This window comes from Cajanus cajan, chromosome 2 (genome assembly GCF_000230855.2).
Source record: "Cajanus cajan strain Asha chromosome 2, NIPB_CcT2T_4, whole genome shotgun sequence".
Classification (NCBI taxonomy): domain Eukaryota; kingdom Viridiplantae; phylum Streptophyta; class Magnoliopsida; order Fabales; family Fabaceae; genus Cajanus; species Cajanus cajan.
In genome coordinates, this window is record NC_138518.1 from 13,385,797 (window position 1) to 13,457,885 (window position 72,089).

The 72,089-nt window shown below is 35.1% G+C and overlaps 5 protein-coding genes, 1 long non-coding RNA gene and 2 pseudogenes across 17 annotated transcripts; 1 reads left to right on the forward strand and 7 right to left on the reverse strand.

Moving 5' to 3' along the window:
• Nucleotides 1-2,990: 2,990 nt before the first annotated feature.
• Nucleotides 2,991-7,177, reverse strand: LOC145954161 (uncharacterized). Of its 4 annotated transcripts, XR_014431318.1 has the most exons (6): nucleotides 6,885-7,177; nucleotides 6,546-6,611; nucleotides 6,308-6,389; nucleotides 5,553-5,640; nucleotides 5,229-5,285; nucleotides 4,203-4,279 (listed from the first exon to the last, which is right to left on the reverse strand). It is a non-coding gene; the product is annotated as an uncharacterized LOC145954161 (long non-coding RNA). The 4 variants fall into 4 exon arrangements; XR_014431319.1 differs by lacking the exons at nucleotides 4,203-4,279; nucleotides 5,229-5,285 and adding an exon at nucleotides 2,991-3,248 and having other exon boundaries at nucleotides 6,885-7,175; XR_014431317.1 differs by lacking the exon at nucleotides 5,229-5,285 and having other exon boundaries at nucleotides 4,197-4,279; nucleotides 6,885-7,174.
• Nucleotides 7,178-8,164: 987 nt separating this feature from the next.
• On the reverse strand, nucleotides 8,165-13,017 carry LOC109788526 (2-oxoglutarate-dependent dioxygenase DAO). The gene is made up of 3 exons (XM_020347269.2): nucleotides 12,041-13,017; nucleotides 9,232-9,553; nucleotides 8,165-8,719 (listed from the first exon to the last, which is right to left on the reverse strand). The coding sequence occupies exons 1-3, from the start codon at nucleotides 12,547-12,549 to the stop codon at nucleotides 8,453-8,455; spliced, it is 1,098 nt and encodes a 365-aa protein (XP_020202858.2). The 5' UTR covers nucleotides 12,550-13,017; the 3' UTR covers nucleotides 8,165-8,452.
• A 2,642-nt stretch (nucleotides 13,018-15,659) lies between these two features.
• LOC145955251 (putative galacturonosyltransferase 14 pseudogene) lies at nucleotides 15,660-16,703 on the reverse strand (annotated as a pseudogene).
• A 3,130-nt stretch (nucleotides 16,704-19,833) lies between these two features.
• LOC145955250 (protein FAR1-RELATED SEQUENCE 5-like) lies at nucleotides 19,834-20,924 on the reverse strand (annotated as a pseudogene).
• A 13,323-nt stretch (nucleotides 20,925-34,247) lies between these two features.
• LOC145954732 (uncharacterized) lies at nucleotides 34,248-35,273 on the reverse strand. Its single transcript, XM_083069422.1, has one exon. The coding sequence runs from the start codon at nucleotides 35,271-35,273 to the stop codon at nucleotides 34,248-34,250; it is 1,026 nt and encodes a 341-aa protein (XP_082925548.1).
• A 6,912-nt stretch (nucleotides 35,274-42,185) lies between these two features.
• LOC145954733 (uncharacterized) lies at nucleotides 42,186-42,698 on the reverse strand. Its single transcript, XM_083069423.1, has one exon. It carries the CDS (start codon nucleotides 42,696-42,698, stop codon nucleotides 42,186-42,188), a length of 513 nt encoding a protein of 170 aa, XP_082925549.1.
• Nucleotides 42,699-44,948: 2,250 nt separating this feature from the next.
• Nucleotides 44,949-46,112, reverse strand: LOC145954734 (uncharacterized). The gene has a single exon (XM_083069424.1). It carries the CDS (start codon nucleotides 46,110-46,112, stop codon nucleotides 44,949-44,951), a length of 1,164 nt encoding a protein of 387 aa, XP_082925550.1.
• A 13,497-nt stretch (nucleotides 46,113-59,609) lies between these two features.
• LOC109801726 (peptidyl-prolyl cis-trans isomerase PASTICCINO1-like) lies at nucleotides 59,610-65,667 on the forward strand. Of its 9 annotated transcripts, XR_014431323.1 has the most exons (7): nucleotides 59,613-59,807; nucleotides 59,890-59,961; nucleotides 60,051-60,084; nucleotides 62,489-62,599; nucleotides 62,946-63,081; nucleotides 65,247-65,340; nucleotides 65,431-65,667. XR_014431323.1 is itself a non-coding variant. In XM_083067936.1 (4 exons), the coding sequence occupies exons 1-4, from the start codon at nucleotides 59,700-59,702 to the stop codon at nucleotides 62,518-62,520; spliced, it is 246 nt and encodes an 81-aa protein (XP_082924062.1). In that variant the 5' UTR covers nucleotides 59,610-59,699; the 3' UTR covers nucleotides 62,521-62,857. The 9 variants fall into 9 exon arrangements, 3 of the variants coding, with proteins under 3 accessions (XP_082924062.1, XP_082924060.1, XP_082924061.1); XR_014431322.1 differs by lacking the exon at nucleotides 62,946-63,081 and having other exon boundaries at nucleotides 59,612-59,807; XR_014431320.1 differs by lacking the exon at nucleotides 60,051-60,084 and having other exon boundaries at nucleotides 59,624-59,807.
• Nucleotides 65,668-72,089: the final 6,422 nt, after the last annotated feature.

Genomic DNA, 72,089 nt, shown 5'->3' on the forward strand with positions numbered 1-72,089 from the left:
CCGTATTGATGTCAGAACGGCCGTTCCGAGGATCAAATTAAGCCCCCTTTTGATAGGTTGGAACGGCGTGTTCTGGTTTAGAACGACCCGTTCCAATCTACAATTTTAGGCCTTTTAGAAGCCTCGGAACGACCCGTTCCAATTCGAGAACGGCCCGTTCCAAACTTGGGAACGGCCCGTTCCGGGCCACTAAAAATAGCAAATTTAGGCTTTTGGGCCCTCTGACGTCCTATCTTGTTGTTTTGTGCCTCCCGGACGAAATTGGGTGTCTACACTCACAGGCACTTTTCTACAATTTCGTTCTCTCTCCCAGATCATCATTTTTACAAATTAATTATATATTCATAATCCTTAACACATACAAAATCTCATAATACCAATAATTCTCCAAACAGAAACAATTATAAAATTATTAAAAATTCCACAAGAACTCTTCTCCACCCATTCCCTCACGTGACTCCAGGATCTTGTTAGTCTCCTCCGCTGGGTTCCCCTCGGTCTTCAGAGAGTGTAGAAGAAAAGAAGTCATAAGTTAAAAGTTTGCTTTTTTGGGAGTGTCAGAGCGCTCTATTTATAGGCATCAGGAGTCGCCGGAACGACCAATTTCAAATCCAGAACGGCCCGTTTCAAATCTAGAACGGTCTGTTTCAAATTCTTAACGGCCCATTCTAGACTCTTACGTTATGTGTAAAATTCACATCCAGAACGACCCGTTCTAAAACCAGAACGGCCCATTCTGGGATAACATTTTAACCCATAACGACCATGTTTGGAACGACCTGTTCCCAATTATGATTATAGGCCTTTTTAGTAGTTTGGAACGGCACGTTCCAGTTTGGGAACAACCCGTTCTGGGCTACTAAATCAACCTCATTTTAGTAATTTGGAACGGCCTGTTCCAATTTGGGAACGGCTCATTCTGGGCTACTAAATCACCCTTTTAAATTTATGAAAATTACTAAATTACCCTCAATAAAAGTATAAAAACTGGGGTGTTACACTCAATGTATTGGACATGAACTCATGTAGATCTAGATGCATGTAGTGCCAAAGACCTCAAAACTCATGGCCAAAGGCTAATACTCATGGCTCAAATGCAATTACCCATGGTCCAAAGGTGTATACTTATGGCCCAAGGGCAATTACTCATGACCAGAAGGTGAATACTCGTGGCTTGAAGGCAAATACTCTTATTCATGATGCAAGTTTTACATACAACACTTTATGAAACAATTTATGATCTCATGGACTCAACTTATACTCATTATTTGCTTAACACATCATCTTCATGTCAATGTCATGCATACACATCATCTTTTCATCAATCTCATGCATAGATATCATCATTGTGACATTCTCATATCACACATTATCATCTCCTATCACATATAAAGTTCTCATATAACACATAAACATTTCATATTATACACTTCAAGTAAAAGCAAATCATATCCTATATAAACACAAAGTTTCGAGCATAATTTCTTCCAAACATAATTTCATACTCATAACTCATATACTCATGTCATTCACATCACATATCTATCATATAACTCATATACATACTTGGCTAGATAGCTCACAAGCACCAACATCTCAATTGAACATAATAGCTCATAACAAATCTAGAATAGTTTATCACAAAGCATATCAAACACAAAACTTTAACCCTTAACATTTCTCATATATTCATTATAACTATTCTTCAAACTCACATAAAAAATCATAAGACAAAGTTTCTCTCAGTTTTCTTATGGTTCTTAACGTACACATTTATAACTAACAAATGTTTTTTCCTATCTTAAGCTTTTATAACCTTGTGTGGTATAAACATGATAATCATAGTTATAGATTACAATTGAGTTGATCTTAATTTTGTTAGAAAGTTAAGATAATTATCTACAAATTCTATGTTGATCTCAAGAGTTGATTTTACCATCTACTATTTTTACAAGTTACAACACTGCAACATTTCAGCCTAAATATGATCATTTGACCTTTACTCACTCACTGATTTGATCATAATTTGAATTATATACCTCCTTTTTGGGTGACTACAACCTGATTGGAAACACAACTCTTATGAAGACATCAATAGTTGATTCAGTCATTTTGGACGTTTGCACAAAAGTGCAAGTGGTTGCATGTTCATGCTAATTGTTGTTTTGGATAGGACCCTTTCAACTTCAGTTACATGGGTGTACAACATGGTGCACGGGCATGCCACTTGCTGTCTAGGAGGAAAATTCACTGAAGACATACCCAACTCAATTCTCTCAAGTCAAACAATTAAAAGCATAATTAACACTGAAGACATACTTTGATGCCATCAATTAACTAAACGCATACATCGTTTTCACAATAATCTTTTGATTTCATCAATCTTCATCTAACTCTATAAATTAAGAGTTTTCTAGAAGAACTACATATACACATACATTCAAAAATAATCTAGATCAACACAATTCATTTCATCTATAATACAAAGATCATCCATAAAGTCCATACGAAATCATAGAAAAAGAAAATTTTTTTAGTATACAAATCAAAATCATGAATTGTCCCAAGAACATAGCACTACTAGAATTTTTTCTATTACCTAAGGATTTTCCTAGGAATTTTTCATTAAAATTTGTAGGAAATAAGTTTTTTACGAATTTTTCTACAAATTTATTTTCGCAGCTAATACCTTCGTGGATAATTGTTTCTTGTCAATTTCAAAATTCGCAAAAAAAATTCTTATGATTTTTACTAAAAAAAAATCTATAGAAAACTTTCTTGCAAAAAAAAATGGCAGCAAACTTTCTTGTGAAAAAAAATTATTAAAAAATTTGCAAAAAATATTCTACAAATTTTAAAATCCACAAAATTTTTGCAAGAAATTTTCCACGAAAATTAAAATTTGCAAGTAAATTTCTTGCAAAATTAAAATTTCCCAAGTAAATTTCTTGCAAAATTAAAATTTTGTAAGTAAATTTTCTGCAAAATTTCAAATTCGCAAGTAAATTTCCTAGGAAAAATTGCAAGTAATTTTTTTATAATGGTTTACACCTCTTCTTCCCCCTCCAAATTCCCCCGTACTGGAGGGACTAAAATTAGATGAATGCTCAAGATTCCCCTCACTGTTTATATGCAACATGCTAGAGTTGCCTTTTACTGGGTTGGCTCTGTTGGCAACCCACACAACTGTCTTCACTGGTATTGACTTGTACCATATTCCCAAGTAACGTTCTGCACCACTTCCTGGACTGAAGAAACCCAATTCAAAAGTACCCTCTTCAGATCACCAAACTCAACAATAATGCACGTACCACAAAATAAACAAATGGCAACACTAACGTAGATCACCATGTTAAGAAAGTAAAGCATGTAAACCATTGTAATATCCCAGTCAAAATGTGCCAAGGAATAATTAATTGTAATATTGCAATTAATTATAACTGTAGACATTACAGGCTCACGAGACGAATCTCTTCCATTCAACATGTGATGAGAAAAAAAATGTTATATCATGGTTGCTGATATATCTTTCTTCGTTAGAATTTTCTTGATATGGAGGATCTAATATCAGCTTATTCAAAGTTGTTCTTGTGACCGCTGAAGATGAAACGTTCTATTCGTTGATCGATCGGTCTATATATCATCTCTATATGGTAAGCTGATTTGGGTCCCATAGAAGAGGAAAACAAAATCATCACCATATATATACAATGCAGATACATGCATGAATACTAGCTTCGAGGGAAAAAACAACCTAAAATTTTAAAATATTTTAAAAATAATAATCCAAATCTATCTCAATAAAAGACCTTGTCTTCTAGCTAATAGGAGCTCTCATAAATCCACAATTTGTACCTTAATTAAGTACATATACATATGTGCATATGCATTATAGATATTTATCCATCATGATCAGCTGATGAACTAATCAATGAATTCGGTAAAAATATATATTTAAGAGAGTTGGATTGATAGAATGGCCTTGGGCTTACAAAGCATAAGTTAAATGGATTAATATAGAATGCTATTAATTAGAAGAAAAACTACTCCAGATAACTAGGCAATTGCCTCCATAAATGGATGCCTCAAAGGATAAGATCGGACAGGAAAGCATGATCAACATCCATACAATGTCTATTGTTGGTAAATAAAGCAAAAGAAAATCAAGGAACTCTGGAAAGGTAGAAAATGTGAAACAAAAAGGTCTTAATTTCTTCAATAGATGCCCATATTTCCATCATGACATGCCTGCTGCACCAAAAACACTAAATTTCCTTGTCTACATCATGCAGCATTTCTGTGTTATTCTACATGAAACTGACATTCGACTACAAACATTTGTCCTTAATTGATTAACAAGCGTTTAAGATGTCAACAAATATGTAAAAGAAAGAATTTAATTTCTGTTTAAGTTAAACTTTTTTTTTTTCTGTTTAACATCATATTTTATATTACTGAAGTGAGTGCAAAAGTTTAGTTAATATCTCTAGTCATTTAATCAGATGCTAAATTCATTCTTCAAAAAGCGGTCCATGAAGCAGGGGGAGGGTTCTTATAAATCTAAGCATCTGAGTAGTAAATGGATTACAGTGCTCTACTTTCCTGAACAATAACACTGATAGATGCAAAAATTACTCAACTTTATGATGCTTTTGAAGATTCTTAGTTTGCTACTAATGATGCTTTTTTTATTGTATGAGTTAGGATTTGAGAACAGAATGTTCGTCTTAAATAGGACAAGTAAATACAATGCAAGTTTTTTAACTTTTAATGCTTCAGGATTCTGTGATTTGTGTTGGCCCCAAGTGCTTGCATTCCTGAATATATATATAGAGATAAAAGCATATGACAGAAACCATTTGGCTACTTGAACAAATGGTGCAGGACTATTGTAGGAGTCATGGGACCAACAGGGAAACAAGCGCATAAGGCCCTGTTCTATTTCACTTTATAGCTCTGAATCAGTGTAGATAAGAAGAGAAACAACATTGAATGCATGATCATATCATGTGCCATTATGAACCACATTTTTATGTACGTCAAAGTCTAATCAACATAACATGAAATTTTCAAAAGAGAAGTGGTATGAAGGAGGGACATCCGTGATCCATTATCCAGAACTCTCAGGCCAATACTAGAACAACTTAAGACAGTTAAATACTAGAGCCTACATAAAACTTGGAAGTCAGCAAGAAAGCTTCAAAAAATAAAATAGAAAACTTCCTCACATCAGATCTGGAGTCTACAACAATTCCTAGAACAGAATCCTCTGCATGTAGCACATACTGAGTAAAACAAAATAAATCAGAATACAGAAGAAAACAAAATTTTATATGCATTAGGAGATAAGTTTTCTGGAATAATGCAAACTGCTAACAGTCAAAAATCAGCATATTAATAGCATTTACTTATAGCAATTTGACAGTAAATTCATATGGCAGTGAGAAAGAAGCATATTAACCACTAACAGTCAAAAATCAGCATTGTCATTTCAGTCAAAGCCACGCCTTTACACATTAATAGATAGATCATGACCACAGTATTATACTCACCCTCTTCAGAGAATTTTCAACCCAGTACTTATTAGGCTCTGGAAACCTTAGTCTGCCCGCCTTTCATTACAGAAATCACATCACCGTCCTAGAAAATTGACATAAACGATAATCCATTCTATTAACATCATTGAACAGACAGAAAAAATGCAAGAACTATCATCATGTATTATATCCGTTTTGTTTAAAAATGCTAAATGAGGAGATGAATCAACAATACAAATTCAAAACAGATAATTAAGTTCACGTTAATGAAATTTATGAGTTTTGTATCACTTCATCCCTACACAGAAGAAGAATAGCCACTTCATAAGTTCCAAGAGATTTAAAAATTTCAGAGCTGAGCATATCTGAATATGAACCGCATCTAGCATACATATAAACTAAAAACAGATAATTAAGGAACAAACATAGCATCCTTAAATCAGTTATTGTTGAAAATGAAGGGTGTTGCGTGTAACCAACTAAAAAATGTGAGAGATGGGAACTAGAATGTTAATGTGTGTTATAAGATTCTATTCGGATATAAGTTTATAAATAGTTTTGCTAACTTCTCTGTCGAAAAGTATTTTTTATTATCTATGGAAAAGTTCTCAAACAATTGATAATGATTAAAATTTGTCAAACATTATGTGTCACTGTTTACAGATTGGAAAGCTGAAATTGATGTCTAGAAGTGAATAAACATGCAAAATCTACAAGAGGAGAAAAATCTTCCATTAACAATGCCAAAACACAATCACACCAGTGCTTACTTTTAGAGACAAAATCACGCCAAGAGTACTTTATTCTAGTCTCTTTTATAATATCCTTCGTTGGTTCCACCAGAGGCTTAATCTACAAACCACAAATAAGACAATCGAACATACATGCACATAAGCAAACTACAGTACATGTACCTTTATAGAGGGCACACAATTTTTCAACTATAGAATGATTTCGAAAAAAGAAAAAGAAAAAAGAGAATGAGAAACTGCATGAGAGAAATACTACTCATTAACTGTAGAATCAATCTCCTTTGTATTATCAGTTGCATGCTCATTCAAAACATTCCTTGACCTGAAAATTAGTAAAGTAAAACATCAATTACACTACACAGAGTAGAACACCCAAAATCTTGGTAAAAGGAAAATAAGATAAAAACAAATTACAAATTACAAAACAAAAGATAAATTAGGAAAATGAGAGACAAAACAAAAGGAGAGTTTGTCTTCTTCTTTAACCTATGAAGATACATAGAATTCGAAATAAGATAAATTACAAATTACAACGAAGAAGCACGAAAAGAGTAAATAAATCACCGCAAAATCAAAAGAAAATCATTATATTTACTTGAGCAAGTCACTGGTGCGATGCAATCTAAAAGGTGACGGAGGAACGATCTTAAGAGGTGACGGAGGAATGAGTTTCTCTACGTTGTGGATTTGTATGCAGTGTGGTGCGGTGGGTTTCTCGTGTTTCTCTAAGCAGTGGGTACGATAGCGGTGGGTACGGTGCGGTGGATTAACACAACTAAAACTTTTTAATATGCGGTGGGTACGGTGCGGTGGATTGCATAGGAGGAATGAAATTAATTTTGAATAAACACAAATCAGCTTTTGTATATGTTTGTTGAAACGTACGTGCTGTGCGTGGGTTTCTTGTGGGTGGATTTCTTGTGGGTTTCATACTAAAATGAGTTTTTTTTAGTTTTTAAATTAATAAAAAAACTATAAATAAATAAATTAAATTAAATATATTTTCCTGCTAATTTAATTTATAAGAAAAATTACAGAAAACATATTTTGACATTACTTAAAAATTTAACATTTCTTGCAAATTTATATTCTAAATAAAATTTGAAGGAAATTCCTACCATTTTTTCTAGAAATTTTTATTGGCAAAAAAATTCATAAAATTAATAATTTTTGGTAGAAAATTTTGTAAGAATTTTCTGCGAACTCAAAGTCACAAAAATACTCATAATAATTTTTGAAAATTCTTTTTTGGTAGAAATTTTCGTAGTAATTTCATGCGAATATTTTTTTGCATAAAATTTTGTAGGAAAATACTATATTTCTAGTAGTGTAGAAGAACAAACAACAAGGTTGGGGTCAACTTGTTACCTAATAGATAACACACATCCTAGAGAGAGAACTTTCACTCCCCGACACCTTAACGCTTGATGAAAGAAAAAGATGTTCAAGGTGCTCTCTTGCTGCATCGGTGCTCTCTTCATGGGAATTCATGAGTTGAGAGAAGAAAGAGCATAAGATAGAAGTGTAAAAAGATTTGATTACAAAACTCCTTTCAATTAACTCCTAACCCAACGTTAACTCCTTCGATAAAATAGATTAATTTCAGTTACACATCTTTTCCCTCACATTTGATTAAATCCATTACAATTAAAACAATTATACATATCCCCCAAAATAACTCTATAATATAATTAATATATCTTTCCCAAAACCCTTCTTGAAACATATTTTAATTATTTTCAAAAAGTTTTTCTTTTTTATATATATAAAACATACTTAATTATTTTTATAGCTCATATATTATTTTGTAAAACACCTTTAAATTAATTAAAATATACCTTATTATTTTTAGAAAAGGTAAGGTATTACACTTTTCTCGATTTTTAACAAACTCAATAATGACACAATTTAAAACTAAAGTAAAACACAGCACAATAACATAATCTAAATTAAAACATCCACTCCCCATCCGGGTACAAAACATGAATAAGTACTAGGATTCTTGCAACTATTCCCGAATTATAAACACACACACAAGTAATTGGAAAATAAAGACAGACCAAACTAAATGGCTTTTGTAAAATGGATGGAGCATTTACTTTATCGCCAACTTTACTTTTCAATCGTTTTGTTGGTGATATATGTTTCCATGCAAACAAATCCCTAACCAATGCGAAATTGATTAACGGCATCACGAGCACTTTTTCCTGTTGTAGCTTTTAACCCCCTCAAATCTTCATACTTGATCTTCATCAATTCATCAAACTTAAATGGTCGATAGAGTTGTGCATGGTCAAGTTCCACCAACTTTGATGGGGCCTCGACATTACCATCTCTTGGTGACATAAATGCACCAATTGAATAACGAGCAGCTGCTTCCTTGCATACTACACGGTGCCTCACATTTCGAAACCTTCCATTGCTCCAAACCTGTACAAAGATATATTTATTTTCGAGAGTATACTAACGTGTACAAATATTAAAATAAAGTTTCAAGTGATTCAAAGAAATAAAAAGCTTAATTGATCTTTTTGTTACTTATGTTTCATAAATTTGTAAATATTTTCACTTAACTTTTGAAATTTCACGTATTGTTACAAAACTTTCAAAAATTTGCATATATTTTGTCATCCTGATAGTTATGATATTATTAATTATCATTGACATGATATTTGTTAATCGTTGACATGTTATACTATGTTATATTATTATCTATATGACACATTAACAAATTATGTCAACAGTCAATAGGATACATTTATAATAAACATATTATGTCAATGGTCAATCACCGATATAAGAACTAATAGGATGACAAAATATGAAAATTTTCAAAAGTTTAATGAAAAATATACAATTTTAAAAGTTGGGTAACAAAATTAACAAAATTGTAAAAAGTGCAATTAAGCTTATATAAAATTGAGTTGCTAAGGTATGCTTACATGTCCAGCATCTCCGATAATGCAAAAGAAAGACCCTATTTTAGGAGGAACGGCAATAAATGAGCTCGAATGTTCATCCATCAACTCAAGACCACTAACAGTTTCATCATCATGAAGTAGTGTGATAAATCCTGTATCTGAATGCAGTTCTGCTCCAATGGAGCCCATAGCTTCTGGGGTGAAATTATATTTCATAGTCCTAATAATAGATTTCCAATTCTTGAAATAATCGGTATCTTTTATGCCTAAAAATTCAGACAAATTTTGTGATACACTCGATGCTAAGTCATGAACTGCTTGTCCATATGCCTCTATTATTTGTCTGGGAAGCAAACAAACTTAATCAATGTTAAACATATAATCAAACTCTTAAAATATCTTAAATGATAAGGATATGAGAAAGTAATACATATTAAGGTATATTACCAGAGTAAAACTCTAATTGAAAAGTAACATCAATCACATCTATATTACTGTACTTGAATTTTATCTTTGTGAAAACACCAACCACAGTTAGTTATGAATTTGGACTCAAGCTTTATGGAAAACACAGCCAATTCTTCTGTCTTCCAACAACTTTTCTCTATCATAAAATTACGTATAATTCTATATATATATATATATATATTCATTTTTCCTCCCCACTTTTTTTTGTAATACAATCCAAGCCTTTCTTGATTTGTTAAAACACATTCATAAAACTTCTCGTAAGAAAATCCTATATAAACTAGATCGCATATTATTGTTCTAATTATTTTCGTGTTTTTTAACACTTATATAGCGACTGAAGTTTTAAAATAGTTGGTTCATGGTATATAGTATGAGAGTCTATGTAAACTTGTCAAGGCCAAATTGAAATAATGTAAATCTTAGTAGTACACACTTCACAAATTAATTACGATGATAATGAATCCTACAAATAAGAATCTAGGTGGCAGGTATATGTAAAACATTGACTTAAATAATAAATTAAAAATAGAAAATGTTCAAAACCAGAACTTTAAGGCCATTTTTTTTATAATTTTAATTTAAATATTTTATGAATTTTTCTTTGACAACTTAAGTAAAAATAAATCTCATGTTACACGTTACATTTCTGATAATTTTTAGAAAAAATTTAGAATAATTAATTTATCATTAATAACTATAATAACTAAATATGAACCACTATAATCAGTTTAATTAACAGTGAGAGTTGAAATAATATGTATAAGATTTTAAATTTGAAGCATGTTACCATTATTATAATTCTTAATAATAAAAAATAATGACTAAATATAAACAATTAATTTTAAAGAGATCAAAATTTACGATAAAATATGAGGTGTAATTAATAATTCAATTACTGTTAAAAACATATTGGAAACCCTTAGAATGCAGGGAGGGACATGCCACCTTTACACACTTTACAAGCAGCTGAGATACAACACTATCAGGTGACAAATGATTTCAAGAGCTGAAGCAATAGAATGAGAAGGACCTTAGTGCTTTTAGTGTTGGTCCTCTATGTTTTAGAGGGCATGCACTTGCGATATATATCCTTGTTAATAATACTAAATTAAACTACTCAATAGATCGTAGCTCCTCTAAAGATAGTATTCACCTAATTTGTTAATTAAAAAAACAAAATCAACGTATGCATGGTTGATGTTAGACATACACACATAGTAAACCAAGAATGCACTAGTTAAAATATCAATAGGATACTCCTGTCATAAAGTCGACTACAGTTTAAAGTCTTCATATATAAAACACTACTAAAATTTCTCTTATTACATGCAACTTTTTCTGTAAATTTTTATGAATAATTCACAGGAAACTTATTCCTATAAATTTTTTTGCAAAATTTTATCTGCAGGTAATACCTTCGTGGATAATATATTTTTGTGAATTTTAAAATTCGCAAGAAATTTTCCTGCGAAATTTCTTTAGAAAAAATTCGCAGGAAAGTTTCCTGTAAAAAAAATTCGCACGAAACTTTCTTACGAATTTTTTCGCAAGAAATTTTGCAGGAATACTTTTTACAAAAAAAATTAAAGAAATTATTATAAATTCTATCAATAATTCTTCAACTTTCAAATGCTCACAATGAATTCATCAAAAGCATTTGTTTCCATGCCTCCGGCATGTGATACATAATCTTTTAAATTCTAATATTGTAGATTATAAGTCTAACACTCAACCATACAAATCAACTTGTAAGGTAAGTGTTGCCCCAACTTATATACTCTTTAATTATTTTATTTTCAATCGATGTAGGACTTGATGTTTTTTTAAAATATTAAACTTATAAATTTAAATATTTTTTTATTTTTCCTTTAGATTAAAATTTGCAAGAAAATCTACAGGAAAAGTTACCTACAAAATTTTTCTACCATTTAGTAAACATTACTTGCGAATTTATTTTTGTCAGAAAATCTGCAAGAAACAAAATAAAATTCTTACAATATTTTCTGCAAATTTTTACCATGAATTTTTTTTTATGATTATTAAAATTGTAGCAAAATTCGCAAAAAATTTCTGCGAAAATTTTTTTGCAAGAAAATTCGCAAAATATTTCTGCGAATATTTTTTTGCAGAAATGTTCGCAAAAAATTCCTGCAAATATTTTTTCGTAAGAAAATGACACTTTTCTAGTAATGAAATTAAAATTAATAATAAATATATCACTTTTTAATATAATTTTACTAAAATATTTTTTCTCGCTTAACATATATATTCCTTTTATTTATAGTGATTAAATAACTTAAAAGATAACATATTAAAAAAATAATAATATTACTTTGAGAAGATAGTAAAATAAAGGAACCTGTGGTGGTTTGAGACATTCAATTCAGAACAGAAATCTTCAATTGCATGGGGTGATGAATGCATGTCAGAGATTGCCAAACCCTCGTAAATAGAACTTGTTACACTCAATGACACATAGCCATTGTCAGGGAGGATAGCTAATTTGTTGCGGATTTTGATGTCCATGGGAAGGTCATGCAAATGTTTAGCCACTAATTTCATGTCAGCCATGAGTGTTAGTGGAATGGGGTGGTTCATGATCCTGAAACACCCGCATTTCTCACATGCTTCTCTTAGTTTCTTTAACTCATCTTCATCTGATGAAAGTTTCTGGAAATCCACCGCTGGAATACTTGCCTCCATCTCTTCTTTCACTTGCAAGCTTCTTTGTCTTTTCTTTGGACTAGGGTGAAGGGAAAGGAAGGAAATATAGAAACAGAAAAAGTGAGAGTTGTCATATATATAGTACTGTGATGGCTGAGATATGATATAAGGTGGTTTATGTTTCATTATGGTAAAATGTTGCATGATACTCCATTATTTTTTTATACCTATATTATTAATTTGATATATTTATCGACTTTATTAATGTTAACAAATTTATTAACAATTTTTAATGACATGTTTCCTTTCAATATCTATAATATTTTTATTTATAGGACCCAAATATGAGATTTTTTTTTAAGAAGAGTGAATTTAATATTATTTAAATTAATGACTTTGTTAATACTTCTTATTGATACTAGTGAAAAAAAATACTTGATGCTTTCATGTATTTTGTTTTGTTTTGCTTTTTTTTTTTTAAATAGAGTGAGCGGTTTGTAAAAATGATAAAGAAAATAAAATGAAAGAGAAGAGGTGCCCCCGTGGATTTCTCCAATGAATTGAGGGGGTAAAAATGTTGTGACCCGGAAGATAATTAAAGTGTTAAATAGTTTAATAAATTATGGAAATAAAAAACAATTTGTAACATCTCTTAAAATTGTTGTTTGGGGGATTACATTCTACATAACTTCATACAACTCTTTATTAATAAAAGTCTTTCATTGATTAGAATCTTTTGCGAATAATCCTTTTTGAGATGTTTGCATGATAACCTTTAGAATTATCAACTATTCATGCAAACGACCACTAGGATTAGCCTAGTGATTGGGTGAGAAGGAGTTTAGATAGTTAGAAGCATGATGATTTAGGTTCAATCTTCATTGAGACCATTTTTGTAATTTTTCCTATCTTTACAAAAAAAAAATATTCATGCAAACTAACATAAGATTTTTCAATGTGTTTTGTCTTCATTTACACTTTAACATCTGTTTTAGAAAGTCACTGATTCCTAAATTGTTTAAAACTAAATATCCTTATTAATTATAGAGTTCTTTAATAATAAGGCTATGTAATAATAACTATTAATTAACTAAGAAATTAACTATTAATATTATAATTATTTTAATATTTTATTATATATGAGTTTGATTCATTCTCAATTTCTAATTTTCTAAATCTTATAATATACAAGATAAAAATTTAATAAATTATAAAATACTATTAAATTATTTTTCCAATTTTATAATTATCAAATATTTATAGATCAATTAATAATGACATTGATTTGAATAGAATTGATTTTTTTTATTTATTTTTAAATAAAATAATAGAAAAGGATGACATCCGTAACTTTTAGAGAGAGTCAATAACATACTCTAGAATTGAGTTTGAATATTATGTAATGCGCAAATTGCACATGGAAAAAAAAAAATAATTGGGAAAAGAACTTAATAAAAGTAGCCAATAAATGTTTTTATTTTAGAGATTAACCAATATGGATTAAATCGATAAACAGGTACCCCGATAACATAATGACAGAAAATGTCATGCATATAAAAAACAAAATTTCCAGACTTTTAAAATTTTATTTTTTATTTAAAAATCTTTGTCTTTAATATATATCAACAGAAAGTGAGAAAACCAAAGACATTGCATGCATGTCACATGTTACCAATTGAGTTTTTGGTTTGGGTGACCGAGTTAAAGGAAAGTGGTGTCTCTAAGCTGACGCGCTACAATGGTATTGGAATAAGCAAACCAGTATACAGGCTATATACAGACACTACTGAGTTGGACTGCACTTTAATCGGTTCTTGTCCTTTTATGGATTCAGATCATGTGCAGTCACATTTTGGTGCAGTTCTGTTCAGTTTAACTAGTTTCTATCATATAATTTATCCAACCACCCACCTTCTCTCAGGATAATTTATCGCACTTGCTGTCCCGTTTCTCCACGTGACCTCTTTGAATAATTTTTTTTAGTTGGTCTGCAAATTTTGATTATTTTTTGCAGGACACAATTTATAGTTATGCTGGAAAATCAGTTTGTTTCCTTGGAAATGCACATTAATCATTGGATGCAACAATTAATTTCCAAAAGACTCAATACATGGTTCCTGCATGACCTGTTACTAAAAAAAACAAAAAAAATACGTCATTTATAGCCGTTATTTTTATAATTTATAACGGTTAAAAATTGTCACAAATCACATTTTTAACATTGTTAATTTATTAATAATTGTTAGATTTACGGTGATTAAAAACGGTTTATGGCAGTTACTTTCTAAATACTGATTTTAGGAATAAAAAAATTCAATCAATTTGTGAGGGTTTTAAACTGTCACAAAATGTATTTGAATTTGTTTAGAACGATTTTAATCCACCACAATACACAATTTTGTTTCACATTTTTTTTTTTGCAGTTTTAAACTGCCAAAAAATGTCTCCGTATTTGACTTGATTTTAATTTCTGGCGATTTTAAACTATAAAAAATATATATTTTTTTTTACTTATCTCATACTTTCTCTGACAGTTTTAAAATTATCAAAAAATATACTTTATTTTACATTAATTATAATTTAAAACTATATCATTTTTATTATTTTAAAGATATATTTGCAATTATTTTTAAAAATGTATTCTACTTATAAATTGATAAATAATAATCTATATATTTTAGGGATTACTTAAAATAATTTTATTACTTTAAGTATCACTCACGAGATGATAATAATTTGAGGATGAAATTGATGGTTTATTCTATATATATGTAATATATGTATGCATGTGCCTAAACATTTGAACCAATACCACGTCATTAATTTAAAATTCAGAATTTGTTAGAGCTTTAAATTATGATGAATAAATGGATTGCATTAGTTTGAGTATATATGGGCTTTACCTCTTTCAACCAGGTATGATATGTCTCTCTTATGTTTGTTGCTCTCCACATACGCAAATCAAATACATTCATCCCATAATCCCAAGAACACTCATCAGGGTCCAAATGCTGTGCAATGAGGGGGTGGGAAAAAATGAAGTAGTTCCTAAAATGCTTAGACATTACCCACTCATCTTCGCCTCTACAAGTTTCCACGGCTCCATTAACTTTTCCATTCAGATCAATTTCCCAAAGCGGAGACAAGTCACGTTGAACCACAACATCATCATCCAAAAAAACCACCTTGTCAAGGTTTGGGAAAATTTGTTCAACACACACAAGGCAAACACAATCGGCACAAACAAGAGAAGGAAAATTTTCTCCAAAATGTAAAATGTTCCTGTCAAATTAGCTCATAAGCTTGGTACATAAGTGCTAAACGCTAATAAAACAATGTAAATATTCCATAAAACACCACTTTCTTTAATTATTGTAATTTGTGAGAACTCAGTGATCTTCAGTACTGATAAGCCACTTTTGCCACTACAAATTCAGTTAAGAAGCTTTTATGAGCTTAAAATGTAGAATTTATTTACAGATAATATTTAACTTGGAGTGAGCCAATATAGAAACCATGTTCTAAGGTCTTAGGTCAATCATTCATTTCAAGTTTCATTCACTCACTATATACTATAAAATATAAAAATCACATACAATATAAGATTCTTTGCCAAACCTAATAAAAATGCATTATTCCCATTTTTTTGGTGAATTATGACCCGAAAAGATTCAATTTCACCAATATTTAGAGAAAGAGAACAAACGAATTGAGAAAGAAGACAATGAGCGATAATTGTTGAATCCAACTTGCCGCAGGTATGTAAATGCAAAGATAATTGAGTAAAGATATATACTTTGGACTTCTCGCCTGCAACGTGGAGGCAAATTTACATGGATTGGTATCACTAAGATTGGCTTCAGAAAAATGATTCCTATGGTAGTAATTCCTGATCCCATTTTGATTTTCTACGGTTTCAAGCACTGGAACATTTTCTCTAATCAACCAGTCAAACTGGTGAATGCCTCTAACTTCAACTATAGTAGGAGAGGCTGGATTTAGTGTAAACCATGAGTGATACCAACGTAAGTTTTTTTGTCAGTGATGACATGGAAAACTATATTCTCAGGTTTTTGAGATGACTGCCCAGTAAAGTAACAACTACTGAAGTAGCCAAGATGTTATCAGTTGAAACAATAAAATGATGGTAAGAGTTGTCAGACACTGTGGGTAGTAACTCTGGAGCAGGCAGTTGTTTACTGGCATGAGCATTTGACGAATACTCATCAGTCAAACGCAAAGACAGACAATGAATCCCTTTAGGGATTGAACTTGCTGCAAAGTGTTTATTCATCAGCTCTGAAAATTTAGATTGTCTGATTTCTCTCTCAAATTTCTCCATCTGTTCAAAGAAACATTGCAATGCTTATCATAATAAATGTGTGAATGCTATGGGATAATAATAAACCAAAAATATACACATTGTCTTTGCGTTCATAATAGTCTTGTATATACACACTAATTTCTTAAACTCCTAGCATAAGCCATAAAGCAATGGTTACCGTTTATTAATAATTAGGGCTGTAAACCGAAATCAAGATGAACACAATAATGATACAAAGTACTGCATAATATATATTTGTGACGAGAGTATGAAGACCTCAAAAAATACTACCAACTGAAGATAAATAGGAATTAAATATTCAACATCTCTACATAGTTGAAATGAAAAGAATGTTTAAAGTTTAAACAAATAAAGGAAAAAGAATAAAAACATAAAAGTTGTGACAGGGAAACCAAAACGTAAAATAGTAATGTAAAATGATTTCAAGATAAGCCTTAATCTTTACTACAAGGTGTCGGCTATATATGCAAGTATCAAGCAGAAGTAAATAGACAAAGGCAAAAAAATGTGTCAAAGATAACCAAAATATGCACAACTTGAGGAAAGAACATTGCATTTCTAATTGTTGTAAATTTATGATCATCACCTATCAATTCCATAACATTTAATACACTATTAGCTATCACAAAATCATTTAAATAAAGATTGAACACAACAGTCTCTAGTTTCCCAAGATGTACGAAGATATAAGGACACAGAAACATGCTTGCTCAATGCAAAGCCCATGCATAACAATTAACAAATGCATTCCCAAACTAAACTAGCAAAACAAAATATCTCCAATGATATTCCACCATAAATCACCTAATGATACATAACTTTTACACTGAACCTTGGCACACCTCGGAATAACCAATGCATTAGTTTAATATCATAGAACTTAGTGTAGTCCACAACACAAATTCCTTGAATTCATTAATTCTAACTTCTAAGAACACAAATATAACACTGAAAAGTTAACTAACCGCACCACTTTTGTCAAACCATGTACCACAACATCTTCTGTGACTTCGTTTACACAATCTTCCATTTCTATGCAGTAACAGAGGAACAAAATTTCATATACTAAATACTATATATCCAGCACTAAAGCTGTCCCAATTATTCATGCAAGATGATTCGACAAATTACATTAGAAAGGTTAGTCATTATCAAGCTAGAAAAATTTGCGTAATAATAAAAACCAATTGTTTGCAACAACAACGCTTATAAGTTATATATACCCATAAAATCGCTCAAAATTGATAGTAATAACACAACAAAAAAATATTAAGAGCTCACATAAAGTGTGTCCTCACATCGGTATGTAGCGTTTCAATGTCTGTTTCGTCATAACAACAACTCCAACAACGACGCCGTCAACAGCACCCGCCACCGTCGCTGATTGCGCCCTTCTCGCGGTGCGGTACAGACATCGTCGTGCCCTATGCAGCCACGATCCCGCTCTTGATGCTAATTGGATTCCTGCAAGTGCGAAAACATTTGTTACTGAACCTAAAGAAAGCTTTGAAAAGATTAAAAGGAATTGAACATTCTGGTGGTTTGAAACCGCTAGAAAATGTGATCACTTGTGGCAATTAACATTTGTGCCATAAAGTTAACATTTTTTGGCGGCTTATTGAGACGGCTAGAAAATAACCGCCAATAATTACCTAATTTTTATTAAGACCTACACATGGATCTTACTTCAATGAACTGATCAAACACTGATTCCACTACAGACAACAAAATATCATGAAACTCAAAAATTGATATAGCCAAAACTGAACATCACAATAAATGTCTTGAACATAACATACAAAGCTGGAACTAATATAGCCAAAACTTGAGAGAAAAGGCTCTTATGCTCAAAGCTTTGTCTTTGGACAATTAATTTGCATCGGTCTAATGAGTATGTAAGCATCAAAAGTAAATTTATATCATAATTCAATACAATAACCATCAGAATTGAAAAGATTTGTCTTCATCCATTATCAAGTGACTCCTACATTATGACAAGAAAAAGGCATAAAATCACTACAAGGTATAATATTCAAGGTTTTTAATACGTTAATCATGAGTGAACTTACCATCAATAATCTCGTAAAACTAAATTGATTTCTAGTTGCTTGGGAGAACTCATATTCTGGATGTTCCAAATTAGATAAGCCACACTCCATTTTACTTAAAGATTCATTAACCTTCAATGAACATGAGAAAATTAATAAATAGGCAAGAAAGGTAACACAAATAATGTTATAACCATAAAATTGTATATCGTATGTTGTTGACTTGGTGTAACCTTTAGAGTTTTAGCCTTTCTTTTCTTTGTAGATTGAAGCTCAACCCAACCTTTTAATTGTTTATGTCTCCTTGGCCCAAGTCGCTTCTTAAACCATTTTACTTGTGTCTCATCTTCTCTTGTTAGTATAGGAGCACTATATTCATCATTGGCCATTATATTTTCTTCTAATCGAACCTCCTTTACATACTTCCACAAGTCATGATTTCCTTGTTCTACAGTTTGGTGCAATTTTTTTGAAGTAGAGACCTCGACTGCTAATCTAATCATAGAGAGGCAAACTTGCTTATATCAACGTGTGCTATCTAATTTTGGATCTTCCACAACCTCATTTTTTCTTATGTCCTATATAATACCATTATGTGCATCTCTTGTCCACCTCTTTAGGATGTATTGATTGGTAACAAGTTTAATATCATTTGCCTTGAAGACCTTCAATGCATGGCAGCAAAACATTCCAAATGTCTCAAATTTTCTAGAACTAAATGGTATGGAAAGTTGTATTGGATCAAATAACACTCACCATTCTCCTTCCTCTTTGACCAAGGTAATGACATACTCGAATAGAATTTGTGATACGTCCATTTCTTGTATGCAAGTAGCTAAAAATAAAGCAAACTCATTACTAAACACATAAAAAAATTATAGGTATGTATACCTCTGCAAGATGTAGTAGCATTGGAGGATGTTCATATCCCAATTTTGCAAGTTTATGTCGAGACTCATATTCACAAACCAACTCATTGTATCGCTTGTCCTCAATAACTCTTTTGAAGACGTCCTTGAAGAATTGGGTGACATTGAGGTCTAGTCTCAAGCAAGCCTTAAAATTTGAGTTCAAACTCTCACTAAGTTGAGTGCTTCACATACCTAAGGTGAAGGCCTCCTTCATGTGACATGCTACCCACTTTTCCTTAATAACATACATTGATTTCACCCAATTATTTTCATTGACATTAAATTCTATAACCAACTTACTCCAAGCTACCTCAAACTTCGTTTCTTGGTTATAATCATACATACACTTTTTGCAATCAGTCAAGAAATGGCTTCCTCTCTTCATCAAGTTTCCAAGATGTTTGATTCCATTTTGCATTAAATGCCATGTGCATAAACCATGTCGAGTCTCTAGCATCACCTTAGCTAGTTCTTTATCCATTGCTTGATCTTGGTTAGTGAACAAAGTTTGAGGCTTCTTTTTCCCATGTGCTTCAAGGAATGTTTCAAATAACCATCTAAATGAATTAGCAGTCTCATCATATAATAATGGAGCCCCAAAAATGATTGTACCCATATAATGATTGAAGCGTAAAAACAAAGCTAGTGGTCTATTAGCACGGCTGGTGCAATATGTTGTATCCAAAGAGACAACATCAACAAAGAATCCATAGTCCAAGATCATTTTTGCATCGGCCCAAAATACGTTTGTAATTTGTTCATCACAATCCATTTGATATGCATGGTAAAATGATGGATTCTCCAAAAAGTTATCGTTGAAAATATTGTAAGAGACAACTAGCTTCCCCATACACCATGCTACTTTGTCTTCTTGCTTGGAGATAGTTCTTCACATCCAACCATGTATATCCAATATTAGTTGTACGGTTGTACCTCCTTCATGTGTGCTCATAAGCTAAAAGCCTTTTGCATCAATCCAGAGTTCTCTACCATTTCAATCTCATATCCTTGAACTTCTGAAATTTTACGATGTGATGCTAGCATATGGGTTGTTTTTGCAAGTTGTAAAGGGTGGTTATGGTTCTCTACAAACTCATGAATTACAAACTTTCCATTTTTTGCAACAAATGTTATTCTTGCTTGGCACTCAGTTCTTGTATCAGCCCTGGGCTTTTTAACCAAGGATGATTTCTTGTTCTTCCTCCCCTCTTTACAAAAAACGAATCTATCTTCCTTCCTTTTGTTGAAGTAATTTTTTCTAACTCCAAAAACCATTTTTGAACCATATGCTACCCAAAAGTGCCAGACTTTTTCAGGATCATCAAATTCCTTGGCAACACTAGGCCTTTAGTTCATCACAAATCTTTGACAACAAACCAAGCAATAATGAAACAAAAAAAAATATTATACTTGTTAATGAAGAAGAAATGCTATAATGAAACAAAAATAATATTATATATTGACTAATGGAGAAAAGAATGGATGGAATGATTGTATATTTAAATGGGTGGATAGAAACCAAAAAACAAAATATTGCAACAGAGGGAACCTTTAAACAGAGGAACAATGGTAGAAAAAAAATACCTTTGAAAAATATTGATTGAAAAGAGAAGACTTGAAATGAAAGTAACAATGTTGTGTCTTCGACTACAAGCAAAAATGAAAGTGGTAAAACTATTTGTTGTTAACATTATTGGCGCGAACGATTCCTCTACCTCATTTTATTACCAATAGACAATGTTTGTTCTCTTAATATGAAAGGAATGACGTGGAAAAATGTGAATGGTTGGATGAATTGTATGGTGGAGATTTGTTAAACTGCACACAATTGTAGCAAAATACAACTGCACATAGTCCAAATCCTCATGGTTTAACATTGGTTTGGGAATTACAATTTATTTGTTGATCGGTGAACTTTAGGTGATACCATATCTTACTCTTTTGTTAGCAAGAGTTGATTGAGATGATGGTATCTTGTAATTCTAGTAGGGTTCTACAATTGGGTGACAAGGATTTTTGTTATGTTTCAAGTTGTTCTTTTAATTGTTTCTGTGTGTGTGATGATTATTTTGTAAAACAATTATTAATTTTAGTGGAACTCTCAACTTTGGATTAGAGACTCAATGGTGTACGATTGAACCTGTATAAATCTTGTTATTTTTCTCTTTCTCCTTTATATCTTATTCTAAGATAATATAGTGTTCATAACACATACATGCGGAATAATAGGATTTATTTTGCATCTAAATTATATTAAATTTGTGATAAAAATTTTTAAACATATATGCTAGTGAGTTGTTGAATCATAAAATTTCTCCTTATCAATGAAATAGTACTCCAAGTGTATCCTTTATTAGACTATTAGCTTCTCTTCAATAATGTGAAGATCTTCCATGTATCCACACCGAGACCAACCTCTATTTTCAAACTCTTTGAAAAATGAAATCAAAATAAAATGCTTAAAAATTATGTGAAAAAAAGGGAGATAGAAGAGATAGTAGTAAGGTTCATATTTTTTCTGTGCAGCAGAAAGTCATATTTATAGTACAACAAAGATCTTCTTTTCCTAAAATTAGGAAACTAGTAACATATTTTATTCTATTTTTCAAATAAAAATAATATCAAATATGTATCTTTAAAGATTTTCATCTCTTCTTATTTATCAGTATAAACAACAATGACCAAGTCTAATATTTTAATCATATATTCTTTATCAACTACTTCCTCCAATTTGAAAGTTAAAAAAAAAATGCAAAAAATTTATATTATATATACTCTAAGTGCTAAAGATTATCATAATATTTCACTTTAAATTATTTAATTTGATCAAATTAAATACTCTTATTTAATCATCAAATGTTAAAATAATTCCTTTAATAGAGATTAAAACACTCATTTGTGTGTGACCCTGTAAGTTCAATACTAAACTGGTAATAAATTAATCAAATTAATATATTAATCAAGGTAGGCATCTAGCAATACTCCTTAACGTCCAGATAGTATGAAGTAATATTTTACTTTCAAGAACTTAGAAGAACATACAATATTTTTCTTCCATTGTTACAGGTCTTAGTTAACTATAAAGTATGGTATTGTCGTCAAACTTCATTAAGTTAACCTATCATGATTGACTTAAGAAATTCATTTCTTCTTTCAATCAATTTTCATGTTCAGGATATTATTTTATTGATAGAGTTCAAACTCATTACCAAGAGTTGATGGATTCCTTCTTGATTTATCATTAATTTTACAAGAATTTGATCATATCCAATATTCATTCAACTAGTGCCCTGAGGCATCAGGTGTCTGAAAATAAAATATAATGAGTTACTTGTTAATCACTATGATAATCTCCAGTCAAAGAAAAATATTTAATTAATATCTTCTTAAGAAATTTCTATTAACGAATTAAGGTCATGTAAACCATTAGAAATTCTCAATTGAGTCAGTTCAAATGATCATACTCACATTTGCATCATCTATACATGTAATTAATAAATGAAATTTATTAATCTTTATCCTATACAGATATTCACATATATATTGATCTATTTGAATTTATTGATGTCCCATATACAATAATCTTATAATCAAGAAAAATTTAGATTAAAATAATAACAAACTTTTGCTTCTCATTATCATAATCTCTATTATGAAAATAAGTCTATAACTTTAATTAAGGACTTTATCTATTTAACAATAAAAATAATAACACCTTATCAATTTGGATATGATTACATGATGAATTGAGTCTTAATTAAGCATATTTAATTATTCTCCAACACTTATGAAGTAGTATTTTAGTTTGATATAAATATTCATATCCTGATTAACATAAGTGCATCATTCATAGAGAAATTCATATTATATTTAAAAGGGAATTTGTTCATTCTTATAAATTGTTCATAGGCTATCGATTATGCATTAAAATATTGCTGAAATTTTTTTTTAAAATAAGTGGAACCTAAATGAAATTTTTTAAAAGATCTCACTCTAGGATCTAGCGATTTTGATAAAATCTCTAATTGTCTCCTAAATTTGTAGTCTTACATCGAGTAAAAAGATGATACATAAAGAATATATGTAATTATAAAGTGAAACTTAAAATAAATAAACTTTGATATTGGATCTTGATTTGGTGGTGATTAACTTATGATGTTTTATCTTATTTAAGAACAAAAAAAAAATATACCTTAGAATATCATAAATCTTAAAAGACTTGTAGACAAAAAGGAAAAATAATAAGTAGTGTTACAATCTAATTATCATTTAATAAAGTTTACAAAAATTTAGTAATATTATTAAAATGTTACAAAATTCCATTTTGGTAACATTTTTAAAAATGATTTCATTAATATGTAAAATATTGCTAAAAGTCTTTAATAACATAAACTTCATCTTACATTTAATAAAATATTGTAAAAGTATATTTCCAAAATTCCTCTAATCCCTAAGGTTATAATGTATGATGGTTTTTCACTCTAAGGTTTGTAATGAGCTATATAATAAAATAAAGGGTTAAATAGGCTCAAATGTGTAACAAATAGATAAATGCAAGGTAAGGCAATTTGGCTAGAAATGGACAAATGGTATGAGACTTTACCTTTATGCAATAATAAAATAAAGAATTATCTTTCTGAATGCGTAGGTCACACCTTGCATTAGAAGGTGAGGTTGACACGGTTTATGTTAGACAAATGTAGTGATGGATTGAACTTAGACAGGGTAAAGGAATTTGTGTCGTCTTCGGACCTCCTTCAGCTACACGTGTTAGTAAATCACAACTTAGTATCGATGAGTGGGTACGCCTTAAAGATGAACTTAAGGCACGGGTCATGAGGGATCTTAAGGAGGAGTTAGGATCTGTGGGTCATACAGCCCAAGCAACTCATCCTTCTTATTCTCTATTTCTGTCTCCGTCTCGGGCAGCTCCTCCTCCTCTTACTATCAGCTCCTAGGGGAGTTGTGCTGCTCCAAACGCATCGACAGAGGGTGTAGTTGATGTGGCACAACCACTTGTGCAACTATAGATTGATGGAACATTGAAGTAGTTGGTGACCTTAGGCAAGGGCACATGTTGGGCTCAACCATCCACCACTAGGAGATTTTAGATGATTCATTACGGGTGGAGGTTGTTGATGTTAGAACACGATGCTTAAGTCCCTGTCCCACTATTGAGGTGGAAAAAATGGGATAGGCTGTAGGCACCTTTATTTAATAGCCATCTAGGTTATTGAGGACCAATGTGGCTAATAAGGTAATCAATGTTTCAATTTATTACATTCTAATATTGTCCTTAATTAATTGTATTATATGACATTTAGGTTCCTTCTAGCACTACAAAAAAATATGCAATTTGGCGACCACCAAAATCAGTCGCTAAATTGCTAAAATCGGTCACTATTTACCTTAGCAACCGAATTTAATCAGTCGCTAAAACCATGGTCGCTAAGCTATTTAGCGACGGAAAAATTTTTGGTTGCTAATTCGGTCACAAAGATTTTGGTCGCTAAAGTGTATAGGACCAAATTAGTGATCAAATAAATCGGTCGCTAAATATTTATTTTTTATTTTATTAAATTTTATAGACGTTGCAAATTTGGTCGCTACGAACCAATCATATTTGGCCTCTTAAGAATTTTATTTCACAATACTTAACTTTTTAACATGTTTTGTCCTTAATTACACAATTTTTGAAAACTTCCTAGAAGGTCACTCATCCCTATATTACTCCAAGTCAAGCACACTTAACTATGAAGTTCTTATGAGATAAGCTACCGAAAAGCAGATGCATGTTATTAGTATAAATAGTACAAATTAATTCATTTAAGTCATCCTCAACTATCCAATCTCATACTTATATTATCTTTGGATCCTTATCATTTTGGTGTATCCGAACCGTTAAAAACATATAATAATTATATTACTAATAATAATAATTATATTATATTTAATTAATCTTTATTTATATATATACTTACTTTTATAATTAACAATCTACTTATTTCTATTTAAAATAAATTTTATGATATAATTTAAATTATTTATTATAAATTTTAAAGTTTATGTAATAATTTATATATTTTAAAATGAGAAGGGTTATAATAACAGTGGTATAACTTTTACTAAGTATTACACCGCTCAATAACTTTATATTAAAGTGAATTTTATAAATCCAACACTACAAGAAAATGACGATTTTGCGACGGTTATATGGCCTACATTGCGACGGTTAGAACTGCCGCAAAGACAATATTGCGACGGTTTGGGAACCGTCGTAGAATTGTCCGTCACCAGGAAATTTTGCGACGGTTATCAGAACCGTTGCACAAACCGTCGCAAAATTGGAATTGCGACCCCTAAAGCACCTGACGCACTAACTGCCTCTATATTAACATTGTGACCCTTTCATCAACTGTCGCACCAACTGCCTCTAAATTAATATTACGATCCTTTTTTTACCCTTTCAGAAATTATAAATTTTCTTTTAGTTTTAATAAATTTATTAATGTAACAATCCTCATATTTGGCCTCTCAAGGGTTCTATTTCATGATATTTCACTGTTTAGCGTGTTTTATCCTTACTTGTGCAATTCTTAACTGTGAAGTTCTGATGAGTAAGCTACCGAAATGTATATGTATGTTGTCAGTATAACTTGTAGAAATTAATTCATTTAAGTCATCCTCAAATATACAATCTCATATTTGTACTATAATAATAATATATAATAATTTTATATTATGAATAATAATAATAATAATAATAATAATAATAATATATTTAGTTATTCTTTATTTATATGTACTTACTTTTATAATTAACATCTACTTATTTCTATTTAAAATTATAATTTAAATTATTTTATTTTATAATTTATAATGATAATATAATTTATAAAATTATAAATATTTATTTATTACATATTTATAAATTAAATTTTAATATTTTAAATAAATTATTAATTAATTTAATATATTTATTTACCTTAAATAAAACATATAAAATTAAAAAAAAATGTATTTATCCTTGTTTTATTTTCTAATTATCAACTATTAATAAAATACTAACTTAAAATCTTATCTAATTATATATAATATTCTCATATCAAATTTAAAACCAGATATTAGTTATACAAAAATATTAAGATTATATAGTAAATTATCAATAAGATTTTAGTTAAATAATTTAAAATAAATAATGTTCAATTATATTGTTAATTAGAAAATAATTTATTCCAAAACTAATTAATTTTTTTATATTAATTATTAGTAAAATTTAATAACTTTTAAATTAACAATTAATTGGATCGATGAAATTCAACATCCATCATGAGTTATTGAGCGGAATAACTTTACCAAGAGTTATTTTGTAAGTTATCTTAAATCAAACATATAAAATTCAAAAAATGCATTTATCCTTGTTTTATTTTTTAATTATCAACCATTAATAAAATACTAACTTAAAATCTTATCTAATTATATCATAATATTTTCATATCAAATTTAAAACCAGTTCTTATATTTTCGACAAATATAATTTTTTTCTGAAATATTCCATCAATAATATAACTTTTCCTACAAAAATTTTCTCATCAAAAATATAAATTTTTCAACAGATTTAATTTTGTTTTATAAGAAATAATCTTCGATTAATATAACATTTTGTATATATGATTTAAGAGTAAAAGATTTTCAATTTAACAGTTGAATTTACAAAATTCACATTTAATATAAAGTTATTGAGAGGTGTAACACATAGTAAAATTTACACCGATGCAATTATAACCCCCTCATATATATATATATATATATATATATATATATATATATATATATATATATTAAATGTGACTTTTAATAAGTATTACACCGCTCAATAACTTTATATTAAATGTGAATTTGGTAAATCCAACTGTTAGATTGAAAGTTCATATCTCTCATAGATTATATATACAAAACTTTATATTAATCCAAGATGATTTGATACTTCATTTTTATAAAACAAAATTGATGTAATATATTCATTTCAAAATACACTAAAATATAAACACTTTGATTACCTTCCAGTTGTTGTTCAATTTTAACAAAATTTGATATACACTTATAAAGTGATATGAACTTTCAATTTAACGGTTAGATTTACAAAATTCACATTTAATATAAAGTTATTGAGCGGCATAATACTTAGTAAAAGTTACACCGGTATAATTATAACCCCCTTGTTTGTGGAGGATTTCGTTCATAGGTTCTTTTTGTTCGAACTAGCACGAGTTCACGTTTCAATTTATTTGTGTTCGTGACATGACAGAATCGAAGACTTTCAGTGAAAAAAGAAAATCGTACAAGCAACAAATAGAGTTAAATTAGGGTGTTGTTTCAGCACGTCAAAAGATCTATGCTCATTGTTTTGAGCACTTCAGGAGATCTATGCTGGTTTTAGCACATCAGAAGATCTATGCTCACTATTTCGAGCACGTCAGAAGATCTATGCTAGTTTTAGCACGTCAGAAGATCTATGCTTGTTTCAGCACATCAGAAGATATATGCTAATTGTACAATCAAATTCATGCATGCAATAATTAATGTGAATCGAACAGATGACATGTATATTGACTGCAGAAATCATATCCTTCATTAAATGGTAACAAAATTACAATTCGTAAGGATAACGAAACATGTTCAGAATGACTACACTACACTAGGATAGATTATGCTATGCTACGTTATGCTACGCTACTCCTAAACAGGAAAAAGAAAGGTGGTCGAGAAATCGTACCCAAAGCTGTCTCGTATGCACAGTATGCCTTATGCGCAGGCTGCGGAGTGCGTGTGAGGTATTGTGGGAATTAGATTTCTGACCCCTTGCTACGAACATGGCTCGTTTAATTTATAGACAAAGATTTGGGGAAGGTAATTGTTTCTGACGTGCCCCGGAAGTACATAACCGTTCTAAATTTCCACATAGTGGCCTACTCTCGGGCCCATCTCTGGATAATTCTTGGAACTGCTCGTTAACTTTCCCAAACCATTTTGAAGCCTTTGACACTTATCCCATGTTACTTCAACCGCTCCTAAATCGTGTCTCCTTTAAGTTCTTTATTCTGAGAGTTTATGAAGTGTATTCATGTATGTCCGGATTCTTGGGATTTTGAGAGTTTCACGAAAAATGTCTTCGCGTATCTCTTGATTCTCTTCAAGCTTCGTATGTCTCCTTTAGAATCTTCTCTGCCTTTTTTGATCATCTAAAATTTCGAGCACCCCTGTATTTCGAGTGTCTCCGAATTCATTTTCTGGTACTAACAAATGCCCCATGGAAAACATTTGTTTCGAGGTAACCGAGACAGAATGTTTTCCAATACCTCAACTTTCTTTGATAAGACTCTAGAGCCACGTGCTCTTCACGAGAATTAAATGCCCCTAACATTATTAATTCCAAATTTCTCCTTTCCGTACCTGCTACAGTAAATTTGGCGACACTGATTCCGCTTCTCTGGGATACGCTAACGCGATTCCAAATTTTGTCCATTAGCGAATATTTTCGGTTACCCAAAAATTTGAATTCCCTCTCCTTTGAATTTCACAGCGGGCTTTTACTGCGATTTGGCCCATTTTTCTCTTTCATACAACCTTTCACTTCACCCATTTGAGTACGTTTTAATGCTCTTTAGCACTCACTCATTCTTCACCTTCGAATTCTTCCTCTTCATCTTATTTCCATGGCAACTTCTGCTGCGCCCGCGTCTACGGCTACACCTACGACTTCGACGGTTTCCCCTACTCCTTCCGTTCCTTTGCTGACAGAGAATGCAACTATTTCCACCTTGAGCGAAGGGGCTAACCCATTCGTTCCTATCCCTGGCATGGAGGAAGCCAGTCTCAAAATCTTCCAATCACAAGTACTTCTTCCTTTTTCGCTTTCTAACGGATCAATGCATGCTTTTCTAGGCCCCTTTTCGAATCCGAGCAAGAAGAAGACTCATAATGATTTGCTTCCGGAAGATGATTCTACTCTCCCTTTCGTTTACTCTCCAACCATCGACCTTTCTCTTTTTTCGGATACCGCGAAGATGTTTCGGGCTTTTCCCCCTCCCAAGGACAAACACATTCAATGGTTGGAACGTATTGAGGCCTCGAAACAATCTATTTGGAAAGAAGCTGGAATATTCAATTTCGTTCAACTATCAAAATTTGATCTGAACGTTTTCGATCCCCAGATGTTGTTATCTGTTGTTTTCTTTTGGAATAGGGAAACTCGTGCTTTCGAATTTCCTTGTGGTTTTGTCTGCCCCACTCTCTTGGATATCGCTACCATCACGGGATTGAAACTCTTGGGGGACTGTTATCTTCCTGACATTCTCGAAGAAGAGATTTCGATGAATGAAACTTCGATCGTTTGGGACAAAAAGACGTATTCTGCCTTCATCAACGCACACCATGGCGAAGAGGGTACTCTTGTTACTGACTCTAAGCACATTGCCTTCTTGCTATATTGGTTATCTGCTTGTGTCTTTTGTACCCCTTCTCTGCAAGTTCCCAAGTACTACTACGCACTCGCTTAGGCTTTGCATCTGAAGAAAAAGATTTGCTTGAGCAAGTTGTTACTTGCCTCTTTTTATAACTGTCTCAACGAAGCCTCGAAAAGCTTGTTTCGAGAAACTGGCCCTCGGAATCTTACAGGACCACTCTAGCTTTTGCAATTATGGCTTAATGCCATTTTCGAGAAGAAACTGAAGCTTCTTCCTCTTCAAGCCTCCATTCGATATTCTCTCGAAGGCGCTCGCTTGACTGCTTTGACTCCCAAGAAAAGGTCTGTTGATGGTTTTGCCCGTTATGTCCAGGAAATTCTTGAATTCGAGGAGTTCTCGAATGATTTGGCTCTTTTCATCCGTTCTGATTTAGCAGGGCCTTCCTGGTTAATTGGTAACAATCAGGTAGGACAGATTTCCCAGGAGATGGTCAAAATCTGGATGGGATTCCTATCTTGGGATCTCATCTTTACTGGTATGAAACAAAGGGATGTGAGAGTTTATCCCTATCAACCTCAAATCCTTGTCTGTCAATTCGGGCTTTGTCAGATCAGACTGACACCTCTTTTTCCAAAGGATAGAATTGATTCTGATGTTTGTGTAGAAGATGTCGATTATGAGGGTTTTTTGAAGTTCATCTTGACGCCATCTACTCAATTGAACCTTACCCCTTGTTCTTTCCTTCCTGCATTTTTGGTGTCCAAGTGCTACCTTCGATGGTGGTGTAGATATTACGCTGACAAGATGTTTTCCTTTGAGGACTTTTCTTGGAAACTTACGAATTCTCCCTTTTCTCTGCAGGGCCCAAAGATTCCAAGTATTTATGATAATCGCAACATTATTTCCCAGTTTGAACAATATTACAGAGTTTGTTATCGTCCCAAAAATATGTTTCGAACTATTTTCGATGCTACTTTATCCCTGACTAGAATGGTACAACGGAACATCCGTCGAAATAAAGTCATTGATCCTCAGGGTCAAACTATTTTTGCAAAGTTTTGTCCTAAGGACATACCTCCTCTTCCCAATGCCCTTTTCGGCCTTGCGAAACGTCTTGATTATCCTCCTTGGGTCAGAACCCTTGATCCCTCGTATGAGGATAATAAGAAAATTCCTGTTAAGGATCGAGTGACGAGTACGAGATGTTCTGTGTATGATTTTCCCAGGGATAAACAATGGCCTTTGTGCTGGGTTGACAATACTGTTGTCTATCCTAATAATTAAGCTTTGCCTTTTCTTTTTCTACTGACTTCGAATTTCCTATCTCTCCTCATTTTTCACTTTCCTCATGTTTAGCTGCTATTGCCCAAAAAGTTCCTCAACATCAAAAGGACATTCAACACTGGGAGACAGTTTTTGAGGATGACGAAGATGATACTTCGTTGAAGCCTCGAAAACGAAAAAATCTTTCTGACCGACTTCGATCTCGCTCGAAGGTAAGAATAACAACGTATGTCCCTTTTTTAGAATTGTACTAAATTTCTGGCCGCTCACGTATTTGCATTTTGTTTTTTGTAGGAGGTTGAAGTTCCTAAGAAAAAACTTCGTTCGGATTCTCAAAGTGGGCAATCTGTAAGTTATCTTTCTAAGCGCACTCGAAATGGTCACTCAAATGTCATAATAATCTCTTTGCCTGTTTACCTTTTTCAGGTTTCCACCACTCGGAGATCTTCCTGAGACAAAGGGAAACAAAAAGCTATCTCGACTAGGTCTGTCCCTAGACCAAAGGTTCCCACTGAGAAGCTTATGAAGGATGCAATGAAATCCCCCATCCAGGTAATGTGCTAATTCTCTAGACCTTCCTTCTCTTGTCTTGATTTTATCCTCTGTAATAGTTTCCCCTTTTTTCCCAGAAAAAGGCAGATTCAGAGGCATCCGAGTCTTCCTCTGAGATCCCTCGAAGTGCCCCCACTTCTCCTACTGCTGCTCCATCTTCTCGAGATGTTATCGAAATTCATGAATCGGCCTCTCCTCCTGAACATCCTGAGGTATGTTCTGTTGACTCTTGATTTCCTACTTTTCTGACCGCCCTCGAACTGGTGCATTGTTACAATGCCTTTTCATAACAGGTGGTTTCTTTCAATGTTCTTACGGCCACTGTTCCTGTCACCACGCCCACTAATGAACCTTCCCCTCCTGGTCCTATGCAAGGTGATACACCTTTCTTCAATTTCAACACAGGGGTGTCCTCTGGACAAGGTAGGTAAGTCTTGGACATCATGGTATTCCACCAAAGAATATTTTGTCTCACCGAAATATCCTTTTCGTGCAGGCCTAGAGGTAACTTCTGAGGACAAGCAAACTCCTCCTTCCGGTCAACCTACGAGTTCTACTGATGCTATCCCTTCCGAAACTCTGCTAGCTTCGATTCCTCTAGATGACATAGACCTCATAAGCTTCTTTGATGACGAAGCTGCTCAAGATGACATTTTTGAGGTCTTGGAGAATTGGACTAGCAGGACTTCGGCTTCAGGGAAGACCCAAGAAATCGCTGAGAGCTTTCAACCGTTATTATCTACTTTCCGTTCGAAAGCTTATGTGGACCATCTCGACCAAGCTCTCATGGATCCTCAATTCAAATTAGCGATTGAACGGATGGTTGATGATCTAAATGCCTTTCCTGATCCTCCTCCGGAGGTCACCACAGAGCTAAACGAATATGCTCATACTTTTGTTGCAGCCTCCGAATTGCACACGAAGTGGTCCACTTCGAGTCAGGAGCTAGCTCAAATTGAGGCTGATTCTGAAGAGGATCGAACCAAATTGGAAAAGCTCAAGACAGAATTGCTTTCGATCAAAGATTCCACTTCTCAGATAGTTCCAGAATTGATGAAGCTCAAGCAATATGAGGAAGATGCGGAGCATACCCTTGCTGCCCTGCAATGAGAACTTGACTCGATCAAGTACAAACATGCTGCTTTGAAGCTCTAAAGCCAAGAGATCATGTTGAAGAAAAAGGGTTTGCGGGATGAAGGGAAAGGCATATCTCTTCGACTTTCAAAGTCGTTGGATTAAAAGAGAAGATTGGAGATATTGTGTGCTTCGCGGAAGCAAAGTCTCGACCAAGCCTACCAGGCATACGAAGCACTCAAATCCAAATTCTGCAAGTGATCGAGATCCTGCGAGATGCCTATTTATAATTTAATATTATCCGCTTGTACCTTTATTGCTTAGCTTATCTCTTTGAACACTCGTCTCAGTACATGCTACTTTCATGAAATTTCTTCAAGTATTTCCCATTAATCACTTTACTTGCATTTCTCGAATTTAACTCTTTGATCAAGTTTGCATTGTTCGAGTAGATTCTTTCGATGATGAATGGTCCTTCACAATTATAGGTCCATTTATCTCGATCTCGAGATTTTTGGTCCATTGGGAGGATGACTTTTAGGACTAAGTCTCCACTCGAAAATTGTTTGCTCTTAACCTTTTTGTTATAAACTCGAGCTATCTTTTCTTTCTGGTGAATGAAATTTTGCATGGCTGTCATTCTCTCGTCATCCAGTCGAATTAGTTCATCATACATTAAATTCCAATAATCCTCGACTGGTAACTCATTTTGCCTTTACACGTGAACGGATTGCAAATTGATATCAATAGGCAAAATTGCTTCATGACCATACACCAACTTGTATGGCGTAGTTTGAGTGGCATTCCTAGGTGAATTTCTGTAAGCCCACAATACTTGCAGCAATGTTTCATGCCAATTTTGAGGTTTCCCCGAAATATGTTTTTTGATCAAAGCTATGATCACTTTGTTAGCAGCCTCGACTTGGCCGTTAGCTTGTGCATAGTAGGGTGTCGAAGTAATCATTTTGATTCCTCTCGACTGGGCATACTGGACCATTTTTTGACCTGTGAACATCGTTCCTTGATCTGTAGTTATTGTCTAGGGTATTCCGAATCGAAATATAATATGGTCTTCAATAAAATTTATCACCTCTTTCTGATCAACCTCTTTTACAGGAATTGCTTCCACCCATTTCGTAAAATAATCAATGGCCATGATTATGTACTTATGGTTTTTTGCTGACGGAGGATGAATCTGGCCAATTACGTCAATTGCCCAACCTCAAAAGGGCCACGGCTTAACAATCGAGTGCAACTCGGTTGCTGGTACTCTATGTATTGGGCCATGTTTCTGGCACTCTTTGCAACCCTTTGCAAATTCGATACAATCCTTGAACATGCTTGGCCAAAAGTATCCTTTTCTGGACAAATTCCATTTCATTTTCTCCACCGCTTGATGGGCACCACAAATTCCTTCATGTACCGCTGCCATGGCTATGTAGCTCTCATGATTTCCAAGGCACTTAAACAGAACTCCATCGAAGCCTCTCTTGTATAAATCATCGTTCAATATCACATAATTGAGAGCTCGATATTTAACTTTTCTTTCAGCTTGCGAATTTGGACTTTGAAGATATTCGATTAGCTCTTTCCTCCAGTCTTGAATGGTTGAGGTGTCAATGATGAGGCATTCGTGCTCGTCACTTAACTCATTCCTTATACAAACAAGAGATTCGAGACATTCCCTGCTTATCTTGTACCCGGATGCAATCTGAGCTAGTTCATTCGCAATTTCGTTCTCATTACGAGAAATATGTTCTAATTGGACCTCATCGAATGAATTTAACAAAGTTGTAGCTCGAGACTTGCATTCGAGTAACTTTTCATTCATGCATTTATATTCTCGAGTTAATTGTTTAATCATGAGTTGCGAGTCACCTCGAATGATTATGTTCCTTGCCCCCAAGTCTTTAAGCAATTTTAGCCCAGTAATCACTGCTTCGTATTCAGTTTCATTATTCGAGCATTCGGATTTTGTTCTCAATGAGAATTTAGTTGGGATTCCACCTGGGGAAATAATCAGTAATCCGATTCCTGCTCCTAACTCGTGTTTCGATCCATCAAAAAATAGTTCCCATGATTTCGTGGTTAAATAATTAACCCGTTCATTTAAATTCGAGTGATCCACGAGAAAATCAACGATTACTTGTCCTTTTGTGGCTTTGAGGGGAACAAATGTTAACGAATACTCGGTCAATGCAAGAGCCCATTTCCCAACTCGAGAGTGCAGGATAGGTTTAGATAACATATATTTAATCACATTATTTCAACAGAACACTAATACATCATAAGGTTTAATATAATGCTTCAGCTTTGTACAAGCATAATATAAACTCAGACAGAACTTCTCCAAAGGAGTGTATCTGATTTCTGCCTCGACTAACATCCTACTGATGTAATAAATGGCTCTCTTGATGCCATTTTCGTCATCTTGCGACAGCATGCCCGCAATAGTCGAATCATTGGCCGATCCAAACCTTCGTGGGTTTTGTTTCACTGGTTTCTTCCCCAAAATCATAGGCAACCTATGTTCTACTAAATTTCGATCCAAACCAGGCATTTCTTCATAATCCCAAGCGAAGCAATCTTTATATTCATGCAAGACCTACACGATTTGTTCTTTAACGCTTTTCTCCTCTAGTTTGCTAACATAGGTGATTCTCCTTTTTTCGATTGTACCCAGATTGACTTCCTCTAGAGGATCTTGAGATTCCACTTTCAGCCCATCATTCACCATTTTCTTGAATCCTAGAGGAGCATCGTCAAAGACACAATCAAGTCTTTCTTCGATTCCTTCCAAATCCCCGTTCTGCTCATCCTCGAGTCTTACTCTGAGAGATTCTTTCTCAGCTGCTTCGATTACCTCTTTTTGGTTTTCTTCTTTTTTGTCGGCCTTCGTAGCCATTATAGTTTCGACCTTCATCAAATGTATGCCCCCTTGGGCTACTTCGACTTCATTACTTTCCTCGGCCTCATTGGTCGTTCTTTCGGCCATGTAGGCCGAAATTCGAGCTAAGACTCGAACAAGGATCTTGTCTCATCATTCTCGCACTTGAGCCGATTCAATTTCGGCTTTGTGGATAACAAATCCTCTTCGAACATCCCAACAGAAAGTATTCTTAACACCCTCTTCTGCCTCCAAGACATACGGGTCTATGGCATCGAAAGGCTTAGTTTTCGCGAATGCAGTAATTTTTTGATTCGCGAAATACATTCCCGTCTCATACTCTTTCTGATCTGCATCCAACATTTCCAATTGTTCGTCATCATTCCAGAAAAATATTTTCTGGTGCACTGTCGAAGGTACTGCTCCTATTCCGTGGATCCATTCTTTTCCTAACAGCACATTAAAGTTAGCTTTCGAGGGAGTGACAATAAACATGGTGGTCCTTCTCACACTACCAATTTGCACATTTAGCAATATCATCCCTTCTGGTTGAGAAAATTTTCCAGCATAATCATAAATAAGGATATTGTGAGGTTTCAGATTTGCCAAAGTCTTCCCAAAACGTTTCAGCATCGTCTGTGGGAGTATATTTATAGCAGCACCTCCATCCACTAGGAATTTGTTGATTTCAACTCCTTCGATCCTAAGGGTCAACAGTAAAGGTTTCAGATGTTCCTTCATTTCTGTGGTAGGTGAATCGAACACTGCCGAATTAAACTTTGGAATGACTCGAGATATTTGATTTACCCATACTATTTTTGACTCATAGTTGGGGTCACCGAAAAAATCTTCACGGTGTATGTCTTCCTGTTCATTCACAGATTCCATAGCTTCAGCATATTCAGAAGGTAGGATTGACACCACTCCACAAATATCTTCGAGAGAGTCCTCGAAACCACTTTCAAAACAATCCGTAATCAAATCCTCCTCATCCTCTACGAATTTCTTAGACGCCCCACTTTCGTAAGGTACAAGAATCGAAAATTGATTACCTTTGCGTCCCTCGAAAGTTGCCTTTTGTTGCAACCCAAAAATTTTTGATCTCGCGACTAATGGTTTAGACATCCTTTTAAAAGTCTCATCAATTAAGGAATGCCCGGAAGTCTCATCAATTAAGGAATGCCCGGACACCAGACTAATCCTTAATTAATGGTTTTGAAAAATGAGTTCATGGAGTCGCCACCAATGTTTTACTCAAAACATTGGAAAAAGAAAAGGTTTTTAAAAGTCCAATAATGGCCTTGATAACCAGAATTGGGTTCGGGGGTCGGTTACGTGTAGGGAAGGTATTAAGCACCCCTACAACGCCCTTAATTGGTACCCTATGATGAAGTTAACATTATAAATGATAATAATATAAATATTAAATCCCCTTTTATCAGTAATTATTTACATGCTTGAAATTTAAATTATACAATTAATCCTAAAATGTCTACATGATTATTTTTATTATTACAATATTTATTATAGAGAAGAAATAAATAAAAAAGGAGAAAAAGATTAATTGAAATACCTCTTGAATGAACTCTATTGAATTGAATCTTAAACAGGAAGATTTTAGGTGCTTTGTGGCAACCCTTCACGCTACAATGCCTCACAAAAATCTCAAGAAATACAAAAGAGAGGGAGAGAGAGAAAAAGAGAGAAATTTCGTGCTCTAAGAAATCTTGACGAAATTTTGGAGTCCTGAGAAATGAGCCCAAACTGTCTATTTATAGACTTCAGACAGGGTCCAGAACGGCCCGTTCCAAAATCGGAACGGCCCGTTCTAGATATGGCCGTTATGTGCAAATTTTGTAACTGGAATGGCCTGTTCCGAAATTGAAACGGCCCGTTCCAGAGACAAGATTAACACGTCTATAGGTATACTGGAACGGCCCGTTCCACATTAAGAATTCAAGCCCTTTTTGTTATTTGGAACGGCCCGTTCCAATTTGGGAACGGTCCGTTCCAAATGTATGTTTTAGCCTTATTTAAAGAGCCTGGAACGGCCGTTCCAATTCTGGAACAGCCCGTTCCAGTTTTGGAACGGCCCGTTCCAATTTAGGGTTTTAGGCCCTTTTTGTAAATTGGAACGGCCCGTTCCTGTCGCAACCCGAAAATTTCCGATCTTGCGACCTATGGTTTAGACATCCTTTTAAAGTCTCATCAATTAAGGAATGCCCGGACACCAGACTAATCCTTAAATAATGGTTTTGAAAATAGGTTCATGGAGTTGCCACCAATGTTTTACTCAAAACATTGGAAAAAGAAAAGGTTTTTAAAGGTCCAATAATGGTCTTGATAACCAGAATTGGGTTCGGGGGTCGGTTACGTATAGGGAAGGTATTAAGCACCCCTACAACGCCCTTAATCGGTACCCTATGACGAAGTTAACATTATAAACAATAATAATATAAATATTGAATCCCCTTTTATTGATAATATTTACATGCTTGAAATTTAAATTAAACAATTAACTTTAAAATATTTACATGATTGCTTTTATTATAATAATATTTATAAAAAATAAGAAATAAAAGAGAGAGAAGAAGATTGATTAAAATACCTCGTAGCAAGCTTTGTTAGATCTTCCAATATGGAAATTGTAGGTGCTTTGTGGCAACCTTTCGCACTACCCAAATGCCTCACAATACTCAAGAAATACAATAGGAGGGAGAGAGAGAAAAATAGAGAAATTTCGAGCTCTAGAGAGTGCTGGACGAAATTTTTGGGGTCCTGAGAAATGAGCCCCAGCTGTCTATTTATAGACTTCAGAAAGGGTCCAGAACGGCCCGTTCCAAAATCGGAACGGCCCGTTCTAGATGTGGCCGTTGTGGGTTAAATTTGTAACTGGAACGGCCCGTTCTGAAAATTGATATGGCCCGTTCAAGAGACATAATTAACACATACTTGGCTATGCTGGAACGGGCGTTCCGGACAAGGTTCATTAGGCTTGTTTTATAACTTGGAACGGCCCGTTCCAGTTATAGGTTTAGCCCTCTTTTGAAGAGTTTGGAACGACCTGTTCCAATCTTGGAACGGCCCGTTCCAATCTTGGAATGGCCCGTTCCAAGCTAGGAACAGCCCGTTCCAAATTAGGGTTGATGGCTCTTTTAAAAACTTGGAACGGCCCGTTCCAAATTGGGAACGGCCCGTTCCGGTTTTTGGAACAGCCCGTTCCAGTCTTTTAAAATTAGCTTAATGGGCCTTCTAAAGTCCTATCTTGTCGTTTGAATGCTTCGGGAGCTCCTTCCCTTCGTAACAGAGGTCCATTCCCTTGTTTGTATGCCCCCCGGACGAAATTGGGTGTCTACAGCTGCCCCTCTTTACTTGTCCTTTGGAATAGTAATGTGTTGCTTTTCCAAAGGAAAGAAAAGATGTAGACATTTCGTTCGGGTCTTCTCTTCGTCTCTTTAGTTCTTTTGCGTTGTTTCCCTTGTGATAATGTGTAGCTTCTTTCGCTCTGAGGTTAGGTAACCCTCTTCGATCTTGTACTAGTTTTGAGGATCTAGCAACCCTTTCACTATGGTCAGGTAACCCATTTTGTACTATTTTTGGGGATCTAGCAACCCTTTCACTAAGGTCAGGTAACCCACTTTGTACTAGTTTTGGGGATCTAGCAACCTTTTCACTAAGGTCAGGTAACCCACTTTGTACTAGTTTTGGGGATCTAGTAACCCTTTCACTAAGGTTAGGTAACCCACTTTGTACTAGTTTTGGGGATCTAGCAACCCTTTCACTAAGGTCAGGTAACCCACTTTGTACTAGTTTTGGGGATCTAGCAACCCTTTCACTAAGGTCAGGTAACCCACTTTGTTGTTGAAGTAGTTTCGTAGCTCAACCTCTCCAAGCTGGACTGATATTTTAAGGCTTCAGCCGGCCTCCTCTAAGGTCAGGTAACCCACTTCGTACTAGTTTTGGGGATCTAGCAACCCTTTCACTAAGGTCAGGTAACCCACTTTGTTGTTGAAGTAGTTTCGTAGCTCAGCCTCTCCAAGCTGGACTGATATTTTAAGGCTTCAGCCGGCCTCCTCTAAGGTCAGGTAACCCACTTTGTTCTTGTACTAGTTTTAGGGATCTAGCAACCCTTTCACTAAGGTCAGGTAACCCACTTTGTTCTTGTACTAGTTTTAGGGATCTAGCAACCCTTTCACTAAGGTCAGGTAACCCACTTTGTTTTTGTACTAGTTTTAGGGATCTACAACCCTTTCACTAAGGTCAGGTAACCCACTTTGTCGTTGTACTTTATGTCTTCTCAATAGTGTTGTGCGATGAAAGACTGCCCCCAGGTGGATGGGCAGGAGAGTTTTGATGTGCCCCTGTGTTGGTGGGCAGAGAAGTGGATGGTTGGCAGGGATTCCAGTGTTGCCCCTGTCACTTGAGTATTGTGATTCCTCTCCAGGCGCAATGCTGATTCCTTTTGATGATTGGTTATTTGATTATTGGTGGACGGCTGTGGAATGAAAGACTACCCCTAGGTGGATGGGCAGGAAATGTTTGTTGTTGTTCTTGTCGAGGTAAGTATTGTGATGCCTCTACAGGCGCCTGCTTATGGTAAGTTTCTTTTTCTGAATTTCATTTTTGTCTAGCTTCGGCTTTTTCAACACATACGAAGCTTGCCTTTTTTGTCTATGGCTGGTCATTGTAAGGGATTTACTTGACCTTGTATGATCTCTGTTGTGAGGGGAGAGTTATACTCCGTCACACGTGGCTCCCATCTTGATTGCTTTCTTTAGAGATTTTATTCATGATGCATGCATGGATTAAAATGTTTGCAGCCTACTACCCTTTTGGATAATTCCCTTTTTATTTCAAGTGCGCACTTTTCTGTATGCCATACATATGCATTTAAGCTTTTTAGAAATCTATTGGTATCAAGTGGCTTCTCTTTACCGTTTTTTTCTTCTTTTTTTTTTACTGAAGATTCACACATAAATTTTGCTTGCTTTAGAGGCCCGTATAGGATTGTCTCATCTATTTAACTGCCTTTTTGCTGGGTTGTTTTGATTTTTCTCTTTTATACCAAAATACGTCATTTAAAGATAAAGGTTGAAAGAACTCAGAAAAATGGTATTTTATTGCCAATTAGAAAATTTCAAGGAGGGTTACAAGAGGAGGTTTTGAAACATTGACTGAGGTTGGCCGGTGTCTAGGCTTGAGTGATCATGACTTTAAGAAATGAAGCTTGGCATCCTCCTAGTCGTCTGATTAGCACCGCTTCAAGTAATTTCCGGACTTCTATAGAGGGTGATGGGGCTTCTAGGTCATCAGTTCGTCTTGCTTTAACGTTTTGTTTTTTTTTTGCGCTTAAGCATAAAACTTCTTCACGGCATCAGAGTTTACTAGGTAAGCGAGTTCTTCACCATCCATGTTAGTGAGGATCAATGCTCCTCCAGAAAAGGCTCGCTTGACCATGTATGGGCCTTCATAGTTCGGTGTCCATTTCCCTATTTTATCCTTCTGTGCTGGTAGAAGTTTCCTGAGTACTAGGTCCCCCTCTTCAAATGGTCGTGGTTGGACTCTCTTGTCGAAGGCTCTCTTGATTCTCCTTTGATATGTTTGCCCGTGACAAATGGCGTCTAACCTTTTCTCTTCTATGAGATTTAGTTGGTCAAATCTGGTTTGAACCCATTCATTTTCTGGGAGCTTTGCCTCTGTGAGTAATCTCAAAGAAGGAATTTCTGCTTCGATAGGCAAGACTGCTTCCATCCCGTATACTAAGGAAAAAGGGGTAGCGCCCGTCGATGTGCGAACGGATGTTCTGTACCCATGCAATGCGTAAGGTAGCATCTCGTGCCAATCTTTATGTGTAACGACCATTTTTTGAATGATCTTTTTGATATTCTTGTTGGCTGCCTCAACTGCCCCATTCATTTTTGGCCTATAAGGGGAGGAGTTATGATGTTGAATCTTGAAAGAGTCACATAATTCGGTCATCATCTTGTTGTTGAGGTTGGACCCATTGTCCGTTATAATTTTGTCAGGTATTCCATAACAACATATTATGTTTTTTCTGACGAAATTGACTACCACTTTACGGGTTACATGTGCGCATGATGTGGCTTCAACCCATTTAGTAAAGTAATCAATAGCCACAAGAATGAATCTATGTCCATTTGAGGCTTTGGGTTCAATGGGTCCAATGACGTCCATGCCCCACATCGAGAAAGGCCAGGGCGAGGCCATTACATTGAGCTCGCTTGGTGGGACTTGGATATTATCAGCGTATATCTAGCATTTGTGGCACTTTCTAGCATACGAGATGAAATCCTTCTCCATAGTGGACCAAAAGTATCCTGCCCTCATGATTTTTCTGGCCATGACCTGTCCAGCTATATGGGTACCGAAGGTTCCTTCGTGGACTTCTTTCATTAACAATCGAGACTCCTTCTGACCAATACATCTTAATAGGATGGAATCAAAACTCTTTTTGTACAGGATGTTCTCATGTAGTACGAATCCAATAGCCCTTCGTCTGATTGTTTTCTTGTCGTTGTCAGATGCCCCGACTAGGTATTTCCCTTCTTTGATGTATTGATGGATGTCAAAATACCAAGGATGGCCATCTTCATTTTCCTCCAGTGTACAACAATGAGCTTGTGTCTCATTTCGTCTGATTTTGATGACCGGTATTTCACATCCCTCTTTTATAGCAAACATGGATGATAGCGTGCCCAGTGCATCTGCTAACTGATTCCCCTCTCTCGGGGTATGCTCGAAGTTAATGGATTCAAATTGGGACATTAGATCCTGAACATATGCTCGATAGGGGATTAATTTGTAGTCCTTCGTTTACCATTCATCCCGTAGCTGGTATATCACCAAAGCCGAGTCGCCGTAGACTTCTAGTTTGGTGACTTCGTTATCAAGCGCAGCCTATAGACCCAATATACAAGCTTTGTATTCAGCCATGTTGTTGGTGCATTCAAAGTCCAACCTTGCCCTCACAGGGATATGTTTTCCTTGGGACGATATCAGTATGGCTCCTATTCCGTGCCCCATTATATTGGAGGTCCCATCGAAGAACATTGACCAAGATTCATTTTGACTTTGTTGTTCTAGCTCATCCTCCAAGGTCAATATTCCTTCATCGGGGAACTCTTCCTTGATCATGTGTTCATCCTTGGTTGGTCCGTTTGCTAAGTGATCGGCCAGGACACTGCCTTTGATTGCCTTTTGCGGGACATATACAATATCATATTCTGATAGCAAAACCTGCCATCTAGCAATTCTCCCAACCAGAACAGAATTTTCAAGTAGGTACTTGATAGGATCCATTTTGGATATTAACTGGGTAGTATGTCTCAGCATGTACTGTCTTAGCCGTTGGGTGGCCCACACCAAGGCGCAACATGTTTTCTCCAAAGGAGAATACCGAGTTTCGTAATCGGTAAACTTCTTGCTCAAGTAATAGATAGCTCTTTCTTGATTACCATTCTTGTTTAACTGTCCTAGCATACATCCCATGGAATCTTCCAAGACCGTGAGGTATAGGATGAGAGGTTCTCCTTCAATAGGAGGCATCAATATTGGTGGATTGATGAGACATTGCTTAATCTTATCGAAAGTGATTTCGCATTCCTCATTCCACTCCATGGGTTGATTCTTTCGGAGCAGCTTAAAGATGGGAGTGCATGTGTCTGTCAACTGAGATATGAAACGAGCTATATAATTCACCCTACCAAGAAATCCCCTGACTTCATTTTCTGTCCTAGGGGGCGGCATTTCTATTATGGCTTTGGCTTTGTCTGGATCCACTTCTATCCCCTTTTCACTGACAATGAACCCAAGGAGTTTTCCTGATCGGACTCCAAAAGTACATTTAGTAGAATTTAGCTTTAATTTGTACTTACGAAGCCGATTGAACAGTTTTCTTAGGTGGATAAGATGATCATTTTCATCTTTTGACTTAGCAATCATGTCATCTACATACGCCTCTACCTCCTTATGGATCATGTCATGAAATAGGGTTACCATTGCTCTCTGATAGGTTGCCCCTGCGTTTCTCAAACCGAAAGGCATCACCCGGTAACAGAAGGTGCCCCAAGGAGTGATGAAAGAAGTCTTCTCTTGATCTTCGATGGCCATCTTGATCTGGTTATATCCTGAATATCCGTCCATAAATGAGAAAATAGTGTTTGTAGATGTGTTATCTATGAGAACGTCAATGTGTGGTAGTGGGAAGTCGTCTTTAGGACTAGCTCGATTTAGATCTCGATAGTCCACACAAACTCGCATCTTCCCGTTCTTCTTCAGTACGGGCACTATGTTCGCAAGCCACTCAAGATACCAAGATACAACCAAAAACCCAGCATCTAGTTGTTTTTGGACTTCTTCCTTTATTTTGAGGGACCACTCTGGTTTGATCCTTCGAAGTTTCTGCTTTACTGGAGGAATCCCGCTTTTTATGGGCAATTTGTGTTCAACAATTTCGCGGTCTAATCCTGGCATGTCGTGATAAGACCAAGCGAAGACATCGACATATTCCTTCAAGAGGTCGATTAATTGATTCCTAACCTCCTTTGTCATCCTCGTGCCGATTGATATTTCCTTTCTATCCTCTTCTTGCCCTAGATTAATCTGCTCAACTTCCTCTTGATAGGGTTGGATTATACGATTCTCTTGGTACATCAACCTTTGCATTTCGGGAGATAGATTCTCTTCATGCTCGAGCGATACATCACACAAGTTTAGATTTTGCTCAACTTCGTTTCCTTCGGCCATGTTCACTAGGTTTTATATAATTTTAATGCATGGATGACTAAAAGAAGAAAATAAAGAGAGAAAATAGGATAGACACAACTTCTAAATGACGTATTTTATTATAAAATAAACAAATTCATTACAGCCCTTTATTGTGGAAAACCCACAACCTTAGGCATAGTTGTAGGTTAAAAAAGCAGTGAAATAATAAAACTCATGATGACAAAAAACATGAATCCCTAATGGACATCCCTATTCAGGCGGTCTTCCAACAGCACCGTTTCACGACCTTTAATCTTCATTCTTGGGGAGCGGTTGCTTGTCGATACTGGGCGTGTCCGTGTCAAATTTTAACCACCCGACATCAATTAGGCCTTGGACTCGAAGCTTCAAGGCCTTGCATCGCTCCACAGAATGTCCTGGGGAGCCCGAGTGATAATCGCAACGCTCCTCTGGGTTGTACCATGGAGGGAAAGGGGGGCTGAATTGCTTCGACGGCAAGACTCGTACCAACATGGAAGCCTCTAAGAGTTGAGGTAACAGCGCCGCATAGGTGGTAGGAATTTTATCCACCGGCTTCTCTTTCCACGACTCGGTCTGTGACGTGCCTTTACTTTTTGGAGGGGTGGTGGCTATGGTGACTGCATTGATCCCATCCTCCTTATTCTTTCCATAGAACTTCTTGTAGTCGTAACTCCCTGTAGCCTTTCCTATTTTACCGCTCTTCAAACCCTGCTCCACCCTTTCGCCTATGGTGACTATGTCAGCAAAAAGGATCGAGGCATTCCCTATCATCTTATCATAATAGGGGCCAGTTAAAGAGTTGATGAACAAGGTCACCATCTCCTTATCAGAAAGCGAGGGCTCTACTTGTGCGGCTAGCTCCCTCCACCTCTGTGCATAAGCTTTGAAAGGTTCATCCCCCTTCTTGCTTAACCCTTGCAAATCAGACCTGTCGGGGACGAGATCAATATTGTACTTGTATCGTTGCAAGAAAGCGTCAGCAAGCTGCTTCCATGTCTGGATCCTTCCTCCTTCCAACTGCATGTACCAATTGAGGGCCACATCTAATAAACTCTCCTGAAAGCAGTGTATCAGGAGCTTCTCGTTGTCCACATGGGCAGCCATCTTTCGGCAGTACATCGTTAGATGCATTTTGGGGCAGCTGGATCCCGTATACTTTTGGAAGTCAGGACTTTTGAACTTGGGCGGGAATTGGATATCCTGTACCAAGCACATTTTAGCGGCCTCCTGGATGTCAAAGCTATGACCTTCCACCGCTCTTAACCTCTCTTCCAAAGCATTTAGGTGATCCTTGGGCGCGTCTCCTATGTGACTAGCGCTGTAGTCATCATGTTGGAGCTTGCTCATGGTTTCGCACATTCGAACCATTTTCTCCTTAAGCTGTTTAAGCTCTTCATTTAGCTCGCGGTTCCTTTCCATTAGTGCCTCCATAGCTTGTCTTTTTTGGATCCTCGTGAGTACGGAGTGTTGAGAAGCCACCTTCGAGGGATAACAATGGATTTCTATTATGCTTGTTTATAGATCTATTGAAGGAGATTCTTGACAGGATGACGCTTGCCCTTATAAAGGTAGGTGTCCCTTTTCGTAATATCTTACGATATGATAAAGGTTACACCGATCTTTAGAAGGTCGGTCATCATCGGTGCCCCTTTTCGTAATATTTTACGATATGACAAAGGTTTCACTGATTTTTGTCGAGTACTCCTACCAGTTCTAATATATGTATAGCATATAAGCGCTTCACTATATTTTTGTGTATATTTTTAGACAAAAGAAAGGGATTATGACAAAAGGCAGGCAAACTTTTTTTGAAAACAATTATGCAACAATCATATGCTCAAACAATCGAACATCCACGAGCGGTATAAATCCATGGTCTGTGGTCCCTATAAGAAAAGTGAATTGTATAGGACAATTCTAATCTCACTGGTCTTAAGGCCCCCGAGGTGCCCCCATTATAGGGACCCAGTATCTCTATCGCCGTCACCTGGCAAACTCTAAGGTCTGTCGTAGTATTTCGGGCTAGAGTAACCGGTTATCACCTGAGTGTGATTTCCAACAAGGCTCGCAGGCTCCAAGGCCAAACTTGGGCCGGTCGTACGTCAACCGCTCCCTATGTGTAATACCCTCATGCCCCCGGGTGTAGGGGGAACTGTTGTGTGCAAAGGATTGTGTACAACTTTTATTCCAAACAAGTACTGAATTTAAACAGGCAAACAGATATGAAAGCCAAACAAATAAAACAAACAAAGTAAATGGGAAAAATATTTAAATTATTATTTTTTTATAATGTTAATTTCATCATTTATATGGGCCTGACCCTCTTAAAACGTCCCCAGTGGAGTCGCCATCTGTCGCAACCCGAAAATTTTCGATCTTGCGACCTATGGTTAAGACATCCTTTTAAAGTCTCATTAATTAAGGAATTCCCGGACACCAGACTAATCCTTAATTAATGGTTTTGAAAATAGGTTCATGGAGTCGCCACCAATATTTTACTCAAAACATTGGAAAAAGAAAAGGTTTTTAAAGGTCCAATAATGGTCTTGATAACCAGAATTGGGTTCGGGGGTCGGTTATGTATAGGGAAGGTATTAAGCACCCCTACAACGCCCTTAATCGATACCCTATGACGAAGTTAACATTATAAACAATAATAATATAAATATTGAATCCCCTTTTATTGATAATATTTACATGCTTGAAATTTAAATTAAACAATTAACTTTAAAATATTTACATGATTGCTTTTATTATAATAATATTTATAAAAAATAAGAAATAAAAGAGAGAGAAGAAGATTGATTAAAATACCTCGTAGCAAGCTTTGTTAGATCTTCTAATATGGAAATTGTAGGTACTTTGTGGCAACCTTTCACACTACACAAATGCCTCACAATACTCAAGAAATACAATATGAGAGAGAGAAAAAAATAGAGAAATTTTGAGCTCTAGAGAGTGCTGGACGAAATTTTTGGGGTCTTGAGAAATGAGCCCCAACTGTCTATTTATAGACTTCAGAAAGGGTCCAGAACGGCCCGTTCCAAAATCGGAACGACCCGTTCTGGATATGGTCGTTGTGGGTTAAATTTGTAACTGGAACGGCCCGTTCTGAAATTGGAACGGCCCGTTCCAGAGGCATAATTAACACATACTTGGCTGTGCTGGAATGGGTGTTCCAGACAAGGTTCATTAGGCTTGTTTTATAACTTGGAACGGCCCGTTCCAGTTTAGGAACGACCCGTTCCAGTTATAGGTTTAGCCCTCTTTTGAAGAGTTTGGAACGGCCTGTTCCAATCTTGGAACGGCCCGTTCCAAGCTAGGAACAACCCGTTCCAAATTAGGGTTGATGGCTCTTTTAAAAACTTGGAACGGCCCGTTCCAAATTGGGAACGACCCGTTCCGATTTTTGGAACAGCCCTATCTTAAAGTCCTATCTTGTCGTTTGCATGCTTCAGGAGCTCCTTCCCTTCGTAACAGAGGTCCATTCCCTTATTTGTATGCCTCCCAGACGAAATTGGGTGTCTACAGTTCCAATTTTGGAACAGCCCGTTCCGGGCTCCTAAAACCAGCTTATGTGGGATTTTAATCTTCTGATGTCATGGCCTGTTATTTCCATGATTGGGAGCTCATTTCCTTGATAATAGACGTCCATTTCTTAGTTTGTATGCCCCCCGGACGAAATTGGGTGTCTACAGCTGCCCCTCTTTACTTGTCCTTTGGAATAGCTATGTGTTTCTTTTCCAAAGGCAAGTAAAGACGTAGACATTTCGTCCAGGTCTTCTCTTTGTCTCTTTGTGTGACGCTTCTACGTTGCTTCCTTGGATAGGTGTATTTGCTCGTATCCTTACCTTTTAGAGCAGTTGAGTGTTGAGTTGCATACTCTATGGGGTAACAAGGGTGATAAACTATACACCTGATCTTCAGTCTTCGAGTAGAAGCTCCATTGTTTCTCTTGTGATAGTGAGGTGAAAACTCAAATCTTCACTCTTGTTTTGACAATAGATACCTTCATCTTGTTTCCTTCGGGTAGACGGTGTTCCCTATATCCTTGCCCCTTGGAGCAACTGAGTGTTGGGTTGTATGCTCTGTTGGATGTCAAGGATGGTGAACCGAAACATCTAGGCTTCAAGATCCATGTGAATGCCCCATGTTGCTTTCTGTGTCCGAATCTTCTCCTTTACTTTAGCAGTGTAGATGCCCCCACACCATTTCTTTAGGGTAGATGGTGTTTACCTGTATCCTTGTCCCTAAGAGCAACTGAGTGTTGGTTTATATGCTCCGTCAGGTGATGAGGATGGTAAACTGAAACATCTAGGCTTCTGGTCTTGATGTAGATGCTTCCTACTGCTTTTGCTTGTCTCATGGTAGTGTGTTTCTTTATTTGTAGCTTGTTAAAGAGGGAGTATATTCTAAGCTCAACCTGTCCTGGCTGGACTGATATTTAGGGCTTCAGCCGGCCCACTACTAGTTTCGGGGTCTAGCAACCCTTACCGATCTTGTACTAGTTTTAGGGATCTAGCAACCCTTACTGATGTTGTACTAGTTTTAGGGATCTAGCAACCCTTACTGATGTTGTACTAGTTTTAGGGATCTAGCAACCCTTACTGATCTTGTACTAGTTTTAGGGATCTAGCAACCCTTACTGATCTTATACTAGTTTTGAGGATCTAGCAACCCTTACTGATCTTGTACTAGTTTTACGGATCTAGCAACCCTTTCACTAAGGTCAGGTAACCCACTTTGTTGTTGAAGTAGTTTCGTAGCTCAGCCTCTCCAAGCTGAACTGATATTTAAGGCTTCAGCCGGCCTCCTCTAAGGTCAGGTAACCCACTTTTTGTTAAAGTAGTTTCATAGCTCAGCCTCTCCAAGCTGGGCTGATATTTAAGGCTTCAGCCGGCCTCCTCTAAGGTCAGGTAACCCACTTTTTTGTTGAAGTAGTTTCGTAGCTCAGCCTCTCCAAGCTGAACTGATATTTAAGGCTTCAGTCGGCCTCCTCTAAGGTCAGGTAACCCACTTTGTTGTTGTATTATTTTCATAGCCTCTCCAGGCCGTAGTATTTTCGTAGCCTCTTCAGGCCGTAGTATTTCCGTAGCCTCTTCAGGCCGTAGTATTTTCGTAGCCTCTTCAGGCCGTAGTATTTTCGTAGCCTCTCCAGGCCGTAGTATTTTCGTAGCCTCTCCAGGCCGTAGTATTTTCGTAGCCTCTCCAGGCCGTAGTATTTTCGTAGCCTCTCCAGGCCGTAGTATTTTCGTAGCCTCTCTAGGCCGTAGTATTTTCGTAGCCTCTCCAGGCCGTAGTATTTTCATAGCCTCTACAGGCCGTATTATTTTCATAGCCTCTACAGGCCGTCTGCTAATGCTGATCATGTGATTGCCCCTTGACAAGGATTGTTGGTAAGTGGTTCCCTTATGTTGGTGGGCAAAGGAGTAGATGGTTGACAGAGATTCTAGTGCTGCCCTTGCCATGTGAGTATTGTGATGCCTCTCCAAGCGTCTGCTTGTGGTAGGTTTTTTCTGAATTTCAATTTTTGTTTAGCTTCGGCTCTTTCATGTTTGAAGCTTGCCTTTTTTGCTATTTTTCTAAATGCTTCGGCTTTTTCAACATTTGTGAAGCTTGCCTTTTTCTCATGTTTGTTTTTCTTTTTTATTGTCATCATTGGTGGAGGGATCTATTCCCATGATGTTATTTGCTGGATCTTTATTGAGGAGTATTATTTTGGAATCCACTCCTGGCTTTGGTAGGAAAACATTCCTGGTCTTGGCATTTTCATGAGTCTTCCATCATTCGGTTGAGAAGTAGGGCGCGATGGCCTCTACATGCTTATGGGTTTGCTTATTTGGTTGATTCTATTCCACTATTGATATGTCTTTGCTTAGTGGGCACATAGAATCACTTGGGGTTGCCATTTGACACCGCTTCGACTCATGCTTGGCTATTGAGCTTTTACAAATGCTTTGTCCTGATGAGTCTTTTTGACCCATAGCAAGTAGAATGCATGGATGCATGGATGCAATGAAAATGCAAGACAAGAATGATTCTTTTATTTATTTTTTTGTGTAACGCCCTTCCATATGCCCCTAACTCATATGCATGTGATGCAGTTTATGCTCATGTGTTTGTTCCTAAAGATGCAATTCATTTTTTTATGTCGGGAAATTAACCTGTACGCATTAAGGTTAATGTTGACGATTTCTTTCTATCCATGTCAATCTTGATTACTGTCGGGATATGTTCTTTTGAGCCCAAGCTTTAGTGGCTCCTTGACTATCCAATCGATGTGTGGTTAAGCGCCTCTAACCTCTGTTTGAGGACATCTCGGCCTTCCCTATGTGAGTATTCACTGTGCATTTTCCGTGTATCTTTTCAGTACCATTTTAATGCCATAAGGGTCAAGAGAAAAGAAGAAATGTGATGTTTGTATTTTTTCAGAAGGGTTGTTAGAATGAGTGTTTTTTTTTCAAAAGGGTTTTTTAGAAGAATGGCTGGCCAAGGTGGGCTTTAGTGTTTATGGCTATTAAACAAAACATATTTGCTATAAAGAAGCTATCATTGTGTTTAGCTTTTTTGGAAAGTGAAGTGATGACTCGGGGTCGTACTCTAATTGGATGATTTCTCTGAGCCGCCTTTCGGTTTTCTACTCAGGTTGCTACTTTAACGTCCTAAATTTTGCCTAGGCCACTTGAGATGTGTTCCCTAGTGGACATTTTTCTTTTGATCTTTTCTTTTGCCTAGGTTACCTATTTTTACTTGTGGGTTGCCTAGCAGATCTTGCCCTAACTTTTGCGCAGCCCCCTTAGGGGGTTTCTTGCCGGGCCTTCATTTTTTTTTTGCAGCACTCATGAGGTATGGGGTGTCTTTATTTTATCAAACCCTAGTCATGTTTGAATTCCTGATTGTTCCTTTGTTATCCTTTACATGTTATTATTGAGTAACATCTTTGTTGCAAATACATTTTGTTTGTTAAGGGTTGATGGATGAGGCCTAGAGTGAATATTTTAAAGGGAGAAGAGAAATGAAAGAATGTCATGGCATTTAAAACAGTACTTCCAATTTACACATGCCCCTTTAGCAAAGCTTGGAGGCTCGGGCATGCCCCGAGTTCTTGATTCGTACACAGAGAGATTAACCGAGGTTGCCCCCTAGAGAGGCATGGTTGACGATTGGTTGAACTACATTAGGAATGCATTCCCACTTTCTTGAATGTGGGTGTTTCGACTTCGGAGTGAAACCTTTATGAATTCTTGCTTTCTAAAGGGAATACTCAAGCCACCTTTCGGTTTTCAACTCAAGCAGGCATTACTTTTTTTATGTATCCCTAACTTTTGCATAGGACGTATCCTATCGGGATTTTGATTCTTTTTTCTTTACCCTAATTTTTGCCTAGGACGCCCTTTACGGATTTTCGTCCTAGCGGGTTTTGTCCTGCAATGCCTTTATTCTTCAATTGGGTTTTGTTGTAATTCCCTAAAAGCAAGGATTCATTCATTCTTGATCATTCCTTATATCCCAACAGTTGTCATTTCCGCATGGGGAACTCTCGGTGTTTGAATCGTCAATTTGGGCATGTTATGCCCCCCAGTCTTCTTGCACAAATACTGGTTTTTTAAGTGCTTCCAATTTGATGTATCGAGTTTTCACTTGATTACCAGTGAACTTATTATTTGATTAACACGTACAGGTTAGGTTTCCCTTTTTATTCTTATTTATTATTTACAAGGAAGGCATGCTGTCTATATGAAACATAAAATAGGATGCAAAGATGATTGAGAAATTCAACAAATATCATTCTCATTGATTTGTTTGTTTAGAGAACATTCTTTGTACAAGATCTTTCAGGCATTTTGATGATGTTGAGGCTACAGAAGCTTATGCTTGAATGATGTCCCTATGGACATGCTTGGTCGTTCGTTGATTTGCAATTAGTCTTCGTTTCTTCTCAGATTCTTCTTGCTATTCCCATCAGAAGTAACCGTCAATAAGATCTTCGGGTTCCCCACTATTGTCAATAAGATCTTCGGGTTCCTCACTATTTTGGTGATGCCAAAATTTTCATCTTTGTTGACGAGGTTAATGAGTTAGAGAAGAAAGATGCAGTTTGGAGTGATTTGATAACGAATTGGAGGTGTAATGGAGCTTATCATCAAATTTTTTTTTTAAAACTCCTTAGATTCATGATTTCTTGTTCATCAAGGGAGTTTTCTTTAGCTTCCCAAACTATGTTCTTTTGAAGAAAATTCTTTTTTTTTTCTTTATATTGCTTCAATTTCCTCTTCTTTTTTTTTGCGTGCCTCCTTTTCGAAATTTCAAATAATCTCCTATTTGAATTGAGGAATGACATCTTTCTAGATTGGAAGAAGTCTGAGAAGATGTAGACTTTGCCTTCTGTTGAAAAGATGACGAGAGTCCAAAGTCTAGTAGGCCTCCTTAATATAAGGACACACGAATCTTGTACTTAAGAATGTTCTCCTTTCTCAAAAATCTTTACGTACTATGTGCCTTCCATTTTCTAATGAATGCATATGCTAAACTAAAAGATGCATGATATTTGTTTTTGCCTAAATTTTATCATTTTTTTTGTTACTAAAGGGGAATGAAACATGATTTTTTCTATACTTTTTTTTTCTTGTTTTTTTTTTTTTGAAATAAACTACCCTATATGATGCTTTCGAGTTAGGGTATACAGAAGGGAGTTAAAATTTTTATCATATTTTTTTTATTAATATCTATTTGTTTGTAATTCTTATCCATTTGAAATAAATAAACACAAACAAATGCAACACACATATGCTCAAACAAATGTACACCCGCGAACAGTCACGTTTAAATCCTTGGTCTGTGGTCCCTGCAATAAAAGTGCATTGTATAGGACAGTTAATCTCACTGGTCTTAAGGCCCCCAAGGTGCCCCCATTATAGGGACCCAGTATCTCTATCGCCGTCACCTGGTAAACTCTAAGGTCTGTCACAGTATTTCGGGCTAGAGTAACCGGTTATCACCTTGAGTGTGATTTCCAATAAGGCTCGCAGGCTCCAAGGCCAAACTTGGGTCAGTCGTACGTCAACCACTCCCTATGTTTATTACTCTCATGCCCCCGGGTGTAGGGGAAACTGTTGTGTGCAAAGGATTGTGTACAGTTTTATTCAAACAGGTGCAGAATTTAAATAAACAAACAAACATATATTAAAGCCAAACAAATAAAACAAATAAAGTAAAGGGGAAAAATATTTAAATAATTATTTTTATTTTATTAACTTCATCAATTAAATGGGTCTGACCCTCTTTAAACGTCCCCAGTGGAGTCGCCATCTGTCGCAACCCAAAATTTTTTTATCTCACGACTAATGGTTTAGACATCCTTTTAAAAGTCTCATCAATTAAGGAATGCCCGGAAGTCTCATCAAATAAGGAATGCCCGGACACCAGACTAATCCTTAATTAATGGTTTTGAAAAATGAGTTCATGGAGTCGCCACCTATGTTTTACTCAAAACATTGGAAAAAGAAAAGGTTTTTAAAAGTCCAATAATGACCTTGATAACCAGAATTGGGTTCGGGGGTCGGTTACGTGCAGGGAAGGTATTAAGCACCCCTACAACGCCCTTAATTGGTACCCTATGATGAAGTTAACATTATAAAGGATAATAATATAAATATTAAATCCCCTTTTATTAGTAATTATTTACATTCTTGAAATTTAAATTATACAATTAATCCTAAAATGTCTACATGATTATTTTTATTATTATAATATTTATTATAGAGAAGAAATAAATAAAAAAGGAGAAAAAGATTAACTGAAATACCTCTTGAATGAGCTCTATTGAATTGAATCTTCAAAACAGGAAGATTTTATGTGCTTTGTGGCAACCCTTCACACTACAATACCTCACAAAAATCTCAAGAAATACAAAAGAGAGGGAGAGAGAGAAAAAGAGAGAAATTTCGTGCTCTAAGGAATCTGGACGAAATTTTGGAGTCCTGAGAAATGAGAAACTGTCTATTTATAGACTTCAGACAGGGTCCAGAACGGCCCGTTCCAAAATCGGAACGGCCCGTTCTGGATATGGCCGTTATGTGTAAATGTTGTAACTAGAACGGCTTGTTCCGAAATTGGAACGGCCCGTTCCAGAGACAAGATTAACACGTCTATAGGTATACTGGAACGGCCCGTTCCACATTAAGAATTCAAGCCCTTTTTGTTATTTGGGAACGGCCCGTTCTAAATGTAGGTTTTAGCCTTATTTAAAGAGCCTGGAACGGCCCGTTCCAATTCTGGAACAGCCCGTTCCAGTTTTGGAACGGCCCGTTCCAATTTAGGGTTTTAGGCCCTTTTTGTAAATTGGAATGGCCCGTTCCAGTTTTGGAACAGCCCGTTTCGGGCTCCTAAAACCAGCTTATGTGGGATTTTAATCTTCTGATGTCATGTCCTGTTAATTCCATGATTGGGAGCTCATTTCCTTGATAATAGACGTCCATTTCTTCGTTTATATGCCCCCTGGACGAAATTGGGTGTCTACACCTTTCTCATTCTTTGTTGCCTTCTCCACTGAGTCTTGGTAAGGCCATTAAAAGGATATTTAATTCCTCTTCCAGAACCTCTTTGCATGTTTGACCCAAATCTGGGTCCTCCAGAAAATGGGTTTTTCGAGTAGTTCACAATTTGCTTTCCTCGACCCATTCCGACATTGGGCCTTTGCGGAGAAGTCCACTTCCCAATGGGAACATGCGCATTTGGCAGGTATGTATTACCAACTCGAGAGGAGTTGTACATTTCCATCTTTCCGATGGGAGCCATAGGAGCATTGCCTTGTGGCATATGAACTTGCCGCATCACTATGCCAGTGTTCACTTTCGACTTTCCTCGAGCCTTCTCAGCTTTAAAATTTTTCATAATTTTAGACTCCTCGAAAGCCTTAGCTGCTGATCTATCAAACACAGCGCTACATCTTGGACAAAGCATAACTTTCCGATCATCATCTTTCTTCCTCGAAAGGAAATCGAGCAAATTGTCCCCCTCTTTCGGATAAATAGGTTCCTTCTCTTTCGCGAACTCATCTAAGAGCTCTTCCAATTTTTCATCTGTAATGGGTTCGATAACTTCCTCTTCATTCACAACCAGGTCAACCATATTAATTTCAAGCACATTGATCCCCATAGGGAGAGGTTCCACATATCCTTCTTATGCAGCGAATGGATTAGTATCAACTTTCATTTCATTCTCCTCGAAAGCCAAGCGACCATCAGTAATCTCTTTCTCGATCATGTCCCTGAAAGGTACACAATTGTTAGTCCAGTGACCATACATGTTGTGATACTTACAAAATTTTTTCCCTTTTCTTTGTTCAAAAGGAGGAATTTTATGATTTTTCGGAAGAATAATTTGCTTATCTTTCAGTAAAATATCGAATATTCTATCAGCTTTCGTTATATAGAAACAATATTTTCTATTCGATCCAGCCTCTATATTATTTTCCCCAGGCTTTAATAATTGGCATTGATAGGTTGGCCCGGGTTGCAATTCAGCTAAGTTCACTTCCATTTCTTCATTTAGACCTTCGAAATTATCATCGTTAACATCCATATTGTCTAAATATGCCACTTTTTCTTTTCGAACAAACTTGCCAAATTTTCTCAACCTTTCTTTCTCTGCTCGAATTTGTTCAATTCGTCTCATTTTTTCTGCTAGTTGAGCCATATCTCTCAATTGTTCATTCATAAGTTTCTTTTGAATCGAAAAATCCAACCCAGTGGCTGCAATTTTTACCAACTCATGCTCTGGAATATTCGTGTAACATCGAGACTTTAATTGCCTAAACCTGTTCAAATATTCGTCCAATGTCTCATGATGTTGCCTCTTTATATTCATCAAATCAACTATGCTCACCTTGGTTTCCTCTTGAAAAAAGTTTTCGTGGAAACTTCTTTCTAATTGTGCCCAAGTGATAATCGAATTAGGTGGCAAAGTCGTAAACCACGTAAAAGCATGTTTGGTTAGTGAACTTGGAAAATATTTCATTTTCAGATATTCATTACCCAATAGGTCTCCACACTCGACTAGATATCTCCACTACTACAAAAAGAGTAATCTAAGTCGCTCAATCTAAGTCAGTTTATTAAAAAACGATGTAAAATAAGACGCGGTGGAATTTTTGTAAATAAAATGAACGTAATCTACGACGGTTTAGAAAATAACCGTAGTAGAATAGCCTACACAAATATATCTACGACTGTTTATAATAAAACCGACTTAGATGTTAAGTGATCTACTACCATTTTTGTGTATAACCGACTTAGATGGAGACCCAAAACTAACGCGCGCACGTCCTCTCTCAATTCATGCGCGCCCATCAGTCTCCCAGTTCTCAGTTCTATCTCAGTTCTATCTCACTTCTCTCCACATTCTTGCGTTCAAATTCTCAGCGACGGCCCTCCGATAACTCTCAACCTTAACGGTGGCTGAAGCTTTTTCAAACGGGACGGGGAGGCCAATCTCGGAGATAATGCGGTCTTTGACCTTGACGGAGGCAAAGGCCACGCGCTGAACCACCACTTGCATTGCTCTCACAGTTGTTCTTCCGCCTCCCACACGTGCCGGAACCCTACATCTACTCGGCCACACCAATTACAATTGCATCGTTATTTCTCTTTACCTTTTTCGTTTATTCTTTTTGTTAGTTTTTCTCGACAATTTAATTTTGTTCTCATTGTAAATGCTGGTTCCTGTATTTCATTTCAGGTCGAAGGTCTTCGTTGTGCTTGAAGTTGGCCTTAGTGACGATTCACGTGGTTTATGCTGGCATGCTCTTCTTGCTCGATGGGGATTTGATGGAAAAGACTAAGAAGGAACCGTGGTGAGTGTTTTCTCCTATCGTTTTGTCTTCTTAACGTTATTTTGGCTTTAATAGAAGTTGTATTTTCTGCATTGTGTTATTATGTGTATTATTATGCATGAATGAATAAGTTAGTGCTTCCTAGCAGATTTGGATGATTACTGTAGTTTTTCCGATTTTCTAATTTTCTGCTTGCTTTTTCTGTCAGGTACACTATTTTGTACTTGTTGCTGTTCGTTGTTACTTTAATACAATACTTTGTTACCTCTCTTTCTTCTCCAGGGTAATAAAAAAAATTTTTTTACTTATGATGAAATCAATAATGAGTGTGATGAGGAGTTGCGATTTTTGTTATTTGTTATTATTTTTTGGCATAAACTATATATCTGCCTAGTGTGATTTATTTTGCTTTGCTAATTTTCTGTGCACAGCTATGTTCGTGATGCTATGATGGTTGTTAACGAGAGAAATGTAGTATACAGAAAGGAACCGGAGGCATCAAAGTAGGCAATGCTACTTTTTTAGTATAAATTTATTATTAGGAAAAGGGAGGGATGTGATAACATGTGATTTGAGGTAAACTTGTGTTTCTGGTCTCATCTAACTATTTATTTTTAATTTTATGTTGCTCAAGCAAAGTTAACCAGCGTCGAGCAGAAATGGGAGCTTTGTTGTTTCCATGGAGGGAAATCAGACGGGAAGATATGGTTCAGGAAGCAATGCAACATCTTGGTCAAAGTTGGTGGCTGACTTGTATCCTTTTGGGTCAACAATCAGGTAGATAGGACTGTCTTTGGCATCTACAATTTCATGCATTTTTGGTTGAATTTTCGCAAGTTATTTATGGCTTAATTCTCCTTGCAGAACATGGACATGCACCTACTGCAATGTGGAGTAGGTATGACAAGATTTTTGGCTTAATTTGTCGATTTTGGTGAGTTAATTATATTGGATTATGTAGTTCATTATTTGCATTCTGGTTTCAATATTTTCTATTGTAGACTTTATCTGAGTTATCTTCTTTCTAGATAAGTAATTTAACTTTCACCAATATTTAAATTTTTGCTTGATGATATTATTATTTATTTGTAATTAGTCTTGATATTTAGATTAAGGAACAGTGGCCTGAAAATGCAATCACTGCTAATTATCAGTAGAATATCTTTTGTTTCTTTCATAATCACGACATTTTTTCAAACACTTTTAATTGCAATGTGCACTTGGTCTTCTTTTTTTCAATATTTATTATGAGAGAAATTGTGGATGAACTCAGAAAAATATTTAGAAACTTAATTATGTTATCCTTACATTATTTAGTTACTTTAACTGCATATTTACTTTTATTTTCCCATTGAGTTATGTCTTTCTAAGTACTGTGTGGATTGAATAATTATAGATATTTTAAAGCAAATTATTGGTAGTGTTAAACTGTTTCTCTCTCTATATATAGAGTGATTTTATTCAATTTGAATCTGGACCATCTATGTATGGTTGTATGACCAAAATAATTTGTTCTCACGAGAACAATTTTCAATTGATATGCTCTCTGTGTTAGTGTAACCCTCCTCAACCTCAAAACTTGTTTTAGACTGATGAATTTTGTGTTGTTATGTAATCCCTACGTACTTGTGTTCAACTTATCTAGAAGACTAGATCCACCCCCTGGTTGCGTGCAGTTGAAGAAGTGGCAGACCATGCGCTCTTGCTTATATTAAATTTGTAGGTATTGAAGTACTTGTGAGATTAACATGGTTAGTGACAAAAGAAAGACTTGATACTTGTGGAAAGCATGTCTTGAAATATTTCGGGTTGAAATTTCCGTTTCCATACCTCCGAAGAGTTGGGCGATCAAATTGTGTTGCCTTGGGCTTGCGACTATAGTTAATACTGTTTGATAGTAGAAATCAGTTTGGGTCTTTCCGAAGGGCGATACAGCTCATCCTTTGTGAATTTTTCCTTGAAAGAAAGGAAAAAACCAAAATAGAGAAAATAGTTACCTAGCTAGCTGCTCTTTCTGTATTAAGTTGTTTTTTTAGCCTTTTTGACTGGGTAAACGGAGTTACACGATTCCAAAGACCCGTTTAGTAATTTTTCTCTTCTACCAATCTTACTGAAATTCCATTATATTATTGATACAAACTGGCCTTTCTTAATTTTGCCCATTGTTCTGTTTTCTTCAATGAATCATGCAGGTTTTGGATGCAAATCCTGCACATGTGAAGGGTCTTTATCGTCGTGGAATGGCTTACATGGCTGCGGGAGATTTTGAAGAAACAAGGGCAGATTTCAAAATGGTAGAAATCTTCATGCATAATATGCTTATCATCTAAAGCTGTATTGTTATCCATTTCTAAAATCACTTGCCTGCTATCTTAGATGATGAAAGTTGACAAATCAACAGAATCAGATGCAACTGCAGCTCTTCAAAAATTGAAACAGAAGGAGCAGGTGGGTTTGAAATCAGTTATTTGGTTATATGCTTGAGACATCATAGATGGAAAAATTAAGACTTCATTCATTTATCAATTCATTTGCAGGAAGTTGAGAAGAAAGCTAGGAAACAATTTAAAGGTCTATTTGACAAGAAGCCTGGAAATTAATTGGATAAGTTTTATTGAATCAGTTTTTATAGTTTATTAGTTGAGTCAGTCTTATTTTAAAAATTAACCTGGTTAAAAAAAATATAATCTACAATGGTTCTTTAGTTGTATGTGTTTATCTAAGTCGGTTCTTAACAAAAACTGACTTAGATGTATGTGTACATCTAAGTCGGTTCTTAACAAAAACTGACTTAGATGTATGTGTACATCTAAGTCGGTTCTCACTAAAAACTGACTTAGATGTACACATACATCTAAGTCGGTTTTATGAAAACCGACTTAGATCAACATATACATCTAAGTCGGTTTTTACTTAACCGATGTAAATATGTTCATTCATCTAAGTCGCCCTCATCTAAGTCGATTTTAAAACCGATGTAGATATGACAAAATAACCGACTTAGAATACAATTTTTCTAGTAGTGATCGCTATGTGTTCTACGGTGGATTCACCTAACTCTCCTGCGAATTTCGAGAATTTCGGGACTTTCATCCCCTGGGTAGCTCAGATTGGGTAATATAGTCAGGAAAGGCAGATACAAAGTAAGGGTGCTCATTTCGCCCCATTTCAAATCCGTGCCTATTCAGTACCCTTTCAACTATATGATCTAAATTTTCCTCGACATTTCTCAGAGGTCCCCCTTGATTGAGATTGATACGATTTCTAATCTCTCGAATATTTGTCTCATTGACAGTTGGATTTTCGAGGCCGTTCAGATTCACACTCGTATCTCTCGAGAGCCGATTATCATTAATTTTATCTCCTATTTTGCTCATTAGCTCGTATAGGGGAATGAGTATGTTGTGCATTTGTGTAGACAACAAAGTTTACACTAGTGCAAAAATAGCTTTTAAAATCGGTTAAAGGGGAACCGATTTTAAAAGGGAAGCGGTGGCATTTTTGTAATTAAAATCACCACTTTTAAAATCGGTTGAATTTTAACCGATTTTAAAACTCCTTTTAAAATCGGTTATCATTTAACCGATTTTAAAAGGTGCATTTCTTACTACTTTTAAAATCGGTTATTTTAGAACCGATTTTGTATATAGTATACAAAATCGGTTCTAAAATAACCGATTTAAAAAAGTATGTCATGTTTCAATTTTTAAGATCGGTCTTATACGAACCGATTTTGTATTTGCGTTCTTTCAACTTCGTTGTTCACTCTCTCGTGCTTCAGTCTTCACTGTCTGAGCTTTGTCGTGGTTTCGTGCTTTCGTTCTTTGTCTGAGCTTCGTTATAAGTTTCGTGCTTTGTCTGAGCTTCGTTATAGCATTTTCCTCCGTTCGGGCTCCCTCACCAATAATCTCCATTCATCTTCACCAAGAGGTATGTGCTTCAGTCTTCACTTTTGGGTTACGGTTTTGTCATGGACACCATCGCCATTGTCGCGCAAGTCGTCCCCTCCCGTGGCGCCGTTGGGGTGAATGTTGTAACCGAATCTGGGCACAATGTGAGCTCCAGGGGAATCTCCCCCTGGAAGCGGTTGGGGTGAATGTTGTATTGGAAGATTTCTTATGTAGGGTTTAGGGTTTTTAGTTACTCTTAAAATTTGCGGTTGGGGTATTTTTTTTTTGACTCAATAACTCTATTTCCCCCTGGTGTTTAAAATCCCGATCTTCCTTAAATTGGTATCATGCTAATGAATAATCCTTAAAGATGTGGAAAATAAAGAACCAAGGAGATAGACCCGTTATGCCACTTTTGGTTCCCTCTTCAGGTATCTGAGGTCTTAGTAAAGGGGAAAAAATGCTTGAACTGTGCCAACACTGGTTTAATTCTGGTCAAGATACTAGATATTCAAATCTGTTTGATGATTTCATACACAATGATTCAAATTATTTGTTTATTTGTGAGCTTATTCAGGTTTTTCCTTCTGTTGACTTTTATGTATTTATCGGATTTTATTTGCTACCACTGTGTGTGCTCAATGATTGCTACCGTGTTAAGTTTCACATTTGCTACCACTGTGTGTTCTCAATGATTGCTTATTGCTACCACTGACCTGTTGCTTGTCTAAATTATTAACATTATTTGAGGTGAAATTGAAGGGTAACATGCGTATCTACTGCATCTCCAAACATACTGCATTGACTTTTTCCAATTTTTACTTTTAGTTCTCGAATTTTTCTCTCATTAACATTTTAGTTCATGGTGTCAAAAAATTTTGTTCATGAAGAAAACTTCTGGAGACTAAAACTAAATAAAATTTGTTAGTTAGTTACTCTTAATAGTTAATGCGGTTGGGGTATTTTTGTTGTGGTTTGTTAGTTACTCTTAAAATTTGCGGGGCTTGGATTATTGTAAGGTGATGGTGTGTTGTTCTGATTTCTGAGAATGACATTGACTATATCTGTGTCTTGTGCTGCTTCAGGCTATAACATCCTCAGAGACCAGGAGAGGTGACCTTTTTGTGGCTGATGTTAACACCCAGTTGAAGAACAAGAACATCACTACTGATGTCAAAGTGGACACTGATTCTAATGTAAGTTCAACCTTCTTGTTTGGAATGTTTTGTTCTTCTCTGTACTTTAGGGCCTGCAAAAATTGTGAAACTAATTTTGGTGGTGGATATATGTTTTACTACTACCCTTGAGAGGTGGGATTTTGGTTGGTTTCAATTTGTTGGTATATGTTCATGTTGTGGAAGTTATTATAATTTCTTGCATATATGACTATTAAAATTCATAATTTACTACAGATATCCAATGCACTATGCCTAATCATATGCTTCCTGCTTCTATATTAGTTTTCTTTTATCTTATTAATTTACCCAGACCTGTTCTATTAAATGTAATTTCACTAAAGTTGATAATGCATTTGCATTGCAGCTTTTCACAACTATCACTGTTAATGAGCCTGCTCCTGGTCTGAAGACCATTCTTAGCTTAACTAGTTTAGCTTAACTAGTATCAATTATGATCACTGTTATATTATGAAGTCGTGCACAATGGAAAAAGTGGTCAGGTGATTAATCTGTTCTGTTCTGTTCTGCACACACATACAATACAACAAAAGCAACATGTCTAATCTAAACTCAATACAAGAAATCAAAGCATTAGAGGAGACGTCAATTCAACTTTTACGTTCCCATCAGAAACCCATTTACCCATTATTTCGTACTATCAATTTTGTTTCAATGTTTAACTAGTTTAGTACACGTCACAGTGCTTGTAAAAAAAATATATATAGTAGTACTGTTTACGTAACGACAAATTGAAGAGGCTTGGTTTGTTGTGAATGAGTAAAATGGCTTCGAGTTGAACCTCTGAAGCCTAATAATTGTCTTTTGTTTGAGGCGTGCTTTGCTTTCTGATACACGCAAAACAAAAGCTCGTGTGTTTCTTCTTACATGTAAGAGATGCATTATTACACTCATTCCCTGTTCTTTACTTTGGAGGATAAAACTTTGAATATATTCACCTTCACATATGTTAATTTTGATGAAACTTGAGACATAATTTAATTCACTACAAGAATGTTTCAATTTAGAGTCGGCCAAAAGCCGACTCTAAATCATAAAAGCCGACGCAATATTGTCGGTTATTTGTCGGTTTTTAGCCGACGCTAAATAAGTCGACACAATTTTTTTTGTGTCGGCTAAGCCATCACTAACAAATTTATTTATTTTAATTTTTTATTGTCGGTTAAGCCGACACTATGTTGACACAAATTTTTTTTTATTTTTTTCTTTATCTTCTTTTTCTCGCTTATCATTTATTCGTTCGTATTTTTAACATTCCTGGGACTCGATCCGTGAACCTTGAGGTCTTAAGTGAACTTGATAAACAACTGTACTAGAACACATTATGCGTATATAACATTGGAAAAATTATTTTTATCTCTCTGAAAGCACGTATATTATTTAAATATAGTGTCGGCTTTTCCGACGCTAAACTTAAAATAAATTTAATTTAAATTTATTTTAAGTTTAGCGTCGGAAAAGTCGACGCTATTCTTTAAATATAGTGTCGGCTTTTCTGACACTAACTTAATTTAAATTTAAATTAAATTAGTGTCGTAAAAGCCGACGCTATATTTAAAGAATAGCATCGGCTTTTCCGACGCTAAACTTAAAATAAATTTAAATTAAATATTTTAAGTTTAGCGTCAAAAAAGCCGACGCTATATTTAAATAATAGCGTCGGCTTTTCCGACACTAAACTTAAAATATTTAATTTAAATTTATTTTAAGTTTAGTGTCGGAAAAGCCGACACTAAATCTTAAAATAGCGTCGACTTTTCCGACACTATTTGCGTCAGCTATTAGCCGACGCTTATTTTCTGCTGCTTATTCAGCGTTTTCTTGTAGTGATTATATTTCAAAGAGTAAAGACCCTTTGTGTCAAATATGACAAGCTCAAACAGTATGCCACTATTTGTATCTAATAAAACAAGGCTTTCAAAATCAGCAACAATTGGGGTGGCGAAATTTGATGTTAAATGCAAGTGCTTATATATATATATGTCTCTTTTCTCAAAAGTGTTCATCAAGATTAGAATCTCTAACGGTGAGCCTTAAGCTACTTTTACAATTAAGTAATCGTGTGTCATGGTTGGAATGTGTGAGGTGGCATTCAGATATATGTGTTTTGCAATGATACCTCTCCACAGGATTACAATTAATTTTTTTGACACACATTAAATTGATACTAGTTAAGCTAAATTCTCTTGCTCCTTGGTACTGATCTTTCTTTTGACACACAATAATTTTTATGATGTTTTTTTTAATCTAAATTAACTCTTATATATTAGAACAAACTTCTACCTTGCATGAACAATTTTAAGAATAAAAAAAGAGAAATAGAATAAAAAATTTTAAAAAAAGTATAGCAGGTTTTTATTTTATTTGGTTTGATAAAAAATTGCAATGAAATAATGTAACAAGTCATTTAGTTTAAATAGAATGAAAAAAAATATTATAAATAAACATATTTGATTTATTATTTGAAGCTTTGAAACGCATGCACTTTTTTCTCTATAATTCTTGTCTATTATATATTTAGTTTATGCACACATTAAGTGAACCTTAGTTTCTCCTAAAGTAAGATTTTAATTCTAGCAATGATATTTTTTTAAGTAATTTTTTTAATTACTATTCTATTGAAATTGATTTTATATTCTTTTTGTAGTCTCAAACAAAAAGAAAATTATGAGTGCGAATACTATGTAATGAAGACAATGCATACTATTGTCGATTCACAAATAATATCTGGGTGGACTGAAGTAAGTTTTACAATTTTGAAAGTTTATGTTTTAAATTCTCATTCTATATATTTATGAATTATTACTAATTATTTTAATTTTTCTTAACAGATACTTATAGATCTATCACCATTGCTGCTAGAAGACATAAACATCAGGGAGGAATGGGCCACATTTTTTATTGACCATTACTTTAACTAGTTTGGGCTTATGTTTTATAGTATTGCTTTAACTAGTTAGAATTTACATTTCATTGAGCAACGTAGTCCATTTATGTATTACATGTATTTAAAACTATTCAATTATATATATATGATTGACATTTATCATCTTGTCATTTGTATGCAATTTGCTTCATTGAGAAAAATATTTTGAACTGTCTGGTATTTATTCTGCAGGTTTTTTGTTCTGAGGTGCTCCCAAAACGAGTCAAACATACAAAAAAAATCACTACTTTTAAGATCGGTTATGCCATAACCGATTTTAAAAGTCAAGACTTTTAAGATCGGTTGTTTTATAACCGATCTTAAAAGTCTTGTCAAGACTTTTAAGATTTGTTGTTTCATAACCGATCTTAAAAGTCTTGACTTTTAAGATCGGTTATAAAACAACCGATCTTAAAAGTCTACTTTTAAAATCGGTTAATAACCGATCTTAAAAGTCTACTTTTAAAATCGGTTAATAACCGATTTTAAAAGTCGACCTTTTTAAAATCGGCTCTTTTAAAATCGGTTTCATAACCGTTTTTAAAAGTCAAAAATAACCGATTTTAAAAGCCTTTTTTCCACTAGTGTTACCATATCGTGGTTACTATGATCCATTTATTGTCGAAGGGCTATCATGGCTTCATTGCTTATACCCGTGTGTATATAATTACTTTGTCGAACTAACGACCCTTCTTGGCTTGTGCCAACATGCTGGTGAGGATCATGCATGATAAAGCCCATCCCATTTGGGGCTGCATTATACCCATATGATGATATTTACATTTGAGGATTGTGCCCAGAATATGTTATTGGCATTTCTATGCTCATGGGCTGGGTACTTCTCCAATTCGGAGGCATCCCCCATGGGTATTCGCGGGTAGCGTTCACCATTTCTTGTGACGCATTCAGAAATCCCGTGGAGTTCGGAATATTTATAGGAGGTGGAGACATTGCCCCCCTAGTTTCATTTAGCACATTTTCTTGATTTGTATTTCGATTTTCTCCATTACCCTGTTCTTCATTAAGCGCATCTCTTCTGCTGGATGTAGACATAGTTCTCCCACTTCTAAGTTTCATAAAAATTAAACACACACAAAACTAGTTCAATTAGTTCAATGAAGTGCACCAAACGAGTCCCACTGGGCGTGCCAATTTGTTTGTGGAGGATTTTGTTCGTAGGTTCTTTTTGTTTGAACTAGCACGAGTTCACGTTTCAATTTATGCATGTTCGTGACATGACAGAATCGAAGACTTTCAGTGAAAAAAGAAAATCGTACAAGCAACAAATAGAGTTAAATTAGGGTGTTGTTTCAGCACGTCAGAAGATCTATGCTGGTTTTAGCACATCAGAAGATCTATGCTCACTATTTCGAGCACGTCAGAAGATCTATGCTAGTTTTAGCACGTTAGAAGATCTATGCTTGTTTAGCACATCAGAAGATCTATGCTAATTGTACAATCAAATTCATGCATGTAATAATTAACGTGAATCGAACAGATGACATGCATGTGTATTGACTGCAGAAATCATATCCTTCATTAAATGGTAACAGAATTAAAATTCGTAAGGATAATGAAACATGTTCAGAATGACTACACTACACTAGGCTAGATTATGCTATGCTACGTTATGCTACGCTACTCCTAAAAAGGAAAAAGAAAGGTGGTCGAGAAATCGTACCCAAAGCTGTCTCGTATGCACAGTATGCCTTATGCGCAGGCTGCGGAGTACGTGTGAGGTATTGTGGGAATTAGATTTCTGACACCTTGCTATGAGCATGGCTCGTTTAATTTATAGACAAAGAAGGTAACTGTTTCTGACGTGCCCCGGAAGTACATAACCGTTCTAAACTTCCACCTACTCCCGGGCCCATCTCTGGATAATTCTTGGAACTGCTCGTTAACTTCCCCAAACCGTTCTGCAGCCTTTGACACTTATCCCATGTTACTTCAACTGCTCCTAAATCGTGTCTCCTTTAAGTTCTTCATTCTGAGAGTTTATGAAGTGTATTCGTGTATGTCCGGATTCTTGGGATTTCGAGTAACCAACGAAACCTATACTTGAATGTTTCTTGATTTTGCTTATACTTTGAGCCCGTGAGCCCCTTTTCCTGGGCAGCATCCTTCCTGGTTCAAGGATTTCGAGAGTTTCACGAAAAATGTCTTTGCGTATCTCTTGATTCTCTTCAAGCTTCGTATGTCTCCTTTAGAATCTTCTCTGCCTTTTTCGATCATCTAAAATTTCGAGCACCCCTGTATTTCGAGTGTCTCCAAATTCATTTTCTTGTACTAGCACCCCTATATTATATATATACATATATATATATATATAGGGACAGATGCACGTTTGGAATAGTGGGACACTTGCCCCCACTACTATTTGACATATACATAATTTTTTATCTACAAAAATAATATATTTTAAAAAATAAAAATTATATTCTAATAAAATAAAAATATAGATTCAGAAAAAATGTTTATTTATTTGATATCTGTCAAATTTTTGAAAGAAATTAATTCTCATGTGATAAAAAAAATTTCTTAATAATGAATTAATTTTTTAAAAAATTTTAATTATTATATATATATGTATATATATATATGTCTTAATATTCACATATATAATATAATATATTAAAATAAATAATTTTTTGATAAAATAAAATTTGTACCATGCATGTTTATCTTTTGTGTTTTTTATTTATTATATACGTTGATTGAAAAAATCAAAATAGTAAAATTGTATATATTGATTAAAAAAATTAAAATAAGAAATATCAGAAGATTTATGTTCCATTTAGAATTGTTATTATAAGATATATTTTAAAATAAATTATCATCTAAAAATATATATTAAATATTAAAAACATATTTATATCATAAATAAATTAAACTGGATTTTTATAAAATTTAACATATTTATTTTTATATTTTTAATAGTGTTAAAAAGATGGACATTTAAAATAAAATTATAAAATTTAACATTGTAAATTATTCAATAATATGTGATCTGATAACTCAAAAATTAAGTTATAAAATGATAATTATATTTATTTATATACTCTAACACATCTTACATACAAGATAAATTCATAAGTTTGTTAAAATATAAATTTATATTCTAGTCACGATTTTGAAATTATATAAAGAAAAAAAAATCGTGTACCTCATGTTAAAATAATTATATACAAAATTGTTAATAAAATATAAGTTCATTAAGATAATATACATAATACTTCAAAAAAAAAAACTTTTAAATTCTAATAAAAAAAAATTGTCTTGTAGATTGCGACAGTTTATAGTAAACCGTCGCAATGCTGAAAATTTTGCGACGGTTTATGACTAACTGTCGCAATGTTAAAAAAAATTTGCGTCGATATATGATTAACTGTCGCAATGTTAAACAAATTTTGTGACGGTTTACGATAAACCGTCGCAATGTTGAACAATTTTGCGACGATTTATGATAAATCGTCGCAATGTTAAACTTGCGACGGTTTATGATAAATCGTCGCAATGTTAAACAAATTTTGTGACGGTTTATGAAAAACCGTCGCAATGTTAAACAAATTTTGCGACGGTTTACGATAAACCGTCGCAATGTTGAACAATTTTGCGACGATTTTGAAAAACTGTCGTATGAAGGGTCGCAATATCAAAGCGACGACGGTTTCTAGATAACCGTCGCAATTTGTCTGTCGCAATTTATCATTTTCCTTGTAGTGCAACCGTTAAATTGAAATTTATCATATCTATTCTATCAATAAAATTTAAATATAAAAATTTATTTAAAAATAAAGTTATCATAAGTTAGAAATATATATTATAAATATGGATTAAAATAAATAAGATATTTTAAAAAATTCATATACTCTAATTAAAAAATTGCCTAAAAATCCAATCGTAAAAAAAAAACCTCTAAATATTTTTTCACATAAATAACTATTGGTATTAATTATGTAGGAGTGCATGTAAATAATTTTTTTATTATAAATTAATGTCTTTCTCTTACAAAAAAAGAAAATGGGATTGATACTCAACAACAATATTATCATCACTTTTAAGCAATTTATAAATTTTTTAAAGTTTTATTTAGTGATCGAATAGAATTTCGTCGTTAATTTTAACTAATATTTAGCGATCGAATAGTATTTTGTTGCTAATTTTAACTAATATTTTGCGACCGAATAGAATTACATCGCTAATTGTAACTAATATTTAGCGATCGAATTTAATTTCATCGCTAAAAAAATCAAAATTTCTGATTTAGCGACCGAATTCAATTATATCGCTAATTTTAACTAATATTTAGCGACCAAATTCAATTATGTCACTAATTTTAACTAATAATATTTAGCGATCGAATTTAATTTCGTCGTTAAAAATCAAAATTTCTGATTTAGTGACCGAATTGAATTCGGTCGCTAAATATTAGTTAAATTTAGCGACCAAATTCAAATCCGTCGCTAAATTTAACTACTATTCAATTCGGTCAATAAATATTAGTTAAAATTAGCGACGGAATTGAATTCAGTCGCTAAAAAAATCAAAATTTCTAATTTAGGGACCGAAATAGCGACCGAATTTTATTCTGTCGCTAAAAAAATCAAAATTTCTTATTTAGCGACTGAAATAGTGACCGATTTTCTAGGGAAGACTTATTTTGGTCGCTAAACCGGTCGCTATTTTTATTATTTATAATCGATCGGTAAATCAATCGCTAAATAGTGACTGATAAATTTCAGTCGCTATTTTGCAATTTTCTAGTGTGAAGTCCCACATCGGTTAGGAAGGAGAACGAAGCATGCCATATATATGGGTGTGGATACCTTCCTTGTGTGGACGCGTTTTGGGGAGGCATGCGTGCCATTGCCAGAAGCAAAACCGTGAGGGCTGCGGCCAAAGCGGACAATATCCACATGCGGGTTGCTGGGGTGTTACATTTGGTATCAGAGCCTGGACCCGAGCCGGTGTGCCAGCGAGGGCGCTGGACTCCCTTGAGGGGGGTGAATTGTGAAGTCCCACATCGGTTAGGAAGGAGAACGAAGCATGCCATATATATGGGTGTGGATACCTTCCTTGTGTGGACGCGTTTTGGGGTGGCATGCGTGCCATTGCCAGAAGCAAAACCGTGAGGGCTGCGGCCAAAGCGGACAATATCCACATGCGGGTTGCTGGGCTGTTACATTTGGTATCAGAGCCTGGACCCGGGCCGGTGTGCCAGCGAGGGCGCTGGACTCCCTTGAGGGGGGTGGATTGTGAAGTCCTACATCGGTTAGGAAGGAGAACGAAGCATGCCATATATATGGGTGTGGATACCTTCCTTGTGTGGACGCGTTTTGGGGTGGCATGCGTGCCATTGCCAGAAGCAAAACCGTGAGGGCTGCGGCCAAAGCGGACAATATCCACATGCGGGTTGCTGGGCTGTTACATTTGCTGGGGTGTTAAATTTCAGTCGCTATTTTGCAATTTTCTAGTAGTGTAGAAGACGAAAAGTAGTTGCTGCTCGACGTGTAGTTGATTCTGAGCTTTCTTCAATCCATGAGTTGGCGTTAACAACTATTGACCTTGGGAGGCAAGATGTAGAGATACCCATGCCTCTTGAGATCATTAGAAGGGACATGTTTATCTTTTTCTTTATCTACCAACGTGATGCCTTGGAGATAATGTTTGGGAATGACCTCATTTCCATATTAGTGATGTAGTTATGGATTAAATGAGTATTATTTGTAATGTTATTAATTATGTTTATTCAATTACACAATTACTTACATTACATTTCTTTTTCATATTTATAGGTATCTTCAAGGTGTGGTTGTGGGCAAGACAAATGTCTTTTATTATGGTTTGACCTATAGTGGCCATCTAGTATGTAGGGAACAAAGACACTAAGATGATGAGTCCGTATTTGATAGCTAGACTGATTCAAAAACGAAGGAAAAAATGTGTACTTGACACTTATTTGAACGGGTAAGAACTTATATTATATTTTTTTTATGTTTACAATAACTTAGTTGCTTCGAACATTATTAAAAATTGCAAGCCACATTTGCAAATCTTCATGATCATTCTAAGGTAGTTTTAAGTAATTCTTTTGTGTTCATTACATAAGAAAACTGCTAAGTTACTTATCAAACACCTTATTAACTCATAAGTATCTACTTTCAATCTTTGTAATTCTTTTTACAATTTCATCATAAACAAACAATAATTTTATCCTTTAACTATTTTTGTAGGGCTATGGAGGCAAGCTTGTTATTGTGGGGGCTTCCTCTTGTATCCAGGAAGAAGATTCAATATATTGTCACCAAAGTAAGTCAATTGTTAACCAAATAGTAACTATAGTTCAAATAACATATATATATATATATATATATATATATATATATATATATATTTATTTATTTATTTATATATATGGTCTATGATTTTTTTTTTGTTTTATATTATAGTGCTCACATCAGGCTAGTAATCATGAGTGTGATTATTACATTATGAAACGCATACTTACCATTATTACCGACTATATTAAAGACTCAAAGAGATAATATATTTTTTAAATCA

What these genes read in the sequence shown, in the direction of transcription:
- LOC109801726 (XM_083067934.1), top strand. Translation starts at nt 59,700, where the DNA reads ATGCAGGTTTTGGATGCAAATCCTGCACATGTGAAGGGTCTTTATCGT. An exon ending in CAAGGGCAGATTTCAAAATG is followed by an intron (nt 59,808 to 59,889) that starts GTAGAAATCTTC and finishes CTGCTATCTTAG; the next exon opens with ATGATGAAAGTTGACAAATC. An exon ending in AATTGAAACAGAAGGAGCAG is followed by an intron (nt 59,962 to 62,488) that starts GTGGGTTTGAAA and finishes GTGCTGCTTCAG; the next exon opens with GCTATAACATCCTCAGAGAC.
- LOC109788526 (XM_020347269.2), bottom strand. Translation starts at nt 12,549, where the DNA reads ATGCAACATTTTACCATAATGAAACATAAACCACCTTATATCATATCT. An exon ending in AATGTCTCAAACCACCACAG is followed by an intron (nt 9,554 to 12,040) that starts GTTCCTTTATTT and finishes TTTGCTTCCCAG; the next exon opens with ACAAATAATAGAGGCATATG. An exon ending in TTATCGGAGATGCTGGACAT is followed by an intron (nt 8,720 to 9,231) that starts GTAAGCATACCT and finishes ATCTTTGTACAG; the next exon opens with GTTTGGAGCAATGGAAGGTT.
- LOC145954734 (XM_083069424.1), bottom strand. Translation starts at nt 46,112, where the DNA reads ATGGAGGCACTAATGGAAAGGAACCGCGAGCTAAATGAAGAGCTTAAA.
- LOC145954733 (XM_083069423.1), bottom strand. Translation starts at nt 42,698, where the DNA reads ATGTCCCAATTTGAATCCATTAACTTCGAGCATACCCCGAGAGAGGGG.
- LOC145954732 (XM_083069422.1), bottom strand. Translation starts at nt 35,273, where the DNA reads ATGTTATCTAAACCTATCCTGCACTCTCGAGTTGGGAAATGGGCTCTT.